This window comes from Coffea arabica, chromosome 11e (genome assembly GCF_036785885.1).
Source record: "Coffea arabica cultivar ET-39 chromosome 11e, Coffea Arabica ET-39 HiFi, whole genome shotgun sequence".
Lineage (NCBI taxonomy): Eukaryota > Viridiplantae > Streptophyta > Magnoliopsida > Gentianales > Rubiaceae > Coffea > Coffea arabica.
Genome location: NC_092331.1, coordinates 45282969 through 45355057, shown reverse-complemented (window position 1 = coordinate 45355057; position 72089 = coordinate 45282969). Strand labels below are relative to the sequence as shown.

At 35.8% G+C, this 72089-nt stretch overlaps 2 protein-coding genes across 2 annotated transcripts; one reads left to right on the top strand and one right to left on the bottom strand.

Moving 5' to 3' along the window:
* Positions 1–41188: 41188 nt before the first annotated feature.
* On the top strand, positions 41189–42647 carry LOC113718328 (protein SLOW GREEN 1, chloroplastic-like). The gene has a single exon (XM_027243240.2). The coding sequence runs from the start codon at positions 41345–41347 to the stop codon at positions 42395–42397; it is 1053 nt and encodes a 350-aa protein (XP_027099041.2). The 5' UTR covers positions 41189–41344; the 3' UTR covers positions 42398–42647.
* Positions 42648–66160: 23513 nt separating this feature from the next.
* On the bottom strand, positions 66161–71742 carry LOC113717732 (uncharacterized). The gene is made up of 3 exons (XM_027242529.2): positions 70918–71742; positions 66848–68819; positions 66161–66765 (listed from the first exon to the last, which is right to left on the bottom strand). Exons 2-3 carry the CDS (start codon positions 68562–68564, stop codon positions 66365–66367), a joined length of 2118 nt encoding a protein of 705 aa, XP_027098330.2. The 5' UTR covers positions 68565–68819; positions 70918–71742; the 3' UTR covers positions 66161–66364.
* Between the last annotated feature and the right edge of the window lie 347 nt (positions 71743–72089).

The window sequence follows — 72089 nt, the reverse complement described above, 5'->3', positions numbered from 1 at the left end:
TTTCAAGTATTTCAAGTATTTCAAATCAAGATACAGGTCACATGTAAATCACGTTACTTGTGCATGTATGAATGAAATATCAAGTGTTTAGTCAATGTGATAAAGTACACACTCGCCTATGAAATATCAAATCAAGTGTCTAGCAAATTCCTAGCAATAATGAACATGGAACATGCAGATGGAACACTCACCACGATACAAGTTTAAGTGTTCACCTCGTGTGCACTTTCAACCTCACTTCCACGTTCTAAAATCACATTTATAAAGTGTTATGAGATCCATTACGCCAAGTCACATTACTTGAAAGAAAATCACCCCAAACCACCCAAGTTATCACCATTCTAAACATAAAATCAAGTTCAAAATGGTTCAACAATTCCAATTCGAAGTTAGAAATGGAAGCAAGAACAATTTTAAGAAAATAGAATTTCTCAATTTTTGCACGCCGCTATTTGGAAAATCATATCTCAAGTTTCTTAAGTCCAGAATTATAAACTTTATACCATTGGAAAATAGACTCAAAGGGTTATAATTTTCCAGAAGACGCATTTGCAAGATTCTGTCCACAAGTCAGTCAAATTTCAACCTCAAATTGTTGTTTCATCCAGTAGAAAGACAGAGCAGGTGTGGAAATTCAGTCAATTTTGAAAAATCACAGATACTCATAGGAATTGAGAAAAATTCTGAAATTTTTACGGTATAAAGTATTCTGAATCTAATTTCAAATCAACAAACAAGACTCAATTTGATTTTTTTTACACCAAGATATGATAGATTTTCCAAGACTGCTCAGAGTCTCCTGCGGAACAAAATTTTCAGCAACACTTGACTCAACCTTCCCACTTAACCTCATGATTTTGGTTCAAATCCAACTCACAATCAAAGTTTAATGTCCAACATAGTTTGTGAAGTAAGATTTCTCCCAAAATTTCTTGAAAAATAAGGGCTAATAACACTCAAAAGTTTCGGTTAGTAAGAAGCTTTCAAAACAGATTTTTTGCACCAAAATTTGCAACAAAATCCAACCAAGATTCAAGCTTTCCAAGAAATATACACACAAACCACAACATCAAGTTTTAAAGCACCAATATCTACCACAAATATTTATCATAAAAGCACAAAATGAACTCCAAGTCATCTACCTAGCTTGTCATGAAAATACAAGGAATTTTCCTCAAGTCATCTACCTTAATCAAGGTTTTAAGAAAACCCATTGACAACCCATTAAAGATTCAATTTTTCTAACTACAAATCTACTAGAAACTTGAAGGAAAAGAGGGTTTCAAGCCAATACCTCTCCTAGCAATTTCAACCAAGCAACAAGTCCAAGTTTCCTCCAACCAAGACTTTCTTCCAAACTCAAGCAAGATTCCAAGAATCAACCAAAGTTGTGGAAGATTTGAAGCAAAAAAAATGGAGGAAGAAAGTTGAGCTTTTGTTCTCTTTTTTTTTTTCCTAGCTCTCGGCCCTCTCTCTCTCTCCTTTCCTCTTGATTTTTTTTAGGCAAGAAAAGAAAATTAAATGATAAGAACGTTTGGTCAAAGGTCTCATTTGGTTCCTATTGTAACACTTGTTAAATGATAAAGAAGTTTGGTGAAAGGTCTCACTTGGTTCCTATTGTGACACTTGTCACCTTCTAGAATTCTTTAGCTCCAAGTGTTCCAACACTTGTCACCTTCTAGGACTCTCTAACTCCAAGTGTCCCAATTCTCTGTCTTATTGCACTAAAGTCCTTCCTTTTTTTTTTCTTTCCAAAAGTTCCTTTTACACCCCACTAAAAAAGAAATTTTCATTTTACCCTACACATTAACTTTCACATGTAAAATTTAATAAAAATATTAAGGCAAGATCATCATCAAATCAATAAATAACCAAATAAATGACTAAATAAATAAAGTACCATGTAGTTAAACTAGATAAATTGATAAAATTTGTAGGTTCTCACAAGATTATTCATTAATAAAATCTCCTTGAAAAATGAGATTATATAGTCGATCCAACAACTATAAATAAAAGTGCTAATTGGGAGACAACCCAATGTTTTCGTAATTTATGTTAATTTGGTGTGATTTTATGTTCAAATTATGTGTTTAAATTATTTTATCAATTTTCTTTTGTAGGTATTGAAAATAGGAGCAAAGGTGACCAAATGAGATGAAAGAGGCAAAATTTGATTAAGAAATTCCACCACTCGATTTGAGTAAAAGTTGTTTTTGGTTTGTTAGAAAGGGATAAAATGCATGTTTTGATTATTTGACATGTGTATGCATTGATTATTTTATTAAAAGAATGACTTAAGATGCACTTTGAGCAATTGGGGCAATAAGTATAATTTTTGGAAAGTCAGGAAATTTTGCGAAAAAATTGCCGAACGAAGAAAACGCGGGCTCAATATGCGACTTAAGGTCGCGTTTTCACAGCCACGTATTTTATTCTGCAATTTTTCAACAAAAAATGTGGGCATCAAAACACGACTTCAGATCATGTTTTCTTGAGCCCGCATTTTGCATCCTACAATTTTAAAGTGAAAAACATGAGTTCAGAGCCACGTTTTCAAGTCGCATTTTCAATTCTTGTTTTTAAGAAACAAAAACGCGAGTTCATTCCTTTTCTTCTTCTTCTTCTTCTCCTCAACTCACATTTTCTCTTACACACTCACACACACTTCACCAATCTCCTCTTATATACCATTTCTTTGCAAGAAATCATCCACCAAACACCTTTTAATATTCATAGAGTCTTTTTAATCAATTAAAATTCAAGAAAAACATCTTAAATTTTGGTTATAAGAAATTAAAAACTAGGGTTCATAGTTTCTAAATCCATCAATTGGAGGTCAATTGGGATAAATTTTCATAGGATTTTTGCATCATTTGCATCACCAAATATCACTCTACCAATTTGAGGTAAATTTCTTGAATTTAATTTGATATTGTAAAATTCACCCTTTGCATATATTTTTTGAGTTTATTGATACACTCTGAATGGTGAATTTGTGATGTTATTTGTTGATGTATATAAGTTCCATTACACTTATTTAACATTTTTAAGTGTGTTTAGATGATCAAATGTGGGGAATATGATGATCTATGCAATGTTTCACTTTATGCATATTCCTATTTTATGATCAATGTGGTACTTGGTGTTGAAATGTTGTTAAGCATAATTAGATGATTCAAATTGTTAAAATGTGACTTGTTTATGATGCTTACATTCATTATATGGTGACGTTCATTATATGATGATCAAATGTATACATTCATTATATGGTGACATTTTAGACAATTTGAGTGCTTAATCTTCATATAGAATATGATTGGATGATTAATTTTGAATATGTGAAGAATTTAACAATTTATGTAAAATTTTAGGGGTGAAATTGAATATGTGCATAATGTATGTTTTTTAGATTGAGTTTTACTCCCAATTTTGTTATTATATAGTGATGTTATAATTACCTAGAGAAGAAGACAAGTTTATACTTCATATTCTAGATAAAGAGGGTGTTAATTTTGTTAAATGCATAAGAAAGTTTGAAAAATGTGATGTGATGATATGAGAAATTTTGGCAACGAATTATTTGCGACAACTCTTAATGCCTTTGTCATTTTTACATCTTTTGACCCTTACCTAGTTTGTCTGTCATTTTGCATTTTAGGTTTTTATTACTAATGGTTATCCAATGGAACTCATGAATCTTTGGAGATAAGTGGACATTGGTTTGTGAAACTTCATGACATATCAATCCTGTCGATAGGGGAGTATTCTTTTTCTTATCTTACTTACCTCCTTTACACATTGAAGACAATGTGCATTTTAAGTGTGGGGGAGGCAAAACTTGAACCTATTGGCATTGTATGTGATTGAATTTTGGTTGGAGATATTGGACTTGAGATTGAAAATGTTATGGTGCTTTGAATTTGTTAAAAATTGGATTTTGTTGGAATGGAGTTTTATCCATTTATAAGGGAAAATTCTGCTAAAATTTTTTCAAAATCTTGTCCAAAATTGCTCCAAAATATTTCAAAATTATTCAATATTATGAAGGGGTAACAAGTTCCACACAATTAGTAACTCAAATTTCTTCTACTCTTGAGATAAATATATGTGGTTTGACAACTTCTTTTCTCATTTAATTTGGAAATGACTATTATGTGATTATAATTTGTGCATTTATAGGAAAGTATATCGTGTCAAGTAGAGAAAATTATGCTTAAATTTTACAAATTTGATGAAATTTCTTCTCTTTACTTGACTTTACATAGTTGAGTGATAAATATGGTCAATAAATGCAATACTTTTCTCACGATTATTTTTTGAGGAAATAATTATTATCTTTGCTTTGGAAAAAAAAGGAGAAAAAAAAAAGTAAAAAGAGAGAGAAAAAGAGAGAATAAGAATTGTTCTACTCCAATGGTTCTTGTACTTAGTAACCGGGAATCTTTATCTACAAATGTTGGCTTTTGCGTAAAATGGTACCTAAATTAAGAGTATGCAAGACAACTTGAATATGTGAAATGTTGAGTAATCGGCGATTTTCAATTAAAAATGTCGATTTTCGCATCAAAAGGCACTTTCAGAACTTGAGTAAATATTTAGATATGTTATATGAATAGATCTCTCTTTTAGTTGCAAAAGAAGATGATCATGGGTTTAGGAAGCATTTTTATTGATCATGGGAACTATTTGCTTGTGAATTTGGATAAGGATGAGAAATTGAATTGAACTAGTTGAAATTACGGTATAATTGGCTCTCCTTTACTTGATATTTTGAATACTTGACCTTAATTGAATAATTGCATAATGGTTATTTATCTTGTTTTGAGGAAATGAAGTTGAATCATTCACATATGTTTCATTTCAAAATTTTGGATCATTGTTGATTTGTATTTCTTATTGTTTGAGGACAAGCAATGATTCAAGTGTGGGGGAATTTGATAAGTGTACATTTTGTGTGTTTTTAGTATGTTTTATTAATTAGTTTTGCTGTGTTTTATCCATCTTTATAATTAATTAACTAAGTTTCTAGTGGAGATTGACATTTTGTGGATTAAGTGTTAAAAATTGCATTTCTATGGTTTAAAGTGGTGAAAATTTCATGTTTTTGTAGGCTTAATGATTCAATCATCAACTGGAGTGAATTGAGAAGATATTTGGATGATTATTGATGATTTAAAGTGATTCAAAAAAAAACATGAAGTGCAAAATATTCAAAAGATGAAATGCAATTTAGAGTAAAAGCGTAAAAGTTTCACAACTTTGACACCTTATGGTATTTTGGTTATATCTTGAGCTACACGGATCAAATTGAGGTGATTCTTGAGCCATTTTGAAAGTAACTCATAGCTCTACATTTTTTATGAAGACATCGATATTCAGTTCATGATTTTTTCAAGTAAAAAGGTCAAAATACAGTCAGTCATGTTCATTATCAAAAGCTGAAATAGGGAATTGACTAGTTGAGGGTATTATGGTCATTTCTCAGTCCACAAAACTCCAAATTAGATGATTCTTGATGCATTGGAAAGCTAACTTAAAGGGCTATAACTTTCATGCTTATATAAGAGCTAGTTTAGCTTCTAACATTGAGAAAATATTAGTGGAAGTCGGTATAAAAACAGAGTAAGGATAAAGATTGACCAGAATAGAGCAAACCTGTAAAAGAGGAAAACGTGAGGTCAATATGCGACCTAAAGTCACATTTTCAAGGTTGCGTATTCTTCAATTTTGACTACAACTTGTGCTTTGTTCACACAAGCTTTTTTTCCTATTTTTCTGCAAGAATTTCGATGGAAACAGACCAAGAAAGCTACCAAAAAGGCTTTACAATTCAAATCTAGCTTGTTTATGGGCTCAAGAAGAATCTTAACATGATTTAACACTTTGTCTTTTGTATAAATTCCTCTATAAATAGAAGCTTTGGATGACATTTTTTACAACTTTGGAAGGTTAGAGAAACTCCACAAAATGTAGTCTTCATTAGAATTTCCTTAGTTCATTAGATAGGGTGGTATAGTATAGTTAGAGTAGTTTATCCTTCTTGTATTTGTAGTTGGATTTGGATGAAAATTTGAAGAGCAAAAATGGAGAGTTGGAACTCATGTGACAAAGGTGATTTCTCTCCTATCACTTTCTCTTTTGTATTTGATTTCATATTTAATTACAATACAAGTTTGGTGTTTATTTTCATGTTTAGCTAAAGTTTATGCCTAAAGTTATGGATAAACTTTCTATATTTTGTTTGTGATATTTACTTAGTTATTTAATGATATTATTTTGAACAAGTTATTTCTCATTTTTGCTTATCTAATCATGATTTTTTTTTTTGTCGAAACGATAAGATGATTTCATTGCTTTAATGGTAAAAAAATTACATGTACGAGCAACAGCTTGATCGAAACTCTACAACTAGTGTTCAAAGACACTGAGGAAGTTGTCGCTCCTCATCCACAATAAGCTATCTAATCATGATTAACCGACCATTAATTTTGATAATCTTAAGGTGTTATATTTGCAATGAGAATTGAAATGTAATACTAGTTCAAGAGAGTGACAAAACTAGGGAGTTCACTCACGAGAGTAGAGAAGCACCTTTGTTGCTTTAGTGACTTGTTTCATGTAATTTGATAGAAGAAATGAACTTGTAGCTAATTTCATAATCACGAGAGTAGGTATAGATTAGTTATAAGTACAGTTGATTCACTACGAGAGTAGGTTTCACATGTATTAGGAAATTATGTCATAATTAGCCAAAGTAATAGCATCCACTTAACCGATAATTTCATTTGTAAGAGTAGTGAGGAATTCCATAACTCTAGGAGTTTTCTATTGCTATTTTTATTACTTTTATCTCATGTTTGTAGTGTCGATTTAATTTCTTACATTTGTGATTGTCTAAATAATAAAAGAGTTCGAAAATCACCAGTAATTGACATTTTTTCCTGTGGGATCGATACTTTAATATTCTATACTCAATCACGACTCGTATACTTGCGAATAGAAGTAGCAAAATGGATTCATATCTACCAATCCATCCATATAAACCAACCTTAAATGGATTTGGATGATCCATATAATTTCAATGGTTTTAAATGGATAACCATTTAAATCCAATTATGTTGGTGGATTTAAATGAATTATCCATGTCATCCATATACATCCACTTAGCTTAAAAAACAAAAAACACACATAATGATTGCAAATATTTATAAAAAAAAATGGGATAGAATCTTATGGGACCATCTATTATATTCTTCATAACTTCCTCATATGTCAAATTAATTTTGTGGGACCACCTATTCTTTCCTTCATAACTTCCTCACATGCCAAGTTGCCAATAACATTAATTGCATTTTATTTGTTTCTAGTTCCTAGACTTCTTCCATCTTTTCCAAAATTATATTTTAGTCTCTACTCTTGTTTTTTTAATTAAACTCTCATGTAGTAATGATTGCAAATATTTACATTCTTAAGTAAAGAAAAAGCGAGAATGCATCATGCAGTGTCAAAATAATTTTTTATTTTTTTAATTCTTTTATTTATAAAAGAATTTTTCTAACGAGTGTCCTTGTAACATTGGTTAAGATACGTAAATGACACCTTCTTTTTTTTTTTTTTTAATAAGTGGAAGGTTTTGAATCCAAATCCTCATACTTACAATCCCTCTTCCCTTATGATCACCCAACCCAACTATCCAAAAAAAAAAAAGATACCTAATTTACTAAGTAATATAAGGTAGCTTGTATATCAATGGTATAATAAGGAGTTTCATACTTTTTTATGTACTACGTGCACATGTGATGAAAATATTTTACTTGTTAAATAACATAAGATTTCTTATTAAAACTCCACTTTTATTCGAGGCATTCCTCTTGAACAGGAGTGCAAAAAATTGGAAACGTAAACTTCTTTTCACTGTAAAGCCGTATTCAATTCACCCAAAAGTTATAAAAATGTAGCCAAGTTCTTAATTGTTCATTACTTTACAAAATGATACTTAAAGTAATGATGAAAGGTTAAATTGACCACAGCAGTTAAATTTTCTTGGTACTAAACTAATTTTATGAAGAACTGAAATAGCATAGTATTACAAGCATTTGTTATTACCAAAAGGTTTTAGGTGATTTAAGGATAGAACTTTGAGGATCTGTATTTTTTGGACAAAAAACACTTGGATCTTAAATTTAGGATTTGGGAGAGTAAATGGATAAATGGATGGATCATGGTTTACACTATCCATTTAAATGACATTCATTTAGATCCATTTATTAAATGGTTTTAATTAGATTGAATCAATTTGATCCACTATCCATTTAATTAAAACCATTTATCAACCATATATCCATTTTGCCACTTCTACTTGCGAAAAATTACGTGTGGGGTATTTAGAATTTTATAAGTGTAAGACTTGACTGTGGATGACCTAATTGATATATATATATATACCCCACACTCGTCACTTACGCATTTGAACTTTTCCTTTCCTTAAGCTTGCTGATTTTGTCATATGCAATTTTATGGCGAAATAAAGAAAAACAACGGAAGAAAACCTATGTTTGATGCATTGACCACCCTCGACATTGCCAAAAATTTGTAAATAGCCCAGGGAACTTGAGAATGTCTTGCAACATACACTCACAACTCCATCTTTTGAAGTATTTAAGTTTAAGATTGCCCCCACAAAAAATAAAATAAAACACATTGTAAAATTTTACATCGAAAAGGAGAATATCATAAGATATACAAAGAACTCAAATAGACTTTTTGTACTTGGTTTTTGAACTTTTTGGTAAGAAGCTTGACAAATAAATGTTGAACTTTCTATTTCCCTATAAAGCATGTGTTATAACCCCTTTCGTAAACAAACTTGTATGTACTTACAACCCCGCTCTTCCTCTTGGCAGCCAAGTGCTAGTTCTGACTATTTGAATTTGCAAATTGATAAGTCAGTAGTTTTTTTTTTAATTTTATTTTCAGCACAAAAAAGTATTTGTAGTGGCTCCTTGTTTAGTATTTATTCTGCGGATCTAATTCTACCCGCGGGTTGTTTGTCTTTTATTTGACTTGTTCATTCTCTATTGAGGTCAAAAATGGTTAGTGGGTATGAACAGTGGCAGATTTAAGGTGGGCCCCACTATTCTCTTAAATTCCTATAATACCCATAGAATTTTGATATAATTTCAAATGTGCCCCTGGAGTTTTCTTATGAAGGAAGTAAAAGAATTACGTGGTCCTCTAAGTTAATTCATGAACTAATATTCTACAAGGATATGTGAGCCACAAAATTTTATTTGAAGTAAGCAAAAAAAAGATTTTTTATTTCAACTTGTTGGTGAATATTTTTTTGCTTAAAAAACTAAAAAAACAGTAGGTAAAAAAATTTTAGTATTGCTTTTACCTCTACTGAGAATTTTTTTCTGATTCTGCCACTGGGTATGAACAAATAATGGGAACAAAATTGTTAAATCACAAAATAAGCACATTTTGCAAATTCTACACTTTATAATACACCATTGTTTATACTTGCTACACATGGGCACAAAGACCAAAATGCCAAGGTCCAAGAATGCCTCGACAAGGACAATAAAAAATTGTTAAATGCACTAAAACCCCTAGTACTTTATCTTTAGTTGTACTTTACCCTTCTAAACTCAATAAATAGGCAGTTTACCTTTTATGTGATGTTTTAGGATAAAGTCCCCATTATATATTAATCATTTTTTATTTCTTTTTTCTCCCTTTTGACCTTTGTCTACTTGATCATTTTTTTAAGTTTTTAAAATTTTCTCCTTTCTATCATATAAGTGTGAGGATCCGCAAAATTCCCTTATTTTATATTATTTTATTTTATTTTTTCGCATGCATTTTCTTTACTTTACTTTATTATATTAATTTTTCAGAGATATTTATAAGTGAGTATAGTTTTTAAATCATTTTTCTAGAATAAGTTAGCTCATGTGACATTAGTAATGTATATTGGACGTGAGACCCACTAGTGCGTTAAGTGCAATAAAATTTTGACGACTAGGTGAAGTTTTGCATAAAGGGATGTTATTTTACAAGATGCTCGGAGATAATTAGAGATGAGTTAGATAGATTAGTCTTGGAAGACAAAGAAATGGGAGAAAACTTTAGAAAAGACCAAGTGTCATGAAACCCTTAAGTGTTGGACTTTGATCAATATGACTTAACTTTACTAAAACTCAAAATTTGACCAAAATTCCTCCATTTTTCTTTCTTGCTTGGCCGAACCATAGATAGGAGAAAAGAGAGAGAAGACTTCATCTTGCACCTCAATTTCTTACTACAGTCTTGAGTTCCAACCATCAAAATTGCAAATTACTCCATAAAAGTTGCTTACTAAAGAGTATTAGAGGAGTTGGTGGAGTGATTTTTGAGGGGAAAGTAATAAGCTACCATCTTTCTGGTGGTTCTAAGGTAACTTGCCAAGAAATCTCTCTTCACTTCTAATAATTACATATTAGTAGTTTAAGGTTGCTAAATATGTAGTTTTATGAGAAATATGATGGCTTGAAGTGGTGTTATGGAAATTTTCAGTTTTATTGGAGAATTTTCTATCCATATATGAAGCTTAAGGGTTAGCCATGATTTACTAGATTTGATATGTGAAATATTGAGTGTTTATAGGTTAGTTTAACTTGCCTATAGAAAATTCCAGCTTGTGAGTCGAAATTTTAGTTTAGGGTTTTATTTGCTAGCTTGAGTAGGTGATGGTTATATGCTTGATTTGGTGAGTTGTTGGCTTGATATGTATATGCTTCAGTTGACGCTATTTTGTGGTAAAAATGAAGCCTTGAATTGGCTGGAAAAACTTAGTAAAAACAAAGGAGGTACTACTGAAAATTTGTCCGCAGGAAACCTTGGGCATTCTTGGGAAATCTACTATATCTTGTTGTAGAATGGCCGGAATTGAGTTCTGTTTGTTGTCTTTGAAACTAGAGTCAGAGTACTATCAACCGTAAAAATTTTAACTTTTTTCTCAATTCCCATAAATATCTGTGATTTTTCAAACTTGACTAAAATTGCATACCTATTCTGTCTTTTACTGGATGAAGCAGCAACTTGAAGCTCGAATTTAACTAACTTGTGGATTGAATTTGACAAATGTGTCTTCTGGGAAATTGTAACCCTTTGTGTCAATTTCAGACTTAAGAATTTCTGAGATATGATTTTTTAAATAGTGTTGCGCAAAACTGGAAAATTCTGTTTTATTGGAACAATTCTTACTTTCATTTCTCACTTTAGGTTTGGAGTTGGTAAATCATTGTAGGTATGATTTTTGGATAGAAGTGAAGGGCTTTGGGGTCATTTGTGTCTTTAGGACCAACAGTTACCTTTTCACTCCGAAGCTGCATTTTTGCTTTGTATTAGTGGTTCATTTTGATAGACCTATGACGCGTAACCGAGTCTCACTTGTGAATTCTGTTCACTAGGTTTTGGAGTCGAGTCTCAATTGTTTTTCCTTGATTGTTCTATAACGTGCCGGTGATCAAGGGCGTACTTCGGGAGGAAACTTTTGAAGTTGTTTTTGCTTGATCTGGTAAGTGTACCACTCGCATGACTTGTTGCTTAATTGGTTTATTTGTACTTGCAATCTGTGACTTGAATGACTGTGACCTCTGTTTATTTTGAATGAGATGAGGGTATACTTTATCAGACTCGCTCTCTCGCCTGTTTGTTTGGTTCCTGTATTCCTGTTTACATCTGAATTTGTTACTTGTGCATGATCTGATGTCGTTTGAAGGCTTGTATCCAACGACCTTCCTGTTAAATCTGAGTTCAACCTCATTGGTAGTTAATTGAATCGAGCCAGCAAGGGGCTTGGTCGAGAAAAATTAACAAACCATGGGGACCTGTTTCTTTGGAATCTTTGAGTATTGGAGACTCTGGATTCCTGGTATATTCGAGTATTACCACCTCTATTCCTGTTGAGGTGTTCGGACCCGATAAGAGGTATGTTTGATGGACAGAATTTGGTGTAAAGTGGTGCTCTACTAGATTGGTTACTTCCTTGAAAGTTAACGGAGTATCAACTACTACTCGATCAAGATCTAGTGATGCAAAAGAGGAAATTGGCACTTGAGAGCCATCTGTATCCTTTTACTTTCTGTTTATCTGTTGTGTTCATTCCTCTATATTTGATGGCTATATTTGATTGAGTACAATTGTACTTTTGTGATTCTTGGCTGCTTGTACTTGTGGTACCTCATTGAGCGTAAGCTCACCCCTGTTATCTTTGTTTTCCTTATAGGGAACAATATTTTGGAACCATGATTTTGAAGAAAAGAGTAGAACTAGTTATAGTGATAGGTTGCAATTTTATCATTTATTTTATTATTAATTTTCCCTATTATCTGACCTAATGTGGATTAATTGCTAGATTCTACTCACTTTTCGTAATTTACATTTATTTCAGGGAGTAGAACAAAAATATCACAATCAAGGACAATTTGGCAGTTATCAAGAAAGAGTTCAAATAGCAGGCAATCAATGGTATTTTTGGAATAAGGAAACACAAGTCCTTTTTGGTAATTCGCAGAAGACAGCATAAAAGAGGAAAAGGAATGCAGGGCTGGGCGTTCTTTTCCCTTTTGGGGGCTAGAGCCGCCGGACAGCCTGAGTGGCAATTAGAAGAGGAAATAGCAGATGACTTGAGAGCTTAGCTTTTTACTTTTCCTTTTCGTCTTCTAGTGGGCTGGTCTTCCTTCGTATGAAGAGACCAAGTGCAAGAATTGATCACTCTTTGTAGTTTAGCTTTTCCTTTCATGATTGGAGCGAATTGAGTTCTCTAAATCGAAGACCATGACCGCAGCTTTCTCTTCAATTTTGCATGGGCTTTGTTTATCAAGAATGAACTAATTTCCTTTGTCTAATAAAGGAACAACGGATGCTTTGATTCGCCTAAAAATTGTGAGATCGATTTAATTTTATCTGTTCTTTTTATTTATTGGTATTCACATATTCCCTGATTACAGTGCTTATGATTGTTCAATTAATTGATTGTCTTGGATCCGGATAATTAGTTAATTTGATAATCTATTGTCAATTGGGACGTTAAATCCGTAATTGTTTAATTGTCTCAAAATAGTGATAACTGGCATGATTGAATTTGTGTCAGGGGAATACGCGGACTAACCTAAAATAACCCTGGTAGTGCGTTATTTGGTTAGAATTGGGCTCCTCTAATACGTAAGGCAATTGGGGAATTAAATTTTACGGGCGTACTTAAGATTATTTCTCAATTAGAGTAGTGATTAACGGGCGTACCTTAATCACCGACACAGTAAGGAGGGGTTGACTGCCATCGCTTGTTTGGTAGTTATAACCTATTTATTGATAAATAATTGGAATTGCCTTTGCATCGATGATCAATTAGGTGAACCATTGCTGAAGTTATTCCTTGGCTAGATCTTTAATTATCACTCATTTGATTTTAGTAATTTGTTATTTAATTTTTAGTAGCTTTTTAGATTTTAGTTGAATTTCTTTGATTGTCACCTTCTGCACAAAAACACCCCCTTTTTACTGTGAACTTGAAAAGAAATAATTACTCTCAGTCCCTGTGGATTCGACCCTGCTCACCGCTAACTACAGAAATTACTTTTAGTTTGAGCAGGTTTTTATTATTGCACAGGCTTCGACAACCTGTCATATAGCTATTCTTTTGTTAAATTCCTCTGTAATAGTAAACCCTAATTGTATTTTGGCTTTGTAAAGACTCCAATGTCTATATTTATGCAAGCGTATGGTTACGTATATTAATTGAAATGCATGTTTCTCCAGCTATGTGTACTTTTCCTGTATCCGTTGGAAAGAATCGAAGTTCTATTGCGCGTTCGGTAGGGTTTACGTGTGTTTTGTCTTAGTAGTCTTGGCAAGAGTTGGACAGACAGTTCGCTAACCCTTGGAGTACGCCCTAGGGGAAGGTGGAGCTGGCACATTAACCAACTACTTTCTTTTCTTTTCTATTATTATCTATATATTAATTTTATTCTCTTTTAACTTATGCTTTAATTTTTTCTACCTTTTTCTTATTTTTCATTATTAGAGGTAATAGTGATTACAAATTCAACGTTATAACAAAGTTAATGTTAGTTATGCATAAGTAATTTAAAGTTTCATTTTGCTGATGTTTGTTTAGATAGCCAAATTGTTAGTCACATAAGCTTTTGATTATGGTAGATATATATTAGTTTCTCATGCTATTTAGTTGTCTTGAATTACCTAATAGTGTAAATAAATAAATAAAAATAAGAATGCCATTATAAATAAAAGAAAAGTGCAACAGTATAATAAGCATACAATTAGTTATACTAACAGAAAAGTGACAGACACAGTGACATGAGAGAAGTACAAACAAGAAAAATAAAAAAGAAAAGAAAGTAATGGAAAGGAAAAAAACTAAAGGAATGAATAAACAAAAGAAAATCAAAATAATGTAGCAAGAGCATTTTTAGCTTAAAAAATGAAACAAGGACCCAAAATGCTTATTTAATAGATTGAGGGAGGTAAAGTGCACAAAATGTGCAAATTGGTTATTTGGTGTAATGAATTAGTGCATTACCATCTAATCTAATGCTAATTAGGTATCTTTAAAACTTCAGTATATGGTAATTACAACCTCTAAATTAAGGAAGCTGTTGTACCTTCTGAGTGTCGCGCCCCACTTTTCGATCTGAGTGTGAATTGTGTGAGTGATGTGTGTGTGAAGTGTGGTGTGAACGTGTGCAAAATGAAAAGTAAAAAGGCCATGGGACTTTGGAAAGCGACGATTTGGCCAAATGAAATTTTAAAAAGGGTTTTTTAAATATGAAAACGGAGTCGCCACTTGGTATAGATTTAGGGTGTACCAAGTCACCCAAAAAAGTGTTTTTTAAAGACAAAGTAGTAAAACCCTTTTTAAAACGACTCCTAGTCCACGTAAGCCAAAGAAAAAGGTTCGGGGGTCACGTTTGACAAAGGGGAAGGCAAGGATAGAATCCAAGGCACCCCTTTGACCTAGCCAAGGCTAGTTGCGCGACTTAACCTTACCTTTCCTATTTTTCTACCCAATGTATGTTCGCACGTTGGATATGACTATATGAATGCAAAACGAAAAGGAAAATGCAATCCTAAATTCTACGATGTCTCTCGTGAGGCTTTTGGTCCCAAACCACATGAATTGTGGCGGCCAACAAAGGAAAACCTCATAGAGGTCGGTTAATGCAAATGAGATTCAAGCGTGCAAGTGTGAAAGTGTATGAAAGATGCAAGAAATGCAAGTGCAAGTGTGCGAAATTGTATAAAGGTGCTTGTGTGAAATTGTAAAACAAATTCAAGTGTTTTCGTGTGCAAGTGTATGAAAAGGTGCATGTGTGGAATTGTATGAAAAATCCAAGTGTTTGTGTGCAAGTGTATGAAATATAGTGATAAGTACATATAGGTGTAATTAAGTGCAATTTTGTGAAGTAGAAATCAAAATGAACAATAAGGAAAGGAAAATGTGAATTGAAAAGAATGAGTAAGTGATAAACGAGAATGAATGAACCTAAGGGAATGCATCAGGTCGGGTATGGGAATGACTCCTAACTTTTCGACTTCGGTTTTCCCTTTGATTAGAAGGTGAAACTAGCGTGCTAAGGCTATCGAATAGCCACACTCGCTCGTCTCCCTTATCGGAAGGGGGCACTCAAGCAAAATGAACCCTATAACTAGCATGAAATGCAAAAATCTAAAGTGAGAGGGAAGGGACTAGAGGAGCATGCTAAATGATAAAAACTAAGAAAAAATGCATGAAAATGTAGTGAGCAAGCAAATGATGTGCTAACGAGGGGAAATCCCTAAGGGTCTAGCGTTGGACTAGCCCATTCTATGAATCCCGACTAGCGTTGGACTAGCGGAAACGTACATTCATCCATTCCATTCATTCATGGTTATGAAAGCAAGTAGACATGCCAAAACGCTCGTAAACACGTAGCACGTAGCACTTAGCATGCTCGACTAGATGCAAGAGCCTACTAAAGCAATTTAACATGTAACAACAAAAGCAAGCAACCAAGGGGAAGGGGAAATGGACCAGATGCTCTACGAGCCCTATCTATTACAAGCCAAGAGGTGTACACATACCCCATAAAAACTTAAATAAAAGCAACCAAGGGGAAGGGGAAATGGACCAAATGCTCTACGAGCCCTATCTATTACAAGCCAAGAGGTGTACACATACCCCATAAAACTTAAATAGAAGTAAAAGCAAGTAAATGCACGCAAAGAGGTAAGGAAAGCGGAGTAGGCATGCGTATTCACATAACACGTAGGAGCACGTAGGGTCAAATGAAGTGCAAATGAAGGATAGAGTGTACCTCCCTTGAAGCGACGCCCTAACGTAGTGAAATTACTAACTTACCCTCCAAAATAATAAAAGGGTCAAGGTACCACTTTATTTAAAAAAAATTAAAAGAAATGTGCAAAACAAAGTTCATTTGATCATAAAGTTCCTAAAGTCATGACTTAAGCGCAATTGAAACAAAGCATGGTAGTTAATTGAAGCAAACAAACAATGAAGTTGCACAAATTAAAATTACCAAGGACCAAATTGATGAAATTATTTAATTGATTGGGTCCTAATGGCTTTAGTTAGAAGCCAAGGGGTTGATCTGCAATTTTCCAGGTTTATTTCTTCATGCAAAGCATGCAATCACGTAGGAAAATTTTCTGCAATGAGATCAATAAGACTGCTGCATTCTTTGCTTCCCTTTCCAATATCGTGATTCAGATTTAGCCAAAACTTTTCTTGATCTAACATTCCAAACTTCAAACCAAACAACAAAGCATAAACTTGGCAGTCAAACAACCCAAAAACATAGGGAAAGATCATGCAAACATTCTGGAAAAATACACAAGAATGATTCGGCACTTTGAAGATTTCTGCATTTGAAGCTTTCTGCAAATTTTCCAGCCATGTCTCCTGCCATTCTTATGTTCATTTTAATGCCATTTTCATCCAGACCAAATTAGTATTTTTATCCTAACATCAAATGCCTTGATTCCAAAACAGCAAAACACAACAATCAACGCCCAAAACCAGCCGAAGGAGAAAAAGAAAAACGGATAAATGGAAGCATACAATGTTCTGAAAAATTTTCTGGTATTGCTTCTATCCATTCTATCATGCAAATAAGTTCATGAAACAGCAAGTTTCTACTCATTCATCCTCAATTAAACACGCAACTTCACTGAAGGGTTGGCACAAAGAAATAGAGTTGACCATTAGGGGGGGGAAAAAACTAACAGCCGTAGAAGGAACGAAAATGCAGCAAAACCTTTTGTAATTCGGCACTTTGCAAGAATCAGTCTCCATGCTCAATCAAAACTAAATACAACTATGCAAACCTCTTACTTTACATCATGAAAACTTTCAGATTTAGACACCAAAAGCCGGGCAACAAGCATGCAAAATCCAAATGATTCAAGCAACTTCAAGCAAAGTTTACAAATTTTCTGCAACATTGAAATCTTATGTAATGCGGTCCTCCTTTCAAAAGGCAACAATTAGCATTCCAAGCAAAACAAAAGACAGACTGGAATCAAAATATCAAACACCAGACTTGCCATTCATTTTCAATACAAAGACTCAAAATAAACATGCAAATCTGGAAGTAAAAAAACGCAACTTCCCACTATATTATCCAAGACATACATAGCCAACAAAATTTGCAGCCAGCGGCAACCTCTTCGAACCCAAAACAAATACGATCTTATGCATCCTATCATCAAAAATCCAGCCATAAATCATGCATCTCCCAGAAATTTCCAACCCAGATTGTGCATAAAAATCACCAAAAGAAAACAGCCATGAACACTAGAAACGAACACAGCTAAACGCAAATCCCTTCTCCTCCAAGAACAAACCAGATTCACGGATAGAAACTCGCATGAAGAATGCAATCCAGTGCAAAGACTAAGACTTTCAGCATACAAACATAACTCAGCAACTTACAAACAAATCCAAAGTAAAAAAAAATGTTACCTTTAAACCTTGACCGAAAGCTTGATGTATTCCAGAAGACGAAATCTTTGCTTCTTCGTCTCTCCCGCAGATGCGCTTCCTGATTTTTTGCCTTGCTTCAACGAATCCAAAACCTTCTTGCTGCCCAAAGTTTCCTGAACCAACACCTCTAAAACTCACTGCTTTTCTCTTAATCCGCCGTAAATCTTCCTCACTCTTTTATCACTCTTTCTCAGTCGCTGTTTTTCTGCTTTCTTCAGCCGCACACTCTCTGTCTTTTCCCTTCTAGCTTTCTCTCTTTGTTTTTCTAAGTTTCGGCTGTCACCTCTCTCTCGTATGTCCTCCACCCAGAATTTTCTCTAGCCTTCAACCTTCTTAAACCCCAGCCGTTAGTCCTTTCCCCCAAAACTCTATCTTTTCGCTGCCTTTCCTTTTTCTTCTTTTGGTTTAGCCAGAAACCCTCGCTCCCCCAAAAAATCCCCTTGCGGCTGCCATCTTCTTTTTTTATATATATTGGAACCTCCAACCCTAAAACACTCAGCACTCTCTTCAAATATTGCAGCCCAAGGGGCTCACCGAGGCCCTCTCTTGCAAGCTGCAAAAACGCAGCTTGCAAGTCGCGTTTCTCTCTTTTTTCTTTTTTCTTTTTTTTTTTTTTTTTTTTTTAACTTTCCACTTAATAAATACAGAAATGATAAAATATAAATAATAATAATAATAACAAAAACAACTTAAATAACACTGGATACAAATAAAAATAAATAAACAAAAATGCAACTTCCTATTTTCCTTTTTCATTTTTCTCATTTTTCACTTTTTCTTTTTCTTTTCTAAATGAACCAAACAAAAACAAAAATAAAAAATAAAAAATAAAAAATAAATTAAGTAGAAATGACTAAAATAGATAAATAAAGCCAAATAAAACAAAAACTCTATTTTTCTTTTTTTTTTCATGATTTTCTCTTAATTCTATGCTAAAATGGCTAAAATAACTAAAACTAAAAGTGAATAAAACTAATTGTGACAAATAAAAATAGAACAAACAAAAAAATGAATAGTAAATAACAAAACACCAAAAATTTGGTGTCTACAGTTTGCCCCTCTTTGTCCGAGTTTTGAAAAAACTTGAGACAAAGAAGTAGACACCAAATACTTACCTGGGTCATTCGGCTTCAGCTACTCGAACGACTGCTGTTATTGACATGAGGACTGACTCCTTTTAATGAGACTGACTCGGACGAGAAATTTAAAACGAGATAGACCCGAACTGGAAGTTTAAAACGGGACAGACTCGGACAGAAATGTAAAATTGGGATAGCCCCACGGGATAGACCCGAACAGGAATTTAAATTTGGGGATAGACCCGAACAGAAATTTAAAATTTGGGATAGACCCACGGGATAGACCCGGACAGAAATATAACATTGGGATTGACTAGAGATAGGAAATTCAAATGGGATTGTATGAAGAAAACTGTATAAGACTTTATTTGAGAACGTATCTACAGATTTGACCCAGTAATGAATTGGTCAGTGGGATTAAACCCGAACCTGCCATGATGATCGACCAGTGGGATAATACCCGATCCTGCCAAGGTTGGCGGGATGAAACCCGGTCCCAACGAAAAAAGCGGTCAGCGGGATTATACCCGGTCCTGATTTGATAAAAAGCGGTCAGCGGGATTATACCCGGTCCTGCCGAGATTGGCGGGATGAAACCCGATCCCAATTTGATAAAAAGCGGTCAGCGGAATTATACCCGGTCCTGCCGCGATTGGCGGGATGAAACCCGGTCCCAATTTGATAAAAAGCGGTCAGCGGGATTATACCCGGTCCTGCCGAGATTGGCGGGATAAAACCCGGTCCCAATTTGATAACAACGGTCAGCGGGATTATACCCAGTCCTGCCGAGATTGGCGGGATAAAACCCGGTCCCAATTTGATAAAAAGCGGTCAGCGGGATTAAACCCAGTCCTGCCGAGATTGGCGGGATAAAACCCGGTCCCAACGTGATAAAGTGATGTTGACGGCACCAAGTCCAGGCCCAACGTGATGTTTGGGAAGTTGGCGGCACAAAATCCAGGCCCAACGGGATGTTTGAGATGTTGGCGGCATTAAATCCAGGCCCAACTTGATCTTTGAAATGTTGGCGGCATGAAATCCAGGCCCAACGTGATCTTTGGAATGTTGTCGGCACGAAATCCAGGCCCAACGTGACATTGTGAATGGTCAGTGGGATAAGACCCAATCCTGCCATCCAATTGGTCAAGAAATTGGATTTGATTTGTCAAGATCAAGAAATTTGATTTTCCAAGTAACAAAAATTTGAATTTTGATTTTTGATTTTTGACTTTTGAATTTTCTGATTTTTCGAGAGAATTTTTTTTCAAAAATAATTTGCCCCAGTGTAGGGCCTTCTCTTTCCCTTCTTTCTTCTCTTTCTTCGGCATCGCCCTTCCACAACTCAGAAGCTCTTTCGTCGATTTCGACTATGAATACCTGCACAAGGGGGCTTACATGCACTTCAAATTTTCATGAAAAGGGCAGCGTGATTGACTTGAAAAATACATTATTTGATTCTTGGACGAAATCCTCAATTGGTTTACACAAATATTTGCCCCTGTGTGGGCTTATTTTGTGAAATCTCATAAACAAAAATTTGCCCCAGTATGGGCCCACTTGACTTCAAAAATTTTGCTTGGATGACGCTCCATTTGTTTGAACAAAGTATGCATAACATGTGAAGAAAATTGAAATGTCTTGCTTAAACTCATATAGCAAAATTCATGATGAATATTTCCAAGATAACACCAAATTCAAGAAGATTTCTTCCTCACTTTTAGCATCGGTGCTTTGGGTAGTGGGTGACCCTTTCCAGTTGGCTCGTCTCTCAGGACCAATCAAGTGACTTTATTTTTTTTGAAATGGCTAAGGAAATGGGAGATAAGAATCTGTCTCATTTTTGTGCCCCAGTTGTATGTAATCCATTCAATGTCACATCTTAGTGAAAGCAAAGAGTTTGTTACCCTTATTTTCAAGAAAACTTAGTCAACATACAAGCTTTCTAGGCTTGTAACGTATGGACAGAAGTGATAGCTAAACATGTGGAAACGGGTTATGCCCCTATGATCACAAATGATTTGATGAATTTCTTATGAGCATGATCCTCACTTTGGATTGTCATGAAAGAATAAGTCAACGATGGACTTTATTAGCTTGTAATTTGGCTTGAAAACGATAGTTTAAGACTTTCAAGGATATTGCACCATAGATCGCATTTTTTCCAAAATTGCCCCTATTTTGAAATCAAAAGATCTCAGACTTTGTTTGCATTTTTCTCATCACTCACCAGAGACTTCAGCGTCGAATTTTCTGCATTTTCTTGCATTTACTTTTCTTTCTTTGCTTTTTGCCTCTTTTCCCTTTCCCTCGAGCTGATGGGTTTTCACATGGTGAGTAGCGTCAAACTCATACTCAAGCAATTCAGAAATACAGCTAAAATTTTCCGGCATCAGAAATTTTCTTGACAGGGCCATTGCAAAGAACAGAAGTCAAGACTTTCGGCTTTTGTAACGGGGTCAGGTGGGGTGCTTAGAAAAGTTAAGACTTGAAAACGGATTTCAACACTGGTTTGAAGAATCTGAGATCGCATTGTTGCGTCAACCCTATTTTAGGGTAAAATCAGAATTTGCCCCAATTTTTGCTCAATTGAGGCTTTTTCTCTTTCATTTTCTTTCCCCTTTTGATTTTTCGGCCTTTTGCCGTTCTTTCGAACTTTCACAAAATTTGCCCAAGTTTATTTTTGAACTGAGGTTCTCTTTTCTTCCTTTGTTTTTGATCTTGTTGCTTTTCACTTTTCACTTCTTGAAATTTTCTTTTCAACTCAAACTCGCCCCCAGTGTGGGGTTTGCGATTCTCAGGGGTTGCCAAACGACATAATTTATTCTGATGGCTCAAAAGGGATAACTAGGGATAAAATGTTCGATTGGAAAAGAAGATGGCCTGACTTGTATTCCGTTCCTTACAATAACTCTGAAAGGAAATTTTCGCTAACGCGAAATTTTTGGCATGTACCTGAATTAACTGACTGAGGAAGACCCTTGTCCATCCATATTTGTGAAACATTGACGATCCACGCGGACACATCTCTTCCCTTTTTTGAATTAGAACCCAAGTGGAATCGATTTTCCTCAATTTGCAGTTCCCTCTTTTTCTATCATTTTTGCTTTTCTCTTTTTTTTTAAAATTTTCCAATCTCCTTCCCCAATGTGGGGTGCGATCATATGTGCACTCGAAAAGAACCACCAATTTTTAGCTCAAATGAGGATGCAAGGGATGATCAGTGTTTAGATTGTAGAAATGACGGCCAAAGTATCATTCTTATACCTCATGACAACCGAAGTAGAGAAATGGTCATTGAAAATCCATTCTTCTTTTGATATTTGAAAATTTTTCAATGATGGGTAGTGATTATTAAGACCCTTATTTGAAACGAAATTATTCTTTTAGAGGCTCAAATGGGAGAGCAAATGACAAAAATCTGTATAGGTAATGAAACGAATGCTTGAAGTATCATTCCAAATTTCCCAAACAAATAAGAACAATGCACATTTTTGCTTTCACTTAGATGTGATTGAACCAGATTGGACACCTTGAACATTTTCAAGCAAAAGTTGCCCCAATTTACAATTTATCAATCAATGTGACTGATTTTATTTTGGAATTAAGTGAAGGAGAAAGGTATCTCATAGGGCCTTTTGAGTGACCGTTCACTCTCTTTCTTTCTGAGCACTCTTATTGTACAGGTTGGAACACCAATCGAGTGCATGAAGATTTTAGAGAGTATACACTTGTGAATCCTCAGATTGAGGTTGGAAAAAATCTCAATTTGGTTTTATTCTCAAAATTCATCATGAACTCTCCAATGAGTGAGAATAAAGAATGAAATGTACATGAATACACAAAACAATAATTATCCAAAAATTTTATTGCTGAAAAAGTTTGAAACAAAATTTCTTGTTCAATTATGATACAAATGAGAATAGTAGGCCTCTAAAGAGCTCCACCCATATATCCTTTTTGTCTCCTTTTCTTTTGACACAAAAAAAAATATATTAACAAGTCAACTATACAGAATTTTCCTTGAAAGCAATTATGAAATCTCTTAGAAACTCTTAGCCTAGAGCTTTCAGATGGATCTTTCATGTCCCCATTGTTGGATCTGCCCAAGAATACTTTCCAAACTTTGTCGGATCAAAAATTGTTATCCAATATAGGGAAATATCTTAACTATATTGCAACATTTTTATGAATGCAGGGGAGGGGGAAAAACAAAAGAAAAATACCCAGAGTTAGTAATCAAGATTATAAAATCGGTATGCATGCCCTATGGGGGAACCCTTTTTGTGCCAAGGGTAGGCCTAGTATGAAAATGCAGTCCTCCAGAGTAGGCACTATACAATACCTGATGAATCCGATCAACCGCTAGAGTGGAAAAATTTGGCCAATCGAAGTGAAAAGAGACATTTGTCCTAAAATGAGGAAAAAGTCCGAATGGATTGCTACTTTGAGCGACGCATGGAATAATGTGTAAAAGAGATTGCAATGCCTCAATTAATTTATTCGGTGACCCTTAGACTTAAACCCTAAAAAAGGAAAAAACGGGTCAAATAGATTGGATAGAATTGATGATTTATTTAAAAATGACCAAATTGCCCTAAAAATAGGTAAACTGGTCAAATGAATTAAATGAAATTTGATTTATTCAAAAATTGATCGAATCACCCTAAAAGGGTAGATTGGTCAAATGAATGAAACTTGATTTATTCAAAATCGATTCGATTGCCCTAAAAATGGGTGAACTGGCCAAATGAATGATTTATTAAAAAATCGGCCGAATGACCCCAAAAAGGGTAAATCGGCCAAATGAATTCAAAATCGACCAGGTGACCCTAAAAAGGGTAAATGGGTCAAATGAATTAATGATTTATTCAAAATCGACCGGATGACCCTAAGAAGGGTAAATTGGTCAAGTGAATTGATGATTTATTCAAAATCGACCGGATGACCCTAAGAAGGGTAAATTGGTCAAGTGAATTGACGATTTATTGAATGAATTGGCAAAATGGATTGGTTGAATTGTCCGGCCATTAGTGATTTCAGAAAATTAGTCTATGAGCCTTCTAAAATCAAGATTTGGCCTCCATATTTATCATCTCAACCATGAGGAATCATTTGTGAATTTTCTTCAAATTAATGTCCTTTACGCAAAGGATTTTTACCAATTTTGATAAAAATGGCCAAAAGTGATTATTAGATGCTCATATTCCAAGGATCACTTTATGAAAATAATCGGATCCTACCTTACCTTGTGCACTACCCCTTTGGATGGTACAAAATGTAAACGTGCAAGTCTCACTGGATTAAGTATCCGAGACACAAGGTGGCTTATTCCTAAACACGGGATTCCCTATGTGGCATTCCCTTTCTATGGTTTATGCATGATGCCAGTTTATTAAAGCTATGTAAATATGTGACAAACATGAAATGTGAGCTAAAGGACATAAATAATGCAACGGGGGGAAAAGGTCTAAACATGAAATGTATTTACTGAAAAGTAAGTGCAAAGACTGAAACTTAGACATGTGAGCTATCTAGTGGGTGAGTCACTAAAAGAGTGCCAAAGAGGCCTCTTATTGCTAAGGCACATGAATGCAAACCAAGGAAACAATGAAATGGTTAGTGCAGTTGATAGTACACATAACACATTGGGAGCAATTAAGAAAAGAAATACGATAAAAGCCAATAAAAAGGGGTGGAACCCCTTCCCTCGTGCCTAATTGTGCTTAAAAAGGGTGAGGCTGACTCTACCCTAGGCAAATGCTAACATGGATGCATGAGGTTTGGTTCATTAATGCCTAGACTCGATAAAGCTTCGGCTCCCAAGCCTTCAGACCTAAAGGCAAAGGGTCATCACTCCCAAGGCCTTTGATCGGTGGCTCGAGTGATCCCTTAGGTAGCGCTATGGGCGCAGAGCACACCAGCCGCCTACCCAAGGCAATCGATCCTAATCCTACAAGGCGGTGTGGGAAACGCCCACGAAAAACAAAATAAAATGGGATAAAAGCAAGTAAACGTGCACGTATGAAGTGCTCCCCTATTTTGAGGGAAGGGGTTGAGAACCAACGTGAGGCTCTAAAGGTGACACGCCCCCTCCCAAATGCAATGCAAGCGCTAGATAAACAAGTAAACAACATCCAATCAACCAATCACACATACGTGAGTGAGGGAATAGTTGGATACGCGCGCGAGGCAAATGGCCCTAAAAATGGAAAATGCAAGCCTAATATCCAAATGCAATGCATAAAAAGGGTAGAAAAAGGAAACGAATGGCTAAGTCAAATGCTTGGACCCACTTAGGAAGTCCCCAGTGGAGTCGCCAACTGTCGCGCCCCACTTTTCGATCTGAGTGTGAATTGTGTGAGTGATGTGTGTGTGAAGTGTGGTGTGAACGTGTGCAAAATGAAAAGTAAAAAGGCCATGGGACTTTGGAAAGCGACGATTTGGCCAAATGAAATTTTAAAAAGGGTTTTTTAAATATGAAAACGGAGTCGCCACTTGGTATAGATTTGGGGTGTACCAAGTCACCCAAAAAAGTGTTTTTTAAAGACAAAGTAGTAAAACCCTTTTTAAAACGACTCCTAGTCCACGTAAGCCAAAGAAAAAGGTTCGGGGGTCACGTTTGACAAAGGGGAAGGCAAGGATAGAATCCAAGGCACCCCTTTGACCTAGCCAAGGCTAGTTGCGCGACTTAACCTTACCTTTCCTATTTTTCTACCCAATGTATGTTCGCACGTTGGATATGACTATATGAATGCAAAACGAAAAGGAAAATGCAATCCTAAATTCTACGATGTCTCTCGTGAGGCTTTTGGTCCCAAACCACATGAATTGTGGCGGCCAACAAAGGAAAACCTCATAGAGGTCGGTTAATGCAAATGAGATTCAAGCGTGCAAGTGTGAAAGTGTATGAAAGATGCAAGAAATGCAAGTGCAAGTGTGCGAAATTGTATAAAGGTGCTTGTGTGAAATTGTAAAACAAATTCAAGTGTTTTCGTGTGCAAGTGTATGAAAAGGTGCATGTGTGGAATTGTATGAAAAATCCAAGTGTTTGTGTGCAAGTGTATGAAATATAGTGATAAGTACATATAGGTGTAATTAAGTGCAATTTTGTGAAGTAGAAATCAAAATGAACAATAAGGAAAGGAAAATGTGAATTGAAAAGAATGAGTAAGTGATAAACGAGAATGAATGAACCTAAGGGAATGCATCAGGTCGGGTATGGGAATGACTCCTAACTTTTCGACTTCGGTTTTCCCTTTGATTAGAAGGTGAAACTAGCGTGCTAAGGCTATCGAATAGCCACACTCGCTCGTCTCCCTTATCGGAAGGGGGCACTCAAGCAAAATGAACCCTATAACTAGCATGAAATGCAAAAATCTAAAGTGAGAGGGAAGGGACTAGAGGAGCATGCTAAATGATAAAAACTAAGAAAAAATGCATGAAAATGTAGTGAGCAAGCAAATGATGTGCTAACGAGGGGAAATCCCTAAGGGTCTAGCGTTGGACTAGCCCATTCTATGAATCCCGACTAGCGTTGGACTAGCGGAAACGTACATTCATCCATTCCATTCATTCATGGTTATGAAAGCAAGTAGACATGCCAAAACGCTCGTAAACACGTAGCACGTAGCACTTAGCATGCTCGACTAGATGCAAGAGCCTACTAAAGCAATTTAACATGTAACAACAAAAGCAAGCAACCAAGGGGAAGGGGAAATGGACCAGATGCTCTACGAGCCCTATCTATTACAAGCCAAGAGGTGTACACATACCCCATAAAAACTTAAATAAAAGCAACCAAGGGGAAGGGGAAATGGACCAAATGCTCTACGAGCCCTATCTATTACAAGCCAAGAGGTGTACACATACCCCATAAAACTTAAATAGAAGTAAAAGCAAGTAAATGCACGCAAAGAGGTAAGGAAAGCGGAGTAGGCATGCGTATTCACATAACACGTAGGAGCACGTAGGGTCAAATGAAGTGCAAATGAAGGATAGAGTGTACCTCCCTTGAAGCGACGCCCTAACGTAGTGAAATTACTAACTTACCCTCCAAAATAATAAAAGGGTCAAGGTACCACTTTATTTAAAAAAAATTAAAAGAAATGTGCAAAACAAAGTTCATTTGATCATAAAGTTCCTAAAGTCATGACTTAAGCGCAATTGAAACAAAGCATGGTAGTTAATTGAAGCAAACAAACAATGAAGTTGCACAAATTAAAATTACCAAGGACCAAATTGATGAAATTATTTAATTGATTGGGTCCTAATGGCTTTAGTTAGAAGCCAAGGGGTTGATCTGCAATTTTCCAGGTTTATTTCTTCATGCAAAGCATGCAATCACGTAGGAAAATTTTCTGCAATGAGATCAATAAGACTGCTGCATTCTTTGCTTCCCTTTCCAATATCGTGATTCAGATTTAGCCAAAACTTTTCTTGATCTAACATTCCAAACTTCAAACCAAACAACAAAGCATAAACTTGGCAGTCAAACAACCCAAAAACATAGGGAAAGATCATGCAAACATTCTGGAAAAATACACAAGAATGATTCGGCACTTTGAAGATTTCTGCATTTGAAGCTTTCTGCAAATTTTCCAGCCATGTCTCCTGCCATTCTTATGTTCATTTTAATGCCATTTTCATCCAGACCAAATTAGTATTTTTATCCTAACATCAAATGCCTTGATTCCAAAACAGCAAAACACAACAATCAACGCCCAAAACCAGCCGAAGGAGAAAAAGAAAAACGGATAAATGGAAGCATACAATGTTCTGAAAAATTTTCTGGTATTGCTTCTATCCATTCTATCATGCAAATAAGTTCATGAAACAGCAAGTTTCTACTCATTCATCCTCAATTAAACACGCAACTTCACTGAAGGGTTGGCACAAAGAAATAGAGTTGACCATTAGGGGGGGGGAAAAAACTAACAGCCGTAGAAGGAACGAAAATGCAGCAAAACCTTTTGTAATTCGGCACTTTGCAAGAATCAGTCTCCATGCTCAATCAAAACTAAATACAACTATGCAAACCTCTTACTTTACATCATGAAAACTTTCAGATTTAGACACCAAAAGCCGGGCAACAAGCATGCAAAATCCAAATGATTCAAGCAACTTCAAGCAAAGTTTACAAATTTTCTGCAACATTGAAATCTTATGTAATGCGGTCCTCCTTTCAAAAGGCAACAATTAGCATTCCAAGCAAAACAAAAGACAGACTGGAATCAAAATATCAAACACCAGACTTGCCATTCATTTTCAATACAAAGACTCAAAATAAACATGCAAATCTGGAAGTAAAAAAACGCAACTTCCCACTATATTATCCAAGACATACATAGCCAACAAAATTTGCAGCCAGCGGCAACCTCTTCGAACCCAAAACAAATACGATCTTATGCATCCTATCATCAAAAATCCAGCCATAAATCATGCATCTCCCAGAAATTTCCAACCCAGATTGTGCATAAAAATCACCAAAAGAAAACAGCCATGAACACTAGAAACGAACACAGCTAAACGCAAATCCCTTCTCCTCCAAGAACAAACCAGATTCACGGATAGAAACTCGCATGAAGAATGCAATCCAGTGCAAAGACTAAGACTTTCAGCATACAAACATAACTCAGCAACTTACAAACAAATCCAAAGTAAAAAAAAATGTTACCTTTAAACCTTGACCGAAAGCTTGATGTATTCCAGAAGACGAAATCTTTGCTTCTTCGTCTCTCCCGCAGATGCGCTTCCTGATTTTTTGCCTTGCTTCAACGAATCCAAAACCTTCTTGCTGCCCAAAGTTTCCTGAACCAACACCTCTAAAACTCACTGCTTTTCTCTTAATCCGCCGTAAATCTTCCTCACTCTTTTATCACTCTTTCTCAGTCGCTGTTTTTCTGCTTTCTTCAGCCGCACACTCTCTGTCTTTTCCCTTCTAGCTTTCTCTCTTTGTTTTTCTAAGTTTCGGCTGTCACCTCTCTCTCGTATGTCCTCCACCCAGAATTTTCTCTAGCCTTCAACCTTCTTAAACCCCAGCCGTTAGTCCTTTCCCCCAAAACTCTATCTTTTCGCTGCCTTTCCTTTTTCTTCTTTTGGTTTAGCCAGAAACCCTCGCTCCCCCAAAAAATCCCCTTGCGGCTGCCATCTTCTTTTTTTATATATATTGGAACCTCCAACCCTAAAACACTCAGCACTCTCTTCAAATATTGCAGCCCAAGGGGCTCACCGAGGCCCTCTCTTGCAAGCTGCAAAAACGCAGCTTGCAAGTCGCGTTTCTCTCTTTTTTCTTTTTTCTTTTTTTTTTTTTTTTTTTTTTAACTTTCCACTTAATAAATACAGAAATGATAAAATATAAATAATAATAATAATAACAAAAACAACTTAAATAACACTGGATACAAATAAAAATAAATAAACAAAAATGCAACTTCCTATTTTCCTTTTTCATTTTTCTCATTTTTCACTTTTTCTTTTTCTTTTCTAAATGAACCAAACAAAAACAAAAATAAAAAATAAAAAATAAAAAATAAATTAAGTAGAAATGACTAAAATAGATAAATAAAGCCAAATAAAACAAAAACTCTATTTTTCTTTTTTTTTTCATGATTTTCTCTTAATTCTATGCTAAAATGGCTAAAATAACTAAAACTAAAAGTGAATAAAACTAATTGTGACAAATAAAAATAGAACAAACAAAAAAATGAATAGTAAATAACAAAACACCAAAAATTTGGTGTCTACAGTTTGCCCCTCTTTGTCCGAGTTTTGAAAAAACTTGAGACAAAGAAGTAGACACCAAATACTTACCTGGGTCATTCGGCTTCAGCTACTCGAACGACTGCTGTTATTGACATGAGGACTGACTCCTTTTAATGAGACTGACTCGGACGAGAAATTTAAAACGAGATAGACCCGAACTGGAAGTTTAAAACGGGACAGACTCGGACAGAAATGTAAAATTGGGATAGCCCCACGGGATAGACCCGAACAGGAATTTAAATTTGGGGATAGACCCGAACAGAAATTTAAAATTTGGGATAGACCCACGGGATAGACCCGGACAGAAATATAACATTGGGATTGACTAGAGATAGGAAATTCAAATGGGATTGTATGAAGAAAACTGTATAAGACTTTATTTGAGAACGTATCTACAGATTTGACCCAGTAATGAATTGGTCAGTGGGATTAAACCCGAACCTGCCATGATGATCGACCAGTGGGATAATACCCGATCCTGCCAAGGTTGGCGGGATGAAACCCGGTCCCAACGAAAAAAGCGGTCAGCGGGATTATACCCGGTCCTGATTTGATAAAAAGCGGTCAGCGGGATTATACCCGGTCCTGCCGAGATTGGCGGGATGAAACCCGATCCCAATTTGATAAAAAGCGGTCAGCGGAATTATACCCGGTCCTGCCGCGATTGGCGGGATGAAACCCGGTCCCAATTTGATAAAAAGCGGTCAGCGGGATTATACCCGGTCCTGCCGAGATTGGCGGGATAAAACCCGGTCCCAATTTGATAACAACGGTCAGCGGGATTATACCCAGTCCTGCCGAGATTGGCGGGATAAAACCCGGTCCCAATTTGATAAAAAGCGGTCAGCGGGATTAAACCCAGTCCTGCCGAGATTGGCGGGATAAAACCCGGTCCCAACGTGATAAAGTGATGTTGACGGCACCAAGTCCAGGCCCAACGTGATGTTTGGGAAGTTGGCGGCACAAAATCCAGGCCCAACGGGATGTTTGAGATGTTGGCGGCATTAAATCCAGGCCCAACTTGATCTTTGAAATGTTGGCGGCATGAAATCCAGGCCCAACGTGATCTTTGGAATGTTGTCGGCACGAAATCCAGGCCCAACGTGACATTGTGAATGGTCAGTGGGATAAGACCCAATCCTGCCATCCAATTGGTCAAGAAATTGGATTTGATTTGTCAAGATCAAGAAATTTGATTTTCCAAGTAACAAAAATTTGAATTTTGATTTTTGATTTTTGACTTTTGAATTTTCTGATTTTTCGAGAGAATTTTTTTTCAAAAATAATTTGCCCCAGTGTAGGGCCTTCTCTTTCCCTTCTTTCTTCTCTTTCTTCGGCATCGCCCTTCCACAACTCAGAAGCTCTTTCGTCGATTTCGACTATGAATACCTGCACAAGGGGGCTTACATGCACTTCAAATTTTCATGAAAAGGGCAGCGTGATTGACTTGAAAAATACATTATTTGATTCTTGGACGAAATCCTCAATTGGTTTACACAAATATTTGCCCCTGTGTGGGCTTATTTTGTGAAATCTCATAAACAAAAATTTGCCCCAGTATGGGCCCACTTGACTTCAAAAATTTTGCTTGGATGACGCTCCATTTGTTTGAACAAAGTATGCATAACATGTGAAGAAAATTGAAATGTCTTGCTTAAACTCATATAGCAAAATTCATGATGAATATTTCCAAGATAACACCAAATTCAAGAAGATTTCTTCCTCACTTTTAGCATCGGTGCTTTGGGTAGTGGGTGACCCTTTCCAGTTGGCTCGTCTCTCAGGACCAATCAAGTGACTTTATTTTTTTTGAAATGGCTAAGGAAATGGGAGATAAGAATCTGTCTCATTTTTGTGCCCCAGTTGTATGTAATCCATTCAATGTCACATCTTAGTGAAAGCAAAGAGTTTGTTACCCTTATTTTCAAGAAAACTTAGTCAACATACAAGCTTTCTAGGCTTGTAACGTATGGACAGAAGTGATAGCTAAACATGTGGAAACGGGTTATGCCCCTATGATCACAAATGATTTGATGAATTTCTTATGAGCATGATCCTCACTTTGGATTGTCATGAAAGAATAAGTCAACGATGGACTTTATTAGCTTGTAATTTGGCTTGAAAACGATAGTTTAAGACTTTCAAGGATATTGCACCATAGATCGCATTTTTTCCAAAATTGCCCCTATTTTGAAATCAAAAGATCTCAGACTTTGTTTGCATTTTTCTCATCACTCACCAGAGACTTCAGCGTCGAATTTTCTGCATTTTCTTGCATTTACTTTTCTTTCTTTGCTTTTTGCCTCTTTTCCCTTTCCCTCGAGCTGATGGGTTTTCACATGGTGAGTAGCGTCAAACTCATACTCAAGCAATTCAGAAATACAGCTAAAATTTTCCGGCATCAGAAATTTTCTTGACAGGGCCATTGCAAAGAACAGAAGTCAAGACTTTCGGCTTTTGTAACGGGGTCAGGTGGGGTGCTTAGAAAAGTTAAGACTTGAAAACGGATTTCAACACTGGTTTGAAGAATCTGAGATCGCATTGTTGCGTCAACCCTATTTTAGGGTAAAATCAGAATTTGCCCCAATTTTTGCTCAATTGAGGCTTTTTCTCTTTCATTTTCTTTCCCCTTTTGATTTTTCGGCCTTTTGCCGTTCTTTCGAACTTTCACAAAATTTGCCCAAGTTTATTTTTGAACTGAGGTTCTCTTTTCTTCCTTTGTTTTTGATCTTGTTGCTTTTCACTTTTCACTTCTTGAAATTTTCTTTTCAACTCAAACTCGCCCCCAGTGTGGGGTTTGCGATTCTCAGGGGTTGCCAAACGACATAATTTATTCTGATGGCTCAAAAGGGATAACTAGGGATAAAATGTTCGATTGGAAAAGAAGATGGCCTGACTTGTATTCCGTTCCTTACAATAACTCTGAAAGGAAATTTTCGCTAACGCGAAATTTTTGGCATGTACCTGAATTAACTGACTGAGGAAGACCCTTGTCCATCCATATTTGTGAAACATTGACGATCCACGCGGACACATCTCTTCCCTTTTTTGAATTAGAACCCAAGTGGAATCGATTTTCCTCAATTTGCAGTTCCCTCTTTTTCTATCATTTTTGCTTTTCTCTTTTTTTTTAAAATTTTCCAATCTCCTTCCCCAATGTGGGGTGCGATCATATGTGCACTCGAAAAGAACCACCAATTTTTAGCTCAAATGAGGATGCAAGGGATGATCAGTGTTTAGATTGTAGAAATGACGGCCAAAGTATCATTCTTATACCTCATGACAACCGAAGTAGAGAAATGGTCATTGAAAATCCATTCTTCTTTTGATATTTGAAAATTTTTCAATGATGGGTAGTGATTATTAAGACCCTTATTTGAAACGAAATTATTCTTTTAGAGGCTCAAATGGGAGAGCAAATGACAAAAATCTGTATAGGTAATGAAACGAATGCTTGAAGTATCATTCCAAATTTCCCAAACAAATAAGAACAATGCACATTTTTGCTTTCACTTAGATGTGATTGAACCAGATTGGACACCTTGAACATTTTCAAGCAAAAGTTGCCCCAATTTACAATTTATCAATCAATGTGACTGATTTTATTTTGGAATTAAGTGAAGGAGAAAGGTATCTCATAGGGCCTTTTGAGTGACCGTTCACTCTCTTTCTTTCTGAGCACTCTTATTGTACAGGTTGGAACACCAATCGAGTGCATGAAGATTTTAGAGAGTATACACTTGTGAATCCTCAGATTGAGGTTGGAAAAAATCTCAATTTGGTTTTATTCTCAAAATTCATCATGAACTCTCCAATGAGTGAGAATAAAGAATGAAATGTACATGAATACACAAAACAATAATTATCCAAAAATTTTATTGCTGAAAAAGTTTGAAACAAAATTTCTTGTTCAATTATGATACAAATGAGAATAGTAGGCCTCTAAAGAGCTCCACCCATATATCCTTTTTGTCTCCTTTTCTTTTGACACAAAAAAAAATATATTAACAAGTCAACTATACAGAATTTTCCTTGAAAGCAATTATGAAATCTCTTAGAAACTCTTAGCCTAGAGCTTTCAGATGGATCTTTCATGTCCCCATTGTTGGATCTGCCCAAGAATACTTTCCAAACTTTGTCGGATCAAAAATTGTTATCCAATATAGGGAAATATCTTAACTATATTGCAACATTTTTATGAATGCAGGGGAGGGGGAAAAACAAAAGAAAAATACCCAGAGTTAGTAATCAAGATTATAAAATCGGTATGCATGCCCTATGGGGGAACCCTTTTTGTGCCAAGGGTAGGCCTAGTATGAAAATGCAGTCCTCCAGAGTAGGCACTATACAATACCTGATGAATCCGATCAACCGCTAGAGTGGAAAAATTTGGCCAATCGAAGTGAAAAGAGACATTTGTCCTAAAATGAGGAAAAAGTCCGAATGGATTGCTACTTTGAGCGACGCATGGAATAATGTGTAAAAGAGATTGCAATGCCTCAATTAATTTATTCGGTGACCCTTAGACTTAAACCCTAAAAAAGGAAAAAACGGGTCAAATAGATTGGATAGAATTGATGATTTATTTAAAAATGACCAAATTGCCCTAAAAATAGGTAAACTGGTCAAATGAATTAAATGAAATTTGATTTATTCAAAAATTGATCGAATCACCCTAAAAGGGTAGATTGGTCAAATGAATGAAACTTGATTTATTCAAAATCGATTCGATTGCCCTAAAAATGGGTGAACTGGCCAAATGAATGATTTATTAAAAAATCGGCCGAATGACCCCAAAAAGGGTAAATCGGCCAAATGAATTCAAAATCGACCAGGTGACCCTAAAAAGGGTAAATGGGTCAAATGAATTAATGATTTATTCAAAATCGACCGGATGACCCTAAGAAGGGTAAATTGGTCAAGTGAATTGATGATTTATTCAAAATCGACCGGATGACCCTAAGAAGGGTAAATTGGTCAAGTGAATTGACGATTTATTGAATGAATTGGCAAAATGGATTGGTTGAATTGTCCGGCCATTAGTGATTTCAGAAAATTAGTCTATGAGCCTTCTAAAATCAAGATTTGGCCTCCATATTTATCATCTCAACCATGAGGAATCATTTGTGAATTTTCTTCAAATTAATGTCCTTTACGCAAAGGATTTTTACCAATTTTGATAAAAATGGCCAAAAGTGATTATTAGATGCTCATATTCCAAGGATCACTTTATGAAAATAATCGGATCCTACCTTACCTTGTGCACTACCCCTTTGGATGGTACAAAATGTAAACGTGCAAGTCTCACTGGATTAAGTATCCGAGACACAAGGTGGCTTATTCCTAAACACGGGATTCCCTATGTGGCATTCCCTTTCTATGGTTTATGCATGATGCCAGTTTATTAAAGCTATGTAAATATGTGACAAACATGAAATGTGAGCTAAAGGACATAAATAATGCAACGGGGGGAAAAGGTCTAAACATGAAATGTATTTACTGAAAAGTAAGTGCAAAGACTGAAACTTAGACATGTGAGCTATCTAGTGGGTGAGTCACTAAAAGAGTGCCAAAGAGGCCTCTTATTGCTAAGGCACATGAATGCAAACCAAGGAAACAATGAAATGGTTAGTGCAGTTGATAGTACACATAACACATTGGGAGCAATTAAGAAAAGAAATACGATAAAAGCCAATAAAAAGGGGTGGAACCCCTTCCCTCGTGCCTAATTGTGCTTAAAAAGGGTGAGGCTGACTCTACCCTAGGCAAATGCTAACATGGATGCATGAGGTTTGGTTCATTAATGCCTAGACTCGATAAAGCTTCGGCTCCCAAGCCTTCAGACCTAAAGGCAAAGGGTCATCACTCCCAAGGCCTTTGATCGGTGGCTCGAGTGATCCCTTAGGTAGCGCTATGGGCGCAGAGCACACCAGCCGCCTACCCAAGGCAATCGATCCTAATCCTACAAGGCGGTGTGGGAAACGCCCACGAAAAACAAAATAAAATGGGATAAAAGCAAGTAAACGTGCACGTATGAAGTGCTCCCCTATTTTGAGGGAAGGGGTTGAGAACCAACGTGAGGCTCTAAAGGTGACACGCCCCCTCCCAAATGCAATGCAAGCGCTAGATAAACAAGTAAACAACATCCAATCAACCAATCACACATACGTGAGTGAGGGAATAGTTGGATACGCGCGCGAGGCAAATGGCCCTAAAAATGGAAAATGCAAGCCTAATATCCAAATGCAATGCATAAAAAGGGTAGAAAAAGGAAACGAATGGCTAAGTCAAATGCTTGGACCCACTTAGGAAGTCCCCAGTGGAGTCGCCAACTGTCGCGCCCCACTTTTCGATCTGAGTGTGAATTGTGTGAGTGATGTGTGTGTGAAGTGTGGTGTGAACGTGTGCAAAATGAAAAGTAAAAAGGCCATGGGACTTTGGAAAGCGACGATTTGGCCAAATGAAATTTTAAAAAGGGTTTTTTAAATATGAAAACGGAGTCGCCACTTGGTATAGATTTGGGGTGTACCAAGTCACCCAAAAAAGTGTTTTTTAAAGACAAAGTAGTAAAACCCTTTTTAAAACGACTCCTAGTCCACGTAAGCCAAAGAAAAAGGTTCGGGGGTCACGTTTGACAAAGGGGAAGGCAAGGATAGAATCCAAGGCACCCCTTTGACCTAGCCAAGACTAGTTGCGCGACTTAACCTTACCTTTCCTATTTTTCTACCCAATGTATGTTCGCACGTTGGATATGACTATATGAATGCAAAACGAAAAGGAAAATGCAATCCTAAATTCTACGATGTCTCTCGTGAGGCTTTTGGTCCCAAACCACATGAATTGTGGCGGCCAACAAAGGAAAACCTCATAGAGGTCGGTTAATGCAAATGAGATTCAAGCGTGCAAGTGTGAAAGTGTATGAAAGATGCAAGAAATGCAAGTGCAAGTGTGCGAAATTGTATAAAGGTGCTTGTGTGAAATTGTAAAACAAATTCAAGTGTTTTCGTGTGCAAGTGTATGAAAAGGTGCATGTGTGGAATTGTATGAAAAATCCAAGTGTTTGTGTGCAAGTGTATGAAATATAGTGATAAGTACATATAGGTGTAATTAAGTGCAATTTTGTGAAGTAGAAATCAAAATGAACAATAAGGAAAGGAAAATGTGAATTGAAAAGAATGAGTAAGTGATAAACGAGAATGAATGAACCTAAGGGAATGCATCAGGTCGGGTATGGGAATGACTCCTAACTTTTCGACTTCGGTTTTCCCTTTGATTAGAAGGTGAAACTAGCGTGCTAAGGCTATCGAATAGCCACACTCGCTCGTCTCCCTTATCGGAAGGGGGCACTCAAGCAAAATGAACCCTATAACTAGCATGAAATGCAAAAATCTAAAGTGAGAGGGAAGGGACTAGAGGAGCATGCTAAATGATAAAAACTAAGAAAAAATGCATGAAAATGTAGTGAGCAAGCAAATGATGTGCTAACGAGGGGAAATCCCTAAGGGTCTAGCGTTGGACTAGCCCATTCTATGAATCCCGACTAGCGTTGGACTAGCGGAAACGTACATTCATCCATTCCATTCATTCATGGTTATGAAAGCAAGTAGACATGCCAAAACGCTCGTAAACACGTAGCACGTAGCACTTAGCATGCTCGACTAGATGCAAGAGCCTACTAAAGCAATTTAACATGTAACAACAAAAGCAAGCAACCAAGGGGAAGGGGAAATGGACCAGATGCTCTACGAGCCCTATCTATTACAAGCCAAGAGGTGTACACATACCCCATAAAAACTTAAATAAAAGCAACCAAGGGGAAGGGGAAATGGACCAAATGCTCTACGAGCCCTATCTATTACAAGCCAAGAGGTGTACACATACCCCATAAAACTTAAATAGAAGTAAAAGCAAGTAAATGCACGCAAAGAGGTAAGGAAAGCGGAGTAGGCATGCGTATTCACATAACACGTAGGAGCACGTAGGGTCAAATGAAGTGCAAATGAAGGATAGAGTGTACCTCCCTTGAAGCGACGCCCTAACGTAGTGAAATTACTAACTTACCCTCCAAAATAATAAAAGGGTCAAGGTACCACTTTATTTAAAAAAAATTAAAAGAAATGTGCAAAACAAAGTTCATTTGATCATAAAGTTCCTAAAGTCATGACTTAAGCGCAATTGAAACAAAGCATGGTAGTTAATTGAAGCAAACAAACAATGAAGTTGCACAAATTAAAATTACCAAGGACCAAATTGATGAAATTATTTAATTGATTGGGTCCTAATGGCTTTAGTTAGAAGCCAAGGGGTTGATCTGCAATTTTCCAGGTTTATTTCTTCATGCAAAGCATGCAATCACGTAGGAAAATTTTCTGCAATGAGATCAATAAGACTGCTGCATTCTTTGCTTCCCTTTCCAATATCGTGATTCAGATTTAGCCAAAACTTTTCTTGATCTAACATTCCAAACTTCAAACCAAACAACAAAGCATAAACTTGGCAGTCAAACAACCCAAAAACATAGGGAAAGATCATGCAAACATTCTGGAAAAATACACAAGAATGATTCGGCACTTTGAAGATTTCTGCATTTGAAGCTTTCTGCAAATTTTCCAGCCATGTCTCCTGCCATTCTTATGTTCATTTTAATGCCATTTTCATCCAGACCAAATTAGTATTTTTATCCTAACATCAAATGCCTTGATTCCAAAACAGCAAAACACAACAATCAACGCCCAAAACCAGCCGAAGGAGAAAAAGAAAAACGGATAAATGGAAGCATACAATGTTCTGAAAAATTTTCTGGTATTGCTTCTATCCATTCTATCATGCAAATAAGTTCATGAAACAGCAAGTTTCTACTCATTCATCCTCAATTAAACACGCAACTTCACTGAAGGGTTGGCACAAAGAAATAGAGTTGACCATTAGGGGGGGGAAAAAACTAACAGCCGTAGAAGGAACGAAAATGCAGCAAAACCTTTTGTAATTCGGCACTTTGCAAGAATCAGTCTCCATGCTCAATCAAAACTAAATACAACTATGCAAACCTCTTACTTTACATCATGAAAACTTTCAGATTTAGACACCAAAAGCCGGGCAACAAGCATGCAAAATCCAAATGATTCAAGCAACTTCAAGCAAAGTTTACAAATTTTCTGCAACATTGAAATCTTATGTAATGCGGTCCTCCTTTCAAAAGGCAACAATTAGCATTCCAAGCAAAACAAAAGACAGACTGGAATCAAAATATCAAACACCAGACTTGCCATTCATTTTCAATACAAAGACTCAAAATAAACATGCAAATCTGGAAGTAAAAAAACGCAACTTCCCACTATATTATCCAAGACATACATAGCCAACAAAATTTGCAGCCAGCGGCAACCTCTTCGAACCCAAAACAAATACGATCTTATGCATCCTATCATCAAAAATCCAGCCATAAATCATGCATCTCCCAGAAATTTCCAACCCAGATTGTGCATAAAAATCACCAAAAGAAAACAGCCATGAACACTAGAAACGAACACAGCTAAACGCAAATCCCTTCTCCTCCAAGAACAAACCAGATTCACGGATAGAAACTCGCATGAAGAATGCAATCCAGTGCAAAGACTAAGACTTTCAGCATACAAACATAACTCAGCAACTTACAAACAAATCCAAAGTAAAAAAAATGTTACCTTTAAACCTTGACCGAAAGCTTGATGTATTCCAGAAGACGAAATCTTTGCTTCTTCGTCTCTCCCGCAGATGCGCTTCCTGATTTTTTGCCTTGCTTCAACGAATCCAAAACCTTCTTGCTGCCCAAAGTTTCCTGAACCAACACCTCTAAAACTCACTGCTTTTCTCTTAATCCGCCGTAAATCTTCCTCACTCTTTTATCACTCTTTCTCAGTCGCTGTTTTTCTGCTTTCTTCAGCCGCACACTCTCTGTCTTTTCCCTTCTAGCTTTCTCTCTTTGTTTTTCTAAGTTTCGGCTGTCACCTCTCTCTCGTATGTCCTCCACCCAGAATTTTCTCTAGCCTTCAACCTTCTTAAACCCCAGCCGTTAGTCCTTTCCCCCAAAACTCTATCTTTTCGCTGCCTTTCCTTTTTCTTCTTTTGGTTTAGCCAGAAACCCTCGCTCCCCCAAAAAATCCCCTTGCGGCTGCCATCTTCTTTTTTTTTATATATTGGAACCTCCAACCCTAAAACACTCAGCACTCTCTTCAAATATTGCAGCCCAAGGGGCTCACCGAGGCCCTCTCTTGCAAGCTGCAAAAACGCAGCTTGCAAGTCGCGTTTCTCTCTTTTTTTTTTTTTTTTTTTTTTTTTAACTTTCCACTTAATAAATACAGAAATGATAAAATATAAATAATAATAATAATAACAAAAACAACTTAAATAACACTGGATACAAATAAAAATAAATAAACAAAAATGCAACTTCCTATTTTCCTTTTTCATTTTTCTCATTTTTCACTTTTTCTTTTTCTTTTCTAAATGAACCAAACAAAAACAAAAATAAAAAATAAAAAATAAAAATAAATTAAGTAGAAATGACTAAAATAGATAAATAAAGCCAAATAAAACAAAAACTCTATTTTTCTTTTTTTTCATGATTTTCTCTTAATTCTATGCTAAAATGGCTAAAATAACTAAAACTAAAAGTGAATAAAACTAATTGTGACAAATAAAAATAGAACAAACAAAAAAATGAATAGTAAATAACAAAACACCAAAAATTTGGTGTCTACACTGAGGCTTCCTCTTAATGGAGGAATTTGTGTATATGAACGCTGAGCCTTATGTTCTTCAGAGCACTAAGCGAAACATTGAAAAAAGTAAGTCAATTGACATATCACCCACCAATATCCCCCCCCCCCTCTGCCCCTTCCCAGCCCCTTCGTACTCCCATTACAGGAACTGTAGTTGTGTAAATATATGAAGTGCACATGTAATTGTCATTAGAAAAAGTGAGTAAATCTTGTATGCACTGCTTTTCAAAAAAAATCTTATATGTATTGATAGTGCATATACTATCATGGTTAGATACTTGATACATATTTAAAATTTGAATTTAAAATTTAAATTTACATTAATTTTTTTTATTCATAGTATGTACATCGTTAGCGTATAAAAAATTAATTTAAAAGAACAAAAAGGTAAAGAAAGAAAAGACTTCACTATATTGTTATATCATGATCATGGAATATACACCAATGCTAAGAGTACTTTTAAGGATTTCTTATTGATAATTGATTAATTAATGCAACAAATGTGCAATGCTGATTATTAATGTAATTTAGAAGATCCAGCAATCAATCCCTCCTTCCTGAGCTGATCCCCTCCTGCCTTCCTCCCTCCTTCCTCCCTTCTTCCTCAATTCGTATTGCCAACCCACAGCCTTTAAACCTTACATTACATTCACAAATAACCGAACCTCAGACCTCAATCCAAAGCCCCCAGAGAAGCTATGGACTCAAGTTCAACTCTAGCATCATCATCCTTCCTCCTGATCAAGTCAACTTCAATCCCATCTTTCCCAATATTGAAGAAGCAAATTCATTTTCATTCTTATAAGCCCCTTCACAGCAAGAAGTTGATAATCATCAATGCCTCTTCTGCTTCTTCTAACTCCTCCTCCACTTCAAACCCCTTCCTTTCCACCCTCAAGACCACCACCACTGCTGCTGTCATTTTTGCGGTGGCCGTGTTTGGGTCCTTTGGGAAGTTCAATAAACCAGCTAGAGCAATTTTTCCATTTCCACCAACTCCAACATCACAGCAAAACATTTCTGATGCCATCGGAGTCTTCAAAGAAGTTCTTCAACCCTTAAAGAAATCCAACTCTGAGGCCACTGGGGCTGTGTTGGAATCAGAGTTGCATCAGAAACTGAATCCTGAGGCCATTGAGGCCTTGAAAACTTTGCTTCAGAAGAAACTGAAGGCTAGCAAGAAGAAAGAATGCTTGGATATATTGCACAAGTTAACCTCAGCTCAGCCAGAAATCACAGATTGGACGTTTCTTGCTGCAAGACTATTGAATGAAATGGGGAATACACAAGAAGCAATAGAAGTTCTGTTGCCTATTTTGCTGGAGGGTGATCTGCCTTCTGTCTTGCCAATGTTTGAGATTTCATTGTTGGTGGACTTGTCTGCACTCAAGAAACATGTAAAGTGGTTAGATGAAAAAATCAGGGAGTCATCAGAAGGTGTGGTTGATCAGGAGAAGCAGGGGAAGGAAGAGAGATTTCTTATGCTATTCTGGGCACAGTTACAATTCTTGCTTAATAATGTGGATGAAGCATTGAGGATTTATGAGGAACTTGAGAGGCAGGATCCTAGTGATTATAGGCCTTATTTTTGTAAAGGGATGATATATACTTTGCTTGATCGGAAGAAAGAAGCTAGGGAGCAATTTGCAACGTACCGCGAACTCTCGCCCAAGAAAATTGAGGTGGAATGGTACCTGAGGACTCCTATTCGAAGAATGAGGCTGTTTCTGACTCCCGAGGATAAGAATTGAATTAATGGTTAGTAATTCAGTGAATTCTGAACAATAGAAGCATGCTTTTGATGTTTTCTGGCAATCTGGAGGTCGACTTTTGATACGTCTAGTGCTTTTGTTTTCTGTTCCGTAGATGGGAGTTTAGGAATTTCAGTTTCTGAATTGCAATTCAGAAATGATTTTGTGAGGTATCAATCGTTAATCCTTCATTTTTTTTTGATAAAATTGGCTCTGTATGAGAGAAATAAGAGCTTCAATATCTGGGCAATCAATTTCAGTGTTGAATTCCTATCAACTTGCATGACTTTGTTCATTTGGTTCAATTCTAGTACACCCCAAAATATACCCCAAGAGGCCAATATAATCTTCTCTGCTTTCACTTTGAGTGACCTCATATATTTGCATGATTTAGTGGTTAAGAAATGAAACGATCTGGTCTTTCATCAACAATATCCGTGATCATGACATGATATCTACCTAACCGATGCCTTGGATACTGATTATGAACTAGGAAAAAATGAACAAATGAGACCTGAATATGAAGACTTTCTTAAGTACCTCAGATTACTCTTACAAGATCAAGACCTCAAGTTTCCTCATCTTCACCTAGGTTTCTAATGTTGGATCCTTAATCCAATGTTGGACTTATATGTGAATAATTATGTATTTCAAACTATCAAATAAGGTTAAATCCAATTAAAGTAATCAAATATAATTTGGGTTTTAAAGTATCTAATAGGATGTGTGCTTTTAATGTGTAGAGATTTAAAGGTATTTCCTATTTTATGATGGACTGAAATAGGAATCTAAAGGGTAACAGTAATGTTATCTATAAATAGAGTTATGGTCCCCAAATCACATGGAATTCTTATTATCGTATTTTCTAGTACCACAAAATAGCTCTTTCCTAATATCCCATCATCAGGAAAGATACCAGAGAGAAATTATGAAATATACTAGAGAGAAATTAAAGGGTTCTTTCAAGAATTGACAAATACGTGTTGACCTGGAAGATTACCTCAAAATTTCTAAAAATTCAAGCACTAGTTTGTCAACACGAATCCAGGTATGCTTGCGCAATTTTACTGTTAATTTATTTTTTAATAATCACCATATCGATTTTGGGTTTAATAGGTGATGGTTTTTACCAAAGATTAAATATAAATAACTACCTTAATAAGTGGTATCAGAGCAGGATATGGTTGATTATTGAAAAATAATACGGATTTGATAAATCATAGTTTTCAAGTTTTTATGTAACTACAATTATTTTTTTCTTAATTGCACGGCTGTTAACAATCTTCAATTGCGGGTTTACTGTAATTTAATTGCCAATGCTTGGTAACGTTCCTGTCGTATTCATGTGATAAAGTCACCGTCCAATTTATGCTTTCAATAAAGTATGCATGGTTGTTTGAAAGCTGATCTAGTCAGCAACTTTTGCCCAAATTTGAACGTGAATTTACACTTCCACTCGAGTTTAAAAGGACTTATATTTGAGTCCCGAACTTATGCACTATTTAGTAAGAATCTGTTTTGATGCGCACCGGAGAATCCTCAAACAAGGAACAGGAAATCTAGTTGCTGCCCTATCTTATTTTCCCTTTATTTTCAGAGATTTATAAGGATCCAATTGTGTGTTAATTTTATTTTTAAGACTACATGGTTTATGTCTCTGATCTTGGGTACACGGCTTGTCTTGCATTGATTCAGCTGTGATTTGTATTTTCTTTGGCTTGTTTCTTTGTTTAAGAATAAATATGCCTATATTTATGTTAAGGTTATTAGGGTTTCTCTAATTTAAATGAACCCTAATAAAGTTAAATAAGATATTTAAGCCTTACAAAATTCATATGTTTGGCCCACTAAATATATAGTTTTATAAGGTATTTATGCACTTCAAGAAAATTTTGGGCTTGAATGATAAATTTGGGTCAAGACATGGATATGGACTTTTGGTCCAATAAGTCTTGATCCAATTGATTGGTTTGACCAGATCTGATTGGTTTGTTCACGTTTTGACTAGAGTTAATCAAAATTGACTTTGATCAAAATTTTTGTATAATTTTAAATTTAAATATTGGTGTGATTATATATTTTGAAATAAATTAATTGAAATAATATGCCACCAAAGTGACCTCTTTTGTGAAAATTAATTTATTCTAGAATATAACTAGTTTAGTACTTGTAATTTTGCAAATATTGACCAGCCCAAAGGAAAGTCAATGTTTAACAAAATTGCATGTGCATTTATGGAAATAAACACGTAATAATTATTCGATTTTTTTTTACATGTGAATTATAAATTGGTCCAAAGAAAAATTTATTTTTTAATATGTTATTATTATCAATGTTTATTACTGCGCCAAGTTATCACTTAAAAGTTAATATTTTTGTCCAAAGATAAAATATTGATGGAATATCAGTAGCTTGAGATAGAGTTACCATTATTTAAATTTATTATTATTTTGATTTATGTGAGATTGTTTTAATTATTTTCTGTTTTCTGTTCAGTTGTAAATGATCTTACGAATATTACTACCAACATCAATAATATTCCTATGCTGAATGGCTCAAATTTCAAGTTTTGGAAAGAAAATCTCTTGATAGTACTTGGAGTATTAGATCTCGATCTTATGTTAAAAGATAATTCTCCCTCACCTCTTACAGATCAGAGTACCTCTAATAAAAAAAGGAATAAGGAAAGGTAGAAGAGATCAAATCGCTTGTGTTTGATGATCATTAAAAAGGCTGTTTCGGAAGCATTCAGAGAAACTGTGTCAGAAGCGACAGTTATTGCTAAAGAGTTCCTTCAAGACATTGAAAAAAGATTTATCAAGAACGGAAAAATTGAAATTAGTACGCTCTTGACACGTCTAGTTTCAATAAAATATAGTGGTAAAAGTAATATCAGATAATACATCATGGAGATATCTCATCTTGCTTCAAAATTAAATGTACTTAAATTGATACTCTTTGAAGAGTTATTAGTGCATTTGCTTTTAATATCTCTTCCTACACAGTTTAGCCAATTTAAGGTGAGTTACAACTGTTAAAAGAAGACTTAGCTTTTAAATGAGTTCATCTCACACTGTATAGAGGAAGCGGAAAGATTGAAACAAGATCAAACGGAGAATCCTCATCTGGTCTCAATCACTAATAATAAAAGTAAGGGACTTAAGAGAAAAAAAGATAAAAATACTGCAAGTATGGCACCACAAAAGAAACAATAAAAGAAATCAGTTAATCAGGAAAAGAATAGTTGTTTCTTCTGTGGAGTTGAAGGACATAAAAATAAACATTGTACCAACTATCACGCATGGTGTGCTAAGAAAGGTATACTTCTAAATTTGATTTGTTGTGAAGTTAATTTAATAGTGGTACCTAGACACACATGGTGGTTATATTCTGATGCAACAACTCACATCAGTGTGTCTATGCAAGGTTGTCTAAATTATCGAAAGTCTAATGATAATGAATGATATATCTACGTGGGCAATGTCAAAACAGTTCAAATTGTCGCTGATATGGATATTTCTTCCTATTTTAGAATTCATGCAATTGCTTCTAATTTTTATAGAGTTTATTGCCAAAATAACTCTTTTTCCAAAACATATACCCAAAGTAACCTAATTTTAAAATTTATTATATTTATGATCCTTTTTTGCTACTTAGGCTACATATTTGCTAGGATGGAGATAAAGGTACATTCCATTTCTCTTTCCTATATAATATTTTCTCCAATTTTCTTTTTAAATCTTCCCGCATTTTTTTGTTTCATTATCATTCCCTTGTCAAACGTAATTCTAAGAAACCAATATTTATATTAACAGCATCTAAAAAATATGCTTCTCGAATCGATAATCTCAAGGCAAATGAAAATTATTCTCTTGTCTTTTTAAGGAATAGGAAGGATAACATAAACAAATATGATAGTTTTAAAGTTTTTGTAATTGCTTACAATTTTCATTGAAATTTTTGTTGCAATTTTTGTATTTTTAAAATTTATTTTTTGAAAAAAATATATGCAATAGGTTTGATACATTTTAAAAAATTCAGAGACCAATAATAGCAAGGTCAATAATGGTAGAATTTATTTTAAATAATTATAAGAAAATTATAAAAGTTATGCAATCTTCTTGTGCCTCTATAATAATAAAAATTTAAATTTTTAGTTCATGTTGAAAACTATAAATGATATTAGAACTTTTCTTTCTTATTATCCTGTATGGCAATCAGAATAACTAGATGGCAACAATAATATCGTTATGGGAATAAATTTTGAAAGTAAATCACATTGGGAATATTTTTTAGCAAGAGTGTTATTTTGGCAAAAAATTCAATTTCTATAGGTAATTTGAAATTGGATTTAGAATTTTTACTACCAATAACTTGTCCTTACCACACTCTTTGTTTTTAATGAGGAAAATTTGGACAATGTGAGGGCATTATCTTGTGCAATAAAGGTGCCAAATTCTTCCTACAAGTGCGTACCCCCCCCCAAAAGACAAAAACTAATTTTTAACACCCTCAACCGTTGAATATATATATATATATATATAAACGGCCCACGAATTTCACTTATTTAAAAGAGAAATTTCAGAACTCCTGTTCCACTTTCCATATAATTTAGGACATTCTCACTTAAAGCACATCTTGCTCTCGCAACCATCGGCTCTTAATCAACTGAAAGAAATAAGGTCCTTCACCAGTTAGTTCACGTCATTATCATTATCATTACTATAAAATGTGTGATGAGTCTTGGTAATAGAGAATATAAGAATATTTTGATCTTCATTTTTGTTATGCCTCATATCTTTAATTAGAGTCATTGCACGTCTTTTAATTAGAGTTATTGCATTTAACCATGAAATTAATAGAAAATGAAAAGTTTCAATAAATTACATCTCAAAAATGTTGGTAATTAAAACTAAAGACTGCACATTTACAACTATATTTACCAGTCATTTCCCATATCTCCAATTATTATGTGTGCCAAAATTACATCCAATTATTGTGTTGTTATATAGTGATAATTCAAGTTAATTATATTTTAGATACATATTGGTTTAGAAGAAAATCACAATTAATAAGAAGACAAAAAATTATAGATAGTTAATGAGAAGACAAAAAATTAAATTGATGATTAAATTCACTAAATTAGGTGATGTGAAACCCCGATCTAGACAACCAAAACACCATGGCTTAGGCAGCGGAAATTTGACCCAACTAATCCCTAGAAATCACGAACAATTTTGATATTATCTCAACCCGTAACTACTCGAATTAACGAACCAAATTGGAGGTAGTAGAACGCCACAATCAAGGAGATACTCGATCGATAAGTTCGGGTGAATAACTTGAAAAAATTCTCAAGTATTCAAAGGAAACTCTCTTGCCAAAGAGAAAGTGAAAACTCACTAATTGTATTTAATAGCCAAAAACTCATTCCAAAACAAAGAGGAAGTGGGGCTATTTATAGCCCTTACAAGCATTAACCCTAATCCAAAAATTGACCAAACTACCCTACATACTTAAGGAAGATTTTGGGACTCACTTACTAACAAATGGGCCGCAATTAAACTAGTTTAATTACCTAGACTTTCTAAAGCGAGAAATAACCAAAATCAACGAGAAAAATCAAATAATCCTACTAAATTCAAGTATTCGTGCAATCAACTGGTCTTCACTTGAATCTTCCAATTCCCCGTGTGCTTGAATGGGCCTTTGTCTTTATATTCTCATCAAGTTTCCTTTGAATACTTAAGAATCTTCTCAAGTTATTCACCCGAACTTATCAATCGAGTATCTCCTTGATTGTGGCGTTCTACTACCTCCAATTTGGTTCGTTAATTTGAGTAGTTACGGGTTGAGATAATATCAAAATTGTTCGTGACTTCTAGGGATTAGTTGAGTCAAATTTCTGCTGCCTAAGCCATGGTGTTTTGGTTGTCTAGATCGGGATTTCACATCAGTTGGTACCAGAGCTAGTCGACAACCACCAGGTTATATCTTTTTTTTTTCGTTTATTTCGAGTCATATATGTTTATCCCAATCTGTTCGTTTGTTTAGAACCAAAAAAAAAAAAAGAGTCACTGTTCACAGGTACTGTTCACCAACACTGTTTATCATACTGTTCACTGACACTGTTCACCGACACTGTTCATAGTTACTGTTCATCCGAATACAAATCTGTCCAGCCTTGTTGTTTGTGTTATCCAACTTGTTTACTTGGTTTTCAAATATGAATTTTGGCAAAACTTGTTGGAATTTTGTGAATCTTGAAGAGAACTTACAATAATCTTGAGCTTCTTGCATTCTTGATCACAATCTTGAAATTTCTGAAGTTCCTGACAACTTCTTTGAAAGTTCTTGAAAGATCTTGGAGTTCTTGGTAGTTATTATTTGTGGATTTCCTTGTTTTGTGTCGTGGTTGATAGTTGTAGTCAAAAAAAAAAACAGAAAACAAAAACGAAAAGAAAAAGAAAGAAAAGAGGAATCGGTTGGCAAAAAAAAAAAAAAAAAAAAAGGAAAGGAAAGAAAGTGGCAACCGAATTGTTTTGAATAGGGAACCAAATCTGATTTGTGCAATCTTTCTTGGAGTAGAATTTGGAAGTTACCAAAAGTTGTTTCAAGAAGATTACCAAAGGTTGTTTCAAGAAGGTTACCAAAAGTTGTTTCAAGAAGATTACCAAAAGTTGTTTCAAGAAGGTTACCAAAAGTTGTTCAAGAGGAAAAGGATTTTCAAAGGGTTTCCAAAAACTAACTTGTTTCCAAAATCAATTAGGAAACTAAGTAAAGCACTTGGATAACTCTTTGTACTCACTTGGACACTCTCTCTCCTACCTTTTTAGGAAATTTTTCCAAACTCTCTCATCCATTTTTTTTGAAAACTTTCCTAAATTCTCTCATCCATTTTTTAGGAAACTTTCCTAAACTCTCTCATCCATTTCTTTTGGAAACTTTCCTAAAGTCTCCCATCTATTTTTAGGAAACTTTCCTAAATTCTCTCATACATTTTTACGACCTTTCCTATATTCTCTCATCCACTTTAGAAAACTCACCTATATTCTCTCATCCACTTTAGGAAACTCTCCTATATTCTCTTCCTAAATTTTAGGAACACTATCCTACACTTTCTCCTATATTTTCTCCTAACTTTTAGGAACACTTCCCTACACTTTCTCCTACATCTCCGTGATTACTCTTGAGGAAGAAGTTGGTGACAATTATTTGGGATTGAGCAGCATTTCTCAAACTATCTAACCCAACAGGTAAAGGTATTTGGTAAGTCCATTGGAGCGCTTTGAGTGACATACACGAGGGTGAGTGATACACTAAGGGAGTGAGTGAGGCAATTTCTACTAACTGTTTGTTGAGCCTTGCAGGTACTCTATAAACATGTCTCAAACTCATGCGACAAGTGACCCTTATGACATGAAACATGTTCTTGAAGCATTAACAGGCGCCATTGATCGCATGGCTCAGAGAATTGATACACTGGAGGATAAGGTGGAGCAATCAACCCTAGGCAAGACTGCCTCCAAGAGACAACCATACGTGGAGGAGTTAGGTGATTCGAACAATGAGGAGGACATGGCAGATGGAAACCGATTCCGAAATTATAAACGCATCCCTAATCAAGGGGATGATGAACTAAAGGGAATCAAGCTTAAAATTCCTACCTTCCCAGGCAAGTCGGACCCTGAAGCATATTTGGAATGGGAGAGGAAGATTGAGATGCTCTTTGACTGCAACCACTACTCAGAGTCCCAAAAAGTAAAGTTGGCAACCATTGAATTCACTGAATACGCAGCCATTTGGTGGGATCAGATTCGCACCAGACAAAGGAGAAATGAAGCACCACTCATTCGCACCTGGGAAGAACTCAAAAGGATCATGAGGAAGCGCTTCATACCAGCGTATTACCACAGGGATTTGCACCATAAATTACAAACTCTCACCCAAGGTAGTATGACGGTTGAGGATTACTTCAAGGAGATGGAGATGGCCATGCTGCGGGCTGATGTTCGGGAGGATATAGAGGCAACCATGGCACGTTTCCTGAGAGGACTACACGCTGAAATTGCAGATGTTGTGGAGCTCCAACATTATCTTGACATGGATGAATTATTGGACAAAGCTATCAAGGTGGAAAGGAGGCTCAAGAGGAGGGGTATCCCCCACCAAAGCTCCAACGTCCAATCTGGAAATTGGAGAACTCAGCAGTATAAAGGCGAGATTACCCACACGAGTGAGCAAAAGTCAGCCAAGGCAAGTGGGGTTTCGAATGGAGCATGGGTGCCTGGTTCGTCATCTTCAACACCGACCCAAAGGGCCGAATTTAAGGCTGATTTAGGGGCATCTAAACCTAGAAACCGCGACACTAAGTGCTTTAAGTGTCAAAGTTTCGGTCACATCGCGTCCCAATGTCCAAACCGAAGGACCATGCTCATGCTTCCAAGTGGTGAAGTGCTAACGGATGAGGAGGATGAGTATGAAGGCATGCCACCATTGGTTGAGGAAGAAGAGATAATTGCCCCTGACCAACCAGTTGGACTAGGCCTTGTTACAAGGTTGGCATTGAGTGCTCAACGCACAAATGAAGAAGAGCAGCGTACCAACATCTTCTATACCCGATGTCTAGTTAACGGGAAAGTGTGTAGCTTGATTATCGACGGAGGAAGTTGTACCAATGTCGCCAGTGCCTTATTTGTCAAGAAGTTACACCTACCTGTCCAAGATCACCCTACACCATATAAGCTTCAATGGTTTAGTGATTGCGGCGAAGTGCGAGTGTCCAAGCAGGTTTCTGTGAAATTTAACATTGGGAGATATGAGGATGAGTTGGTGTGTGACGTGGTTCCTATGCAAGCTGCCCATCTTATTCTTGGAAGACCTTGGCAATTTGATCGCGAGGTTACTTATGAAGGTCATTCCAACAAATACTCGTTCATGCATAAAGGGATAAGGATCATACTTGTTCCACTCTCACCTACACAAGTTCGAGAGGACCAAAATATTTTACAGAGGGAATGGGAGTTGGATCGATTAGAAGGCAAGGAAAAGAAAGGGCGAACATTGATCCTGCTCGCTAAGCCTGAAGACAACATCGGGCACTGGGAGCTGGATCGTTCCACCTTGGTGGTGTTTAACGTGTTTTCATTTGTGCAGGTTGTTCGTGGTCAGATATCCTTCATCTTGCAGTGTGCAATACCCGCAACCATAGAGATCTGCGAAGAGAGTGCTGGTCAAGTAATTCCAACCAACACTAGTCGAGTTACATTGGCCTTTGATGCAGTGTTTGCACGTCTTGATGCGTATAACTCACAGCCCAACCAAACCTTGGTTCACCGGGCGTCCGCTCACGATCCACCCATAGGGTTGAGACGTCGCTTGTGTGACCATTGTCATGAAAATCTTACTGTCCGCAACATGTATCTACCACCACCACGAGTTGTCCTTGTTCCACACAAGGATGTCATGATCATTCTTTGCTTAAGAAGGCGACATGCAGGCTGCTTGGTGACTATACACATGCTCTCATCACTTTTGTTTTGTAAGAGAGTCATGATTTGGGGACAAATCGCCTTTAAGAGGAGGGGAATGAGAATATAAAGACCAAATCCCATTCAAGCACATGGGGAATTGGAAGATTCAAGTGAAGACCAGTTGATTGCACGAATACTTGAGTTTAGTAGGATTATTTGATTTTCCTCGTTGATTTTGGTTATTTCTCGCTTTAGAAAGTCTAGGTAATTAAGCTAGTTTAATTGCGGCCCATTTGTTAGTAAGTGAGGCCCAAAATCTTCCTTAAGTATGTAGGATAGTTTGGCCAATTTTTGGATTAGGGTTAATGCTTGTAAGGGCTATAAATAGCCCCACTTCCTCTTTGTTTTGGGATGAGTTTTTGGCTATTAAATACAATTAGTGAGTTTTCACTTTCTCTTTGGCAAGAGAGTTTCCTTTGAATACTTGAGAATCTTCTCAAGTTATTCACCCGAACTTATCAATCGAGTATCTCCTTGATTGTGGCGTTCTACTACCTCTAATTTGGTTCGTTAATTCGAGTAGTTACGGTTGAGCTAATATCAAAATTGTTTGTGACTTCTAGGGATTAGTTGGGTCAAATTTCCGCTGTCTAAGTCATGGTGTTTTGGTTGTCTAGATCGGGGTTTCACATCATTAGGTTATATTGATTAAGAAAACTCTAAAAAATTTATTGATAATTATACAAAGTACTAACAAAAAAGCTTTACAACTACTGAAATTGATAAAAATTTGTTGTATGCAAATAAGAACGTTTGAGTATATATTTTGCTCCACTTTTGTTATATGTATTAGTTTGAAAAATTTATTAAAAATATCCTCATCTTACTATTACAACCCAAGCTAGTTGAGATATGATAATTTTCCATCTTCAATGTTTTTGAAAAAGTAGAATCCACAATAAACTTCTAATTGCTTTGTATACAATAAAAATTTTGTACAACTAGTAATTGCTTAATTTTGGTCATTATATAGTTTCTTAGTTAATATTATGCCAACAACTTAACTTAAATATGATAATTTTCCATTTTTAGAGTTTTTGTAATTGTAGAATGCAAAATAACCTTTTTTTGGCTTTGTATACAAAAAAGGAATTTAAAAAAAACTCTAGATAATGCCAAATAAAGAATTGGTAATATTATTAACTAATATTATAAGGTTGAAATATATTAACTAATATATTAATATTTTAATGTTAAAATTATATTCTAATAAAATATATTTATGTTAGTATATATTTTAAATTGTCAACCAATTTAGTTTACTAAAGGGATCTATTTCTTTTGTCATAGTTTATTGAATTATTTGACTAGCAATTGCTTAATCTTATCCATTATATAGTTTCTTAGTCAATATTATGACAACAATCAAAGTTTTACATAGAAATTCAGTAGTATATCAAAGGTTTTATATCTTGATAAATATATTCACGTTCTTTGCACGTGAGATGTTACTAATATTATAGGTGACAAATAAATTCATTTAATTAAATTTATCCATACCCGTTCATGAATAAATGGATATGGGTATTTTAAATTTTTGCATATGAGTATAAATGGATTACCCAATAATAGTCATTTAATAAATGGGTATTATTGGATAACCCATAAAATCCAATTAACCCATTTAAAATTGTTTTCCCCCAACATCCTCTCTTCCTCCGCTCATATTTTTTTAGATTCATCATTTTGTGATGATGTTAACTACTTTTATTTTCTCCTAATTTGTTAACTTACTCATTTTTCAGTATTATCAATTTATGATAAGTTTTAGCCTCTTTTCCTACTTTTCCAAAATCAAATTTTAAATTTTCACACAAACAAATGCTAGACTTTCGAAGTTTTTAAATTAAGTTTTTATGTTAACTTTCTTAGTACTGTTGGGTTTGGGTTTTATCCCACCAACCGTTGGGTTTGGATTTTATCCCATAAACGGTTGGTGAGATAAAATCCAAACTCAACGAGTACTTAGTTTAAATTTTTTTATTATTATTGTTCAATTATTAAATAGTATGTAATTTTGCTGCATAAAGTACGAATGAAAAAAAAGATAACTAGGCTTATTGAGTATTATAAGTAAATATTTAAAACTAATGATGGGTGCAAAGGGCTGTATAAATTGATAACTTAGTTTGCAAAAATGAATTTAAATGTGTTTACAAAAAGTTAAAATAAATGAGTTATAAATGGGTAATTAGGTTACCCGACTCATTTTTTTGACTTATCCATTTATATCCATCTAATTAAATGGGTATAAATGAATTGTCTTACTTATACCCATTACCTATCTTAACCAACTCAAATCATCTCAAGTCACCCATTTTGACACCTCTAACTAATACATCGAATTGGCCAATTAGCGTGGCAAAGTTATGCTGTAACAATAGCCGAACAGCCTTTGTTGCCAGATAAGACACTTATGAAGCGGGAAGCTTTGTCTTAAGAAGATGCACCCCATAATCTACTCCTGAGATACCCAAGCATGATTGTTGAAAAGGATAGGTTAAAACAACACACAGAAAGAAAATTGAAATTCAAATCAAATACTTCCATCACCTGCTGGCCAGCAGTCTCCATCCAAGATGAAGTGGAGTATCTGATGACCTGTACTACATTTTGAAAGTCAACATCCTTGAGAACATCATCAAGGAACCCCAACATACAACCAATCTCCTGATCAAATCGGGAGATGTCTACCAATTGAAGATGAACTGTGTCTTTTGGGCAGGCCACAAGAATATTCATCAGTCTACGAACTGTCAAGTCTCCCCTCCAATCCAATAGGATGATGCTGCAACCTTGACCACAAGCTTTTAATCTCTCTTACTTTCTGCTCCATATCTCTCCCGAAGAATCCACTGCCTCAGGATAGTTTGAACACAAATTAATTGGAAAGTGTCATGGAGTGGAGTTCAGAATTGGTGATCAAGTAAAAGCTGTTGTTCCAGGTGGTAAGTCGTTAGCAGCGGATCATGAAGTCGTGGAGTGGAAAAACAAAGTACAAGTAAAAGGCGTGAATAAAAAGCACGCCTTCTCTCGGAAAATCAGCTCAAATTGGCGTGAAGGAAGCAACAGAAGGATCTTTGCAAATCTTCCACGTGTCCTATTTCGATTGGGTCTGTTAGATGTTAGTTAGCTCAGCCGTAGTGTATGTATTAGATTCATGCTTGTAAGAAGCGTGAATATCCAGATAATTCTTAGTGATTTGGGAGTTTCTCTCTCCTTCTATTTTCTCCTTTCCCAAGTTTCCTTCCTTCCTTCTTATCATCTTCTTCTCTGTAACCATCCTCTCTGTATCTGAGTATTGTTATTTGAATGAAATATTGGATTATCGAGCTCAATTACCGGTTCATTAAACTCCAATTACTATTCCATTGATTTTGGTAGTTTTATTTCCCGTTTTAGCTGCCTATTGGTTCAATACCATCACAGTGGTATCAAAGCCATCTACAAGCCGTTGGGATGATCGAAAACTAGGATGAAACCATGAAGAGGGATCTAAATGAGTTGGGGAGTGCTGCGAAGACTGTGGTTTCCAGGAATGAGGGATTAGACCATGCGAGCTATGGAGATCAGACAAGAGACTACAGATAAGACACTAAGGAATCTGGAGCATGATGGACATGATGGCTCAGATCATGGCCAAGTTGAGTGATAAAGGGAAAGAGGTGGAATGCAACAGTGCAGGAGGTGATCATAAGGTTGACTTGTATAAGGGGAAACCTAGGAAGTTGGAAGGAAAGATGGGAGCTGAGATACCCAAGATGGATTTTCTAGTATTTGAAAAAGATAACCCCAGGACAGGTGTCGAACCTATGCAATAATAATAATAAAATCTAACTACAACTGAAAGCAGTCAATAATCAATTCTAGATACTGGAGCAGGGACTCTAGGTGTACAATGGATTACTTGATTCACCATATTCCCGAAGAGTGTGCTTAGTCCGATATACCAGAATTAATTAACTGGTTAAATTTACTAACTAGTAGACAGTGGCAAGTAGGGTCGTCTCCTCAAGGACTGGAGAGAAATTCGTTTCTTTCGAGTCAAGACAAATGGGGGGGGGGGGGGTTTAGGATTAAGTGCTAATGAATTGCTAACAAAATAAATTAAATACAAAAAAAATAATTAATTGGAGGAAATAATTGGGAGAACTCTAGCTAAGGGTATACTTCAGAGATGGTTCATACAACTGATAATCGATTCAAATATAATTCCAACATTTATCAATAGATTGGTTATAGTTGTCATGCACGCGATAAACAACCAGCCTTTTCTTAATTTCTCGATAGTTAAGGTACGACCGTTAATTATTTCTCCAACCCAGAAACAATCCTAGGTACGACCATAGGATTTAATTTTTAGATTGCATTAAGATTTAGAAAAACCCAATCCTAACTAACAAACACGCTATGAGGGTTTGTTTAACCTAGATCGTATATTTCCCTGATATAAACCCAATTACGTCAGTTGCTACTGGAACGGAGGTAATCTAACAATTACAGATTCAACTATCCCTAATTAGCAAATAGCGTATGTGAATAATTAAATATTGCACATCTATTCAATCGTACACGATAACTATAACAACAATTAAAAGCAGAAAATATACAAAAATACCAATAAATGAAGGAAACAGTTAAAATAATTTAGATCTCACAGTTATTGTTGAACCAAATCTTCAATTGTCCTCTTGACTAGAAAATGGAAATTTAGCTACACATCCTCGAGGGAAATCCGCAGGACTTCCTTGATAACCATTGGTTCCTCTCCAAAAACTAACGAAAGAAGACAAAGAAAAGAGACAAGTCACGGCCCTCCTATCCATTCCTATTTTGTAGCTTCTTAAGGAAAACAAAACTCCTACCGAATTTGTTGCTGGCCGAACTCCTAATCAAACGTGAATCTGGCTTTTTCTCTCTCTCAAATCCGTGCAAAGGAAAGAAAAGACAAGAAATTCCTATGCTACTTTTCGTCTCTAGCATTTAAGATGCCAAACTGATGTCCACCTCAATCCCCAAAAAATCTTCTGCTCAATCCCTATTTTCTAGGAATAAGTTAACTAATTGAGGGGATGGTTTCCTATTAAAAGTCAATCTCTTCCTCCCTAATCGAAAATAATGTCCAATACAAATAGGGAAGTTCCAGTAGCTATAAAACTTGGAATTTGACTAGGATTGGGAAACTGTCCAATATCAATCTCGACTTTCTGGCCTTGAATGTAGGTCCCGAACGTACCACCCTCAAATTAACTGAAAAATTGCCAATTTTAATCACGTTTAACTCCTTTTCCTACAATTAGCACCATTAACCAAAAATAAGTAGAATTTGACAGTTAAGACAATATTTGGCTAACATCAAGGGAAGAATAATTATAAGTTTAGCGACAAATTATGACCTATCACTCAGAGAGTGGGTCAGGAAGGCTAATAAATATTTCCAGATCCATGGGGTAGAGAAAGATCTGAAATCAAACATTGCATAGCTTCACTTTAAAGATAGAGCAAATATATGGTTCTATGAGATGTATCATGAGAGAGGGGAAGTTCCATGGGATGAACTTGCAATGGCCATATGTGAAAGATTTGGAGAAGGAGACCTAGGGGAAGTTATAGAGGAATTTAACAAATTGGTTCAAACTGGGAGTGTAGCTGAATACTTGGAGAGGTTTGAGCTGCTGAAATCTATGGTAATGACCTCCTTCCCTGGCCAATCTGATTCTTATTACAAATCCTATTTTCTCAGTGGCTTGAAAACTGAAATTGTGAATTTGGTTAGGATGACAAACTTTAGCAGAAACAATTGAAGCTGCTAAATCGCAGGAAAAGAACTTGGAAGCCATTAGAAAAACACAAGGGAAAATAAAACAAAAATACCCCTCCCCACCTTCTTCCCCATTTGTTAATTAATAAGCAAAGCTCTGTCCCATAGACTAAAATGAAGTGGCCCAAGTCTCAGTACAAGAAACCAGAACTCACTTTCAGCAAGAACACTAAGGCAAGAACACACTTAGCTAATCACTTCAAAAGGATTACCCCTTCTAAGCTTAGTTACAGGAGAGAAAAAGGGATTATGTTATAAGTGTTTTGAGCCCTACACTTTGGAGAATGTTTGCAAACAAGCTCATATGCATTTCATCTTGGTAAATGAATCTGTTGACTTAGTTGACACACATGAGGGCTAGGGGAAAGATGTTGAAGTATTTTGTGATTGCCCTGAGAGAGAACTAAGTAGCAAGAACATAGAAGTTTCCATTCACGCACTGGTTGGGGGAACTGAATGCAAAACTATCAAAATGAAAGGTAGTTTGGCAATAAGAGATGTTAATACTTGTTGACAGTGGCAATACTCACTGCTTCATACATAAAAGGTTAGCAGAGTCCTTACAACTGCAGGTCACTGGGGCACCCTTGACTATTAACGAAGCAGATGGAGAGAAGTTAGAATCTAGCCAGTTACAAAAACCCTTGGGGTGGAGGATACAAGGGTATGATTTTCAACACCAATTTAACACACTGAGACTGGGGAGCTGTGATATGGTGGTAGGAGTTGATTAGTTGGCCAAGTATAGCCCTATTGAATTTGATTTCAAATGGCTGACCATGAAGTTCTATAAAAGGAAACAATCAGTGGAATTAAAAGGAGAGATAGGAGAGCTAAAGTTGAAGTTCATAAAGGGAAGTAAACTAGCTAAATGGAAGAAGAAACAGACATATGGGATCACTACCCAATTGTATTTAGTAGAGAAGGAAGGGGAAGCTTCTGAGATGATACCAGCAGAGATGGAGGAATTATTGGCCCAATTTAAAGAAGTTTTTGTTGAACCACATGGCATGCTTCCAATCATAAGCCATGATCATGGCATTCCATTGAAAGAAATAGTTCCATTCTAGATTAGGCCATACAGGTGTTCCTATGTGCAAAAAGTTGAAATAAAGAAACTAGTAAAGGAAATGCTGCAAATGGGAATCATACAGCCTAGTAATAGCTTCTTTGCATCTCCAGTACTACTAGTAAAGAAGAAGGATGGAAGCTGGAGATTCTGTGTAGACCATAGGCAGCTCAATGACCTCATAGTGAAAGACAAATTCCCCTTGCCACTAATAGATGAATTGATTGACGAGCTACATCGCTCTAAATTCTTCACCAAGATTGATATAAGGACTGGTTACCATCAATTTAGGGTTAAGGTGGAAGACAGACACAAGACAGCATTTAGGACTCAACAAGGGCTGAATGAATTTAAGGTCATGCCATTTGGCTTGACCAATACCCCAGCTACCTTTCAAAGCCTTATGAACCACATTTTCAAGGAGTAGTTGAGGAAATATGTCATGGTGTTCTTTGATGACATATTGGTATATAGCCCCTCCTTGGGGAGCCACCTAAAGTAGGCAGAGGTACTGAGCATTCCGAAGGAACTCCAACTGTGTGCCAAAAGAAATAAGAGTTCATTTGCTCAGCCACAGGTAGAATACTTTGGCCATATAATTTCTATACAAGGGGTGATGGCAGACCCTAAGAAGTTGGAAAGTATGGTGAATTGGTCAAAACCAGCTATTGTGAAGGAATTGAAGGGATTTCTTGGCTTGACTGGATACTATAGAAAGCTTGTAAAGGGGTATAGGACCATTGCAAAGCCCTTAACCATGCTGTTAAAGAAGGATGGATTTCAATGGAGTGCAGAGGCTGATGAGGCTTTTCAGAACTAAAATTGACAATGAGTAGCACTCCTGTGCTAGCCTTGTCTGACTTCACTAAACCTTTTGTAGTTGAAACTAATGCATGCTATAGAGGTGTGGGAGCAGTACTTATGCAAGACAAGCGGCCTATAGCCTTCCTAATTTAGAGCTTAGGACCAAAAAACTTGGGGCTGTCCATTTGTGAGAAGAACTACTAGCTTTGGTGACTACTGTAACCAAGTGGAGACATTACCTAGAAGATCACCACTTCATCATAAGGACAAACCACCAGAGCTTGAAATACTTATTGGAACAGAGGGTTACTACTACACTTTATCAAAAATGGCTCACTAAACTACTGGGACTAAGCTATGAGATTCAATACAAAAAGGGAAAAGAGAATGTGGCTGGAGATGCACTATCTAGGAGGGCCAGCAAGGAGGAAGGAGATTGTGCTGAATTGGTTTGTGTCATTCTAGAGTGGATGAAAGAGGTAATTGAGAGTTATAAGGGAGATGAAAAGGTGCAGGACCTCATTAGACAACTACTACTCACCCCTGACAACTTACCAGACTATTCTTATCAGGATGGGGTGGTAAAGCACAAAAAGAAAATAATCATTGGCACTGGAGGAGGAATAAGGGGAAAGATCATCACTATACTGTATGACTCACAGTTGGAAGGGCACTTTGGGGTGCAAGCAAGCTATCTAAGGGCCAAAACAACTATTTTACTGGCCTGGATTGCACAAAGACATTAAGACCATTGTACTACAATGTGATACCAGTAAAAAATGCAAGTATGAACTAAGAGCATGCCTTGGGCTCCTACAACCTCTCCCCACTCCTCAGTACTCATGGAGCCATGTGACCATGGATTTTATTGAGGGATTGCCAATGTTAGAGAAGAAGGACACCATTATGGTGATAGTAGATAGATTTACTAAATATGTTCACTTTGCCAACTTATCTCATCCATTTGATGCACTTGCAGTGTCTGGAACTTTCTTGGATTAGGTCTATAAGTTGCATGGAGTGCCCCTAAGCATGCTCTCTAACAGGGACAAGATTTTCACTAGTCAGTTTTGGACTGAATTATTTTCATTACCGGGGTCTGAGCTGAGTTGAGCCTAAGCACTGCATATCACCCACAAATAGATGGCCAGTCTGAGAAGGTAAACCAGGTGTTAGAAATGTATCTGAGGTGCATGACTCATCTAGAACCCAAAAGATGGAATGCTTGGCTCGCACTAGCTGAATGGTGGTATAATACCACCTATCACATAGCCATACATATGAGTTCATTTGAAGTTCTATATAGGATTCCACCTCCTCAGTTGGCCATGGGGCTTTATACCTATTCTAAGGTAGCGGTAGTGGAGGATCATTTGAAGGATAGACAGAGATTGAATGACTTGCTCAAGAGAAATTTAGAAGAAGCTCAGGGTAGGATGAAAATGTTTGCTAATCAAAAGAGGAGTGAAAGGGAATTTAGTGTACGAGATTGGGTCTACTTAAGGTTGCAACCATACAGACAGGCTTCAGTGGAGTTGAGGGGTAATACTAAACTATTTGCTAAATATTTTGGCCCTGCCAAGTGGTATAGAAGATAGGAAAGGTGGCATACAAGCTCAAACTACCAGAGGGATCTAAAATACACCCTGTATTCCATGTGTCCTTACTGAAGAAAAAGATAGGCCAGGGGCAGCACTAGTACTACAACTACCTAGCATAGATGAGAAGGGACATCTGAAGGTGGAACCCATAGCTATTCTGGATCGAAGAATTGTCAACAGGAGAAATGCTGCAGCTGTCCAATGGCTGGTTCAATGGTGGGCAACTTCTCTTGCAGAGGCTACGTGGGAAGATGCTGAAACCGTTGAGCAATGGTATCCTGAATTTCAATCTTGAGGACAAGATTAACTGCAGAGGGAGCTATCGTCATGGAGTGGAGTTCAGAATTGGTGATCAAGTAAAAGAGGTTGTTCCAGGTGTTAAAGTCGTGAGTGGAGCAAGAATTTCCATTGGGTCTGTTACATGTTAGTTAGCTCAGCCGTAGCATATGTATTAAGTTCCTGCTTGTATGAAGTGTGAATATACAGGTAATTGTTAGTGATTTGGGAGTTTCTCTCTCATTCTATTTTTTCTCCGTCCCCAAGTTTCCTTCCTTCCTTCTTATCATCTTCTTCTCTGTAACCATCCCCTCTGTATCTAAGTATTGTTATTTGAATGAAATATTGGATTATTGAGCTCAATTACCGGTTCATTAAACTCCATTTATCGTTTCACTGATTTTGGTAGTTTTATTTCCTGTTTTAGCTGCCCGTTGGCTCGATACTGTCACAAAGAATAGTATAAGTGATTAGCATGAATTTTAACGAAGGATGAGTTTACAATTATTATTCTTGAGTTAATTACGAATAAATGGCTATTAGTAATGAGAAAACGAGCAAAAAAAGGAGAAAAAACTTTGAGGTATTATGATAAGCCCAAAATTAACTACGATTACATAGATTGACATGAGGGATTTGAGTATGATGTCAATGGCATCAATTAATTAGTGCAGCAATTCATTGGGGGAATGACCATTTTTGTTTTAACCAAATCAATTTTTAAGATGAAAGGTTTTGATGGTGTTAAGAGAATTAACTATTACAAGGAGGAAATGATAAGAGCGAATAACCAATCTAATTTCTATTAGTTGGATGCAATTGCACACAAGGAATTTGTAAGAATCAACTTCGGTTTTGTAACCGATGCAATAAGTGCTAGAGTTTAAATTGTGGGTTGGGGAGGGGGCGCTAAATGAAGGGAGTTACAAAATTTCTCATTATTTTAAGTAATATATTGAAGGGGGTAAAAATTACTATTAAAGCAAACGTCTGGGTAAACTTGATCTATGTAGATCTAATGACTCAAAATTTTTCATACCATCTCACTAATTCAAGTAATTGAAAGCCCAACTAATTTTGTAATTGTGTAAATTAAATCAAAAAATCCAAGGTGAGTACTCCTTTTGAAAATATTTTTGAAATTCAAGTGCTTTGCAAATGAATTTTGTTATTATAATTGCCCACTATTTGAAAATTGGAAACAGATATTTGATGAAATTTTAGATCTTCTAATACATGACAAAAATTTTGTAAGTTTGACTTATTAATTTCACATAACTCATGGACTATTGTATATTATTTGAATTTGCATGTGAATCGTGTTAGTTTGAATTTTCAAAAATTTTAAGAAAATATATAATTTTTTGATAAATGTGCTATGGCTCTTGTATTTGAACTGTCTAAATTTTGTTAAAAATATGTCTCAACTAGCACCTCGTGCACTTTCTGGAACTTAGATCTAAAACGCATAATTTTGATTATTTGCACCGCCCACCTAATACCTTGTTACCCCTCAATTTTCAGGATTCCTTGCATTGGGGAGGTTTCTACAAAATGGTTGTTGTCCTAGCTTATAAGATATGGGGGATGCTATCGTCTCCATTACTTTTCTCTTCATTTATCTATTTATTTTTCTATTTATACAACTAAATTTTTTCACAATGATCTACTTGCGTCAATAATTTTATTTCTATGAGCTGCTTGATATACTCAAAAATCAAGCTCATCTATGAATATTTTGTCATTTAATTTGCACAGACATTGATGGTGCAAAATGGGTCAAAATTATTGATGAAAGTTGTAAAGTTTGATCCAACAGTAAAATTTAAGCAATTTAATTTCAATTTTTATATGTACTTTAAGAGTAAATCTTATATATACTAACAGTGTATACATTATTACGACTAGATGCATGACACATATACAAACTTTAGATTTCAAATTCAAATTCAGATTATTTGTTATTGATCCAGCTGTAGTGCATACACTGTCAGTGTATAGAACATTAATTCATACTTTAAGCAACTAAAGAAATATAATATGAATGGTTTGGATTTTCAGATTTGATATTATAATCATGTTTATTTAGGTCTAATGGAGGGAAGCATAACCCATAAGATTTAAGTTGATTCTTGTTACTGCTATGGATATTTCTTCCTCTTTTAGAATTCATGCAATTATTTCTACAGTTAATTTGAAATTGGATTTAGATTTTCTGCTACTAATTACTTGCCCTAATATTCTGTGTTTCTAATGAGGAAAATTTGGACATTGTCAGGGCGTTAGTTTGTGCAGTAAACATGCAAAATTCCTCCCTTATCAAATGTGTGTCCCAAAAACAGACAAAAAATTTTTTAACACCATCGAAACAACCTCCTAAAAATGGGCAAAAAAGATAACAACCCTCAAAAGTTCAATTGAGATTTCACTTACTTAAAAGAGAGATTCCAGAATTCTAATTCTACTTTCCATATAATCTAGTACATTCTCACTCAAAGCACATATTTGCTCTCACAACCATTAGTTTTAAACCAACTGAAAGAAATAAGATCCTCCAAATTCACAAGTTATTACACATCATTATCGTTATCATTACTATCATTACTATAAAATGTATGATGAGTCTTGGCAATAGAGTATAAGAATATTTTGATCTTAGTTTTTGTTATGTCTAAATTATCCTCATATCTTTTAATTAGAGTTATTGCATATCTTTTAATTAGAGTAATTGCATAACAATCATGACACTAATAAAAAAATTAAAAGTTTCAATAAATTACATCTCAAAAATGTCGGTAACTAAAATTAGAAACTGCCCATTTACAACTATGTTTATGAATCATTTCCCTCATCTTCAATTATTGAGTGTTTCAAAATTATCTCTAATTATTGCATTGTTATGCAAGAAGAAGAACATGATTAATTAGAAGACAAAAAGTAATACACAATTAATGAGAAGACAAAAGGTTAAATTGATGATTACTTCACTCTATTATGTTGTATCGTTTAAGAAAACTACAAAAAAAACTATTGATAATTATAAAAAGTACTAATAGAAAAGGTTTACAACTACTAAATTTGATAAAAAATTTGTTGTATTCAAATGAGAATGTTTTAGCATATATTTTTCTCAAAAATTGTTGTATGTACTGGTTTGACAATTTATAGAAAATTTCCTCTTCTTATTGTTGCAATCCAAGTAAGATACGCAATAACTTTGTTGAGATTTGATAATTTTCCATCTTCAGAGTTTTGTAATTGTAAAATACACAATAAACTTTTAATTACTATGTACACAATAAAACATTTTGTACAACTAGCAATTATTTAATTTTGTTCATTATATAGTTTCTTTGTGAATATTATGCCAATAACTTAGCTTAAATATGATAATTTTCCATCTTTAGAGATTTTGTAATTGTAGAATGCACAATAAACTTTTTATTGCTTTGTATACAAAAAGAGAATTTTCAAAAAAAAAAAAAAACTCAAGAGATCTGCCAAGTAAAGAATTGGTAATATTATTAACTAACATTATAATATTGAGATATATTTTAATGTTGTAATATTATTAACTAAAATTGTAATATTGAATATATTAACTAATATTATAATATTATAATGTTGAAATTATGTTCTAATAAAATATATTTTGTTATAGTATATTTTAAATTGTTAACCAATTTGGTTAACGAAATAGATCTGCTTCTTTTGTCATAGTTTATTAAATTATTTGTCTGGCAATTACTTAATCTTGTCCATTATACAAGTTTCTTAGTCAATATTATACCAACAATCAAAGTTTTACATAGAAATTGAGTATATTAAAGGTTTTATATTTTGAGAAGTATGTTCAGGTGCAAAGCACATGAGTTACTAGTGCAACTCCAATGGCATGTCCCATGACAAGGACTCATTACACGGCTAGCCATTGTGGCTGAGAAAGAGGAGATAGTGGGTCTTTTTTTTGCAACGGATAAATTTGGTATCACATATAATATTTTCATACTTGAGATATCACATATATTTGTTTAATAATTATATAATTATTTTTCAGAAAATAGCAACATATTGTTTTTTTGAGAGATAGAAAAAGATTTATTGTTCAAACTCAGAAATTAATAATATTATTTTTTAGAAAATAAAAAATCCAAACGATTAAAAATTTAATGAAAGTTAATTTATTTTTTAAAAATAACGAAATTATTTTTAAAAATTTTACTTTATTTATTTATGGAATATGAGTTGTGCATTATTAACATAAATGTTTGATTTAATTGTGAACCCATACTATTATATCATGTGAAATGTAATCTATTGTGAGAATATAATAAAAGGAAAGATAGTGAAATGCTAATGTGGCATATGAAGTGTAATCTACTGTAGATGCCCTTATTAGAATATCGGAATGGCCAGTCAGTGTGGTAAAGTAACGTGGTAACAAATAGCCAAATGGCTTCCATTGCCACACAACACTTGTGATGCAGCAAGCTTTGTCCAGAAAAGATGCACCCCATAATCCGCCTGTGAGATACCCCAATATGATTCTTGAAAAAGTTAAGCTAAAACAACGCAAAAAAAGAAAATTGAAATTCTAGATCAAATACTTCCTAACCACTCAGAGATTTGCATCCAAGGTAGAATTCGACGGGACCTATATAATTCTATTTAAGGAGTACAATTTTAAAAAATCTATATCATGTAAAAATTTCACACCTATGTCTTCAAGAGAAGATGCTAAATTGAACTAAAAATATAACTAGACACAACGGACGATAACATATAGAATTGTACTGAGAAAAATTACACGGTCTACAATTTGCTTAGCCTTCCCAAAAGTCAGAACAATATAGGCTAACGCTGTTAATGGAAATTAGACGGTCCTGGATCACCTTCCCCTCTACCACCTATTATGTTCCCACAATCCAATTCCTTCCATGTAAATTCTTTCTCCTCTTCATTGCTTCGAGACACAACAGGTGCTGCTTTGTCAACCACCCAGTCGTCCATGGGGTCAATGGCAGCAGTTCCTAAGTAAGATGCTATACCTTGATTAAAATTTTGGAGTTGCAAGTTGCAGTGCGCAAACACCATTGCAGCCAGCCTCTCTTGCTCTATCGGATTCCTCCCCTTGTTGAGTAACTTCTCGGCCAAGCTCCTCTTCAAATTGTACCCTGCAGCACCACTACATGTTTGGCTTAAAATGCGTATAGCAAAATGTTGGAGCTGAGGACATCCATGTCCATAATCTAACCACCAACTACCTGCAACAAAGTTTACAGATAAAAATAACTGAATTTGGTCCCAAATACAAATCACAATAGCTAAAGTAGCATGTGATATTACCTGGAGAAGACTGCAGATGAGCAAGTCCAAGACCAAAAGGACCCTTTGCTCCGCGATATTCTTCAATCTGTGAATTTATTACCCCTTGAAGCCTAGGATCTTCAGCCAAACGCACAATACAGCACAGAAGGCCATTCAAAACTTCTGAATCTGCATAGAAATCGTTAGTATAAAAATACTTTGGATTCAAAAAGTATCCTGCAGCATGGAGAGGGCTGTGCAAAGATCCATCCCATATGTCATCAATTGCCTTCCAAAATGGCAAGTATATGGATTCTTTATCATCGAGTTCCTCCTTGATTGTTTCTTTGGCCTGATCCATCGTCTCATAGATAAAACCCACTTGTGGCTCACTGTTCTTGGCTATCAATTCTATGACACGCACAAGAGGTATGGTCGCCTTAACTGCCATTTCCACTCCAGTCCAAAAAGAGCTATCAGCCAACAGTTCAGCCACTCTTTTCCCTTCCACTGAGGAAGCATATCTCGAGGTCTTCCAAGCAGTCGAAAGAAACATCTGCTGCAACTTCTCTTGTAAAAATAGCAAGTTCTCCAGAGTTAAGAAAGGCTCTGTTAACTTGAACTTGGATGGCCTAACCAGGTACTTGGCCGAAGTGTGATCTCTGAGAACTTTTAGAATAGTAGCATCGCTGTGCACAAATCTTGTGATTGATTTTGCTTTATCCAGTGTTGCTTTAACTGCATCAATTGCTCCCATTTTCTTCAACGTAAGTTCTAAACAATGCAATGCACAAACTGTCCAAAAAACCGTCTTATATTTTTCCATCACCTGCTGGCCAACAGTCTTCATCCAAGATGAAGTGGAGCAAGTGATGATCTGTACTACATTTTGAACGTCAACTTCCTTGAGAACATCATCAAGGAACCCCAACATGCAACCAATCTCCTGATCAAACCCAGAGATGTCTGCTGATCGAAGATAAACTGTGCCTTTTGGGCAGGCCACCAGAACATTCACAAGTCTGCGACCTGTCAAGTCTTCCCACCCATCCAATAGGATGCTGCAACCTGTGCTTGACCACGAGCTTTTAATCTCTCTCACATACAGCTCCATCTCTTCCACTAATTCCCGAAGAATCCACCCACTTAAATCCTCACAGCTAGGAATTGGGTAAGCTATATCTTCAGAACCAAAGTGGGCATTCAGCATCATCCGAAAGCTAGGACATGTAACAGCATCCAGCTCAATTCCTGCTTCGTAAAAGAATCTACCAACCTTCTTCTGGAATTCCCTATCAGAGAAAACTTGGGTACTCACAGCTGATTGAGAATCAAGCCTGGCCTTGGTAAGAGCAACTGACACTGTTCCATGGTTTCCTGAAGATGATCCAATCTTCAGCCTTTTTTCGCTTCCCATGCTGGAAGCTCGAGTAAGCTCTGGATCACAAGACTTAGCAGAATCTGTAAGAAGCAACATATCTCTTCTTGAAGGAATATTAGAGGAACAATGCTCCCCCACTTCCTGACTAAGATTCCCTCTTTTCTTTTCAGTTATTTGATTGTAGAATGCTTCCCTAATATTAGGAGGAACTTGCAAACAAGAAGCTACATTAAGCCGGAATCCTGCTAGGTGGCATTTAAGGCGACTAAACCCGCTGATTTCTTTTCCACAATGATTGCACCTAACTCGGTTTTTCTTCTCTGTAAGAGCAGTGCCATGGTCTTGAACTCTAAAGCAAAAGTCATCTGAAGCCATTATCTTGGTTTTATGTAAACCCCTGACACGCACAAATTCCCCAATTAGCAAAGATCTCAAAACAAAAGCGGCTTTCAACTTACTACTCCACTTGCCCCCTAAAATGTTGGTTTTATGAAGTATATACTCCACTTGAAGTAGAATTCCAATTGACAGAATTTTCTTGGGAACAATGAATAGAAGTTGTAATATACGATAAAGTCCTAGGCCTGAATCTCTTCCAATGTGCTGGTTGAGTTTGTTAGCATGGTTTACCTACATATACAACCAAGACCAAGAGAGATTTAGTTAAAGTATATCATCATATAAATTAGAAAAATGGCAACTCAGAACATAAAGACATGCTCATCTTGTTCAAATAAAGTTGTTGGTGAGGTATAAAGCAAAGCAACAAACAGTTCAAGACAAAAATGAGAAAGACAAGGAGTCCTAGAGAAATTAAGCACATATAAAGAAATTAAAACATGAACAAAATGTTTACATTAATTTGAATCCTTAATTGATTACAAAAGTTTAGTTACAAGTAACAAAATGCATTCTCAAATTTTTTAGTCTTAAAAAGTTCGCTAACCATTTCCTTTATGAGAACACGGAGAAAATGTGATGTGTAAGAAGCAACAAGGATCGCAGAAAGCAAACTTCTGAAAGAGCTTTGTTACATGAATGAACATTGATCAACTAGAACACTTAAAACAACAGACTCTGTTCTAGCCATTTATAGACTCATTTGGCAAGAAAAAGAAAGGCTTAATATGGCACATCAATAAGGGGACTCTACTCCAATTTTGCTCTACCAAGCTCTACAACTTTGTATTAAGTCAAAAGCAATCATATGTCCAATCATTACTCAGTGACAGAGTATTTGTCAGTCCTTTCTACCTCATTTTCTCAAAACACTTAAGGAAAAACAGAAATTATTAATGATCCTTCACAACAGAAACAAAACTTATCTCCAGAAAGAGAGAAAGTAGGGATACAGGAGCTATTGCCGAAAGCTGTAATTGCAACTCCTACTAATTTACTTATTTAAGCAACATTTTGTTAACTCATCTGGCAAAGCTTATTTCCCTGTTCTTTTATAATAGAATTATTCTCACAGGTCTCTTTGTAGCAAGGCAGCTTCCAAGACACTACACAAGATTGGGTGAGTCAGTCTTTGTAACTTTTCCTTTTTTCCTGTATGGTGGCATTTACAATTTCTCTCAAAATGTTAATATGCTTAGACAGAGAATGTCTTGGTATCCAAAACAGTTCAAGACCCAGAAAAACCTAGAAAAGAAACAGAAACTCTTTCCCAAAAAAATGACAAATACAGAACAGTGAGCTTAAGGAGCAGTACAACGACACAAGATGGAGACAAATCTAATATCCAGGTTTGAAAAATTAAAAACCAGATTGAGCATTAATCTTCAACTGTTCTGGCTCTTCAACAACCAATAAAGGGGCATGTCTAACTTCAGTAATATCTTGATATGAAAGCATTGTGCTAGATTGACAATTTCGAGCTCCATTTGACCAGATTGGTATCTTATGCAATTCACCCCGTAACTTAAAAAGGCAGTATTTCATTGCACAGAAGAGTCTCAAGTCACTAAAGCCTGCTAACTCCTTCCCCAACTTCCCAAAGGAGGGTGAACAAGAAGCATAAGCACAGACATGTTACAAGTGCTAAATTAATAAGAAAATGGTTGATGCCACTAGGATTTCAGCAGGAATGTCCTGCACCTCAATAAAACTTTTATACAGGTCTCACTGCATCCTGCATAGTAGACTGGAGCAAAAATATTCAGATGCAGAATTGGAAAGGAAGGAAAGAAAGGAAATGAAGGAGAAGGATGAGTAAAAAGTAGACAAAACTTAATCCCATCAATGTGGTATCACCACATCATGAGAGCATAACTGTAGATAAATCCCCCTCTCTCTCTCACTAGGACCACAACTCATGGGAGGATAAGTACTCTCTCTGATTCTCCCCTGTTCGTCCCTCCCTCCATCTCTCTCTCTCTCTCTCTCTCTCTCACACACACACACACACACATAGAATCAAAAATAAAAAATCACGCCAGAAAAAGAAATCAGCATATAAAATCAATAATATTCGCATCAAATGGAAACAAATATCTCTCTCTCTCTCTCCCTCCCTCCCGCCCTCCCCTCCCTCCCGCAGATAAAATCAAAAATAAAAAATCACACCGGAAAAAGAAATCAACATATAAAATCAAGAAGACTCACATCAAATGGAAACAAATCTACACCAAAAGGAACAAGGAAATCTAAAGAAAACAAGGAAGACAGATAGAACAATCAAATCATTTAGAAGAAAAAAGAGAAGCAGCAAAAGGGTAGTTTTTACCTCATGAACTGACGCGAGAGACGAAAGAGCCTCAAGAGAAGGAAATACGTAAGCGATTCAAAGAGGGAGGACTCTTGGTTATACAGCCGTTTTCCGTCCAGGGCCACTCTAAAAGTCTTCCACCTCAACATGAAAAAACTTTAGAGTGCTCCTCTAGCAAGCACTAGTCAAATAGTTAAGGACGGTTATGAAATAATCATGACAAATAAAACACGGTGAAAAAGATACATGTCAAACTATATCCCTGTAATCCAAACAACCAACGCAACAAGAAAAAACTTTAGCTTGCTCCTCTAGCAAGCACTATTCAAAAGGTTAAGGACGGTTACGAAATAATGATTACAATTGACAACAGTGAGTATGATACATGTCATACTATATCCTTGTAATCCAAACAAACAACGGACCCCACCAGCAATATCATGTTTGGTTTCGACAAATTCAGCGAGGAAAGGAAATAACAATCCAATGGTAGGTTAAACAATTCTTTTGTAATAAATTCAGGCAAAGTTTAAAAAGCAAGGGCTCTTATTACCAAATAGCAAATTCAATAGACAAAAAGATGGAGAGTAATGACTGGGTGAATATACAATTTTGTTGTAGCAATTAAAATTCCTCCAGATCTGTTAATGAATATGCTATGCCATCTGAGACTTCTTGACTTAGGCATTATAGCACTAAAAGATAAGCAGGTCTATATATTCACATGAACTGCACTAAACAAACCTGATACCACTTAGCAATAGCAATTATGTCCTTGCTGATTGGCAAGTCCAAGACATCCAATGGATGACTTTATAAACTGCAACAATTGCTGCATATCCAAAAGGCATAAACTTGAAAGAAAAAATAAAATAAAAGCTCATCAAGCGTGAAAAAATGACCAGTTACAGAGTGATCCAAAAGAGAGATCCACCAAATGAACTGCTATACTCCAAGAAGGTAAACAATCTGCACCATACTATATCATAGATTCCAAAATACCGTAGCACATTTTCAGATTTGTGCAAGACAACCTTAGGAGCTAATCACAAAGTAGAATGAACCAGGGAACCCCCATACCACCAATGTTGTAACTCCAAAAAATCGGCTAACCCATATCTAATTTATCAGCAGTATGTACACCTACCTAGTCATATGCAGGCTGATCAAATCTCATGAACAAAGAGATA

What these genes read in the sequence shown, in the direction of transcription:
- LOC113718328 (XM_027243240.2), top strand. Translation starts at nt 41,345, where the DNA reads ATGGACTCAAGTTCAACTCTAGCATCATCATCCTTCCTCCTGATCAAG.
- LOC113717732 (XM_027242529.2), bottom strand. Translation starts at nt 68,564, where the DNA reads ATGGCTTCAGATGACTTTTGCTTTAGAGTTCAAGACCATGGCACTGCT. An exon ending in TCATCTGCAGTCTTCTCCAG is followed by an intron (nt 66,766 to 66,847) that starts GTAATATCACAT and finishes ACTTTGTTGCAG; the next exon opens with GTAGTTGGTGGTTAGATTAT.